This window comes from Stegostoma tigrinum, chromosome 39 (assembly GCF_030684315.1).
Source record: "Stegostoma tigrinum isolate sSteTig4 chromosome 39, sSteTig4.hap1, whole genome shotgun sequence".
NCBI lineage: Eukaryota > Metazoa > Chordata > Chondrichthyes > Orectolobiformes > Stegostomatidae > Stegostoma > Stegostoma tigrinum.
The window spans coordinates 15,484,242-15,556,330 of NC_081392.1; the positions used below are offsets into that span (position 1 = coordinate 15,484,242).

General features: G+C 46.1%; 1 protein-coding gene across 7 annotated transcripts; it reads left to right on the plus strand.

Annotated features, from left to right (window-relative positions):
- The first annotated feature begins 14,994 nt into the window (after window positions 1-14,994).
- Window positions 14,995-59,728, plus strand: LOC125447748 (homeobox protein otx5-like). Of its 7 annotated transcripts, none has more exons than XM_048522426.2 (6): window positions 14,995-15,348; window positions 15,840-15,943; window positions 20,598-20,686; window positions 26,774-26,956; window positions 42,977-43,128; window positions 55,112-59,728. In XM_048522426.2, exons 4-6 carry the CDS (start codon window positions 26,860-26,862, stop codon window positions 55,733-55,735), a joined length of 873 nt encoding a protein of 290 aa, XP_048378383.1. In that variant the 5' UTR covers window positions 14,995-15,348; window positions 15,840-15,943; window positions 20,598-20,686; window positions 26,774-26,859; the 3' UTR covers window positions 55,736-59,728. The 7 variants fall into 7 exon arrangements, with proteins under 7 accessions (XP_048378383.1, XP_059496923.1, XP_048378382.1 ...); XM_059640940.1 differs by having other exon boundaries at window positions 15,840-15,918; XM_048522425.2 differs by lacking the exon at window positions 15,840-15,943 and adding an exon at window positions 20,101-20,335.
- The last annotated feature ends 12,361 nt before the right edge of the window (window positions 59,729-72,089 follow it).

The window sequence follows — 72,089 nt, forward strand, 5'->3', positions numbered from 1 at the left end:
AGCCTTGCATTTGTGTGGCGCGAATGTCACTTGCCACTTTTCCGGCCAAGCTTGGATGTTGTCCAGATCTTGTTGCATTTGAACATGGACTGCTTTAGTATCTGAGGAGTCACAAGTGGTGCTGAACTCTGTGCTATCTTTGGCGAACATCCCCACTTTGACCTTACGTTGGAGGGAATATCATTGATGAAGCAGTTGAAGATGGTTAGGATTGAGACAGTACTCTTAAGGACTCCTGCAGAGATGCCCTGGAGCTGAGATGACTGACCTCCAACAACCACAATCGTCTTTCCATGTACCAGATATGACTCCTACCAGTGGAGAGTTTGCCCCTGATAGCCCTTGATTCCAGTTTTGCTAGCGTTTCTTGAATCCATAATTGTCAAATGCAGTTTTGATGACGAAGTCTGTCACTCTCAGTTCACATCTGGAATTTAACTTTATTGTCCATGCTTGAACCAAGGATGTAATGAGGTCAGGAGCTAAGTGGCCCTGGCGGAATTCAAACTTAGCGTCACAGAGCAGATTATTGCTGAGCAGATGCTGCTTGATAGCACTGTTAACGATACCTTCCATAACTTCGCTGATGATTGAGTGTAGTCTGATGGAGCGGTAATTGGCTGATGATCAAGAGTAAACTGATGGAGTGGTAATTGCTGGGTTGGATCTGTCCCACTTTTTGTGTACTGGATATACCTGGGCAGTTTTTGACAAATATTGACGAAGGGAGGGAAAGCAGCGCCAGAATGAAGTGAGATCCATGAGTAGATGGAAAATGGTAGGCAAAGGCCTAGCCTAAACTGGCAAAGACTAAGAAAGCAGCAGCCAAACAGAAACCAGCAAAATGCTTCAATTTTTCCAGGCTTGAAAAGTGTGGGCAATTGTGAAAATTTGGGAGAATCGTGTGAGATATCAAGGGAGACCTTTCACGATATTGGCACTAACGAGTCACATTTTTCTAATCAATTCCTGGACGTCAAGATGAGATTGTTGCTAGAGAGAGGCATTTAATGGTGATTATTACCCACTATTACTTAATCTTGTTTCATTAATACATACTATCCAATTCTCCTATCCACCAGATAGAAAGAAGGCATCAAGAATTCCCAACGTGAAACCCAGAGTGGCAACCTAGAGTTTAGAACTCACCTCCTGCTCCTCCAGGCTTCCATCACGGACACCCAACTCCAACATGTCAGGGCACGCTCCGTAGACATTGGCTGCGTGTGCTCCATGTCCACAGATGCTGACATCAGACATGCCAACCTCTTAGCATCGTTACAGCACGACATTGATCCACTTACAGTTCGCTTCTGCACATCAGTGCTGTACTTTGGAGCATACTGCCATGTCTCACTGAAAGACTGCTGCAGGGATGCTCTGTGCACAAAGACAGACACCCAGCTCATGAATTGAACCAGACTCCATCTCAGAGCAGCTTGCTCACTCTGTTAGATCCTGTTCACTTTGTGCATTGCTTAGTTGGCTGGATGGTTAGTTTGCAATGCAGAGTGATAGCAATAGCATGGTTCAATTCCTGTATTGGCTGAGGTTATCAACCTCTCCCCTTGTCTGAGGTATGGTGACCCTCAGCTTAAACTGCCACTAGCCATCGCTTTCTCTCTCTAGTAAATGAACTGCCCAATGGTCCTTTTGAACTATAGTGTCTTTCCCTCTTACTTTTCACTTGGGTACTCACTGTATCCATGTCGTGCCTTACCTTTTATCATTTTGACCCCTCATCAGACCTTAGAGGCTCGCGGTAGTTCCAGTCAGCACGGGCACAAAGCTAAGGGAGTCTGTATTTTGTCAACTGGTACTGTACTACAGCAATCTCGCACCCACAACATTTGCCAGCAATGTTCATTGACAAATACTCCATTTACTACAAGCAAGCTATCAAAATGCAAAGTTTAAGGGGAGTAGTCCTCAGTTAAGGCCAGGGAGATGATCTTCAATCAGGGGTTTCCAATCAGTCAAGGGCAGCCTCCGATATTAGCCAAGGGCCTTGGGCACCCACTCGAGTGGTCAAGGTAGGTCTTCTGTGGGTCATGGTAATTGGAATTGTCCAGCCCAGTCACTTTAGGCGGTGAGCCATGATCAATCCAAGGATTCTGTCCACTAAAGTCCATGACGGATGATGGAGTTATCAGGGGCCACTGCTGCAGAGGGAGCCTGGGAAACTCAGTTGTGGGGATTGCAAATGGTACTCGATGCACAATTAATTGTTAATCTGATATTTGAGATTAATAGATTTTCTTGACAAAGACAGCGCACAGTTAGGAAAGAAAATGATGTGTAGGCCTTTATGATAAAGCAAGGGTAATGTGAGAAAAATTGTTATACCATAGTGAGTAGATAGGGTCTGCAATGCACTGGCTGGAAATGTGGTGGTGACAGGTTCAGTTGAGGCATTCAAGAGGGCAGAGGCTAGTTATTTGGATAGAAATGTGTAACGGCAAGGGGAACAAGCAGGAGGTTGGCACAGGGTAATGATGCTCATTTGAGCTGGTGCAAGCACAATGGGCCAAATAGCCTTCTTCTGCATTATAACAATGCTGAGATTCTGTCAGAGTCTTGTTGCAATTGTACACAGCCTTGGTAGACTGTACCTGGAGTATTGGGTGCAATTTTGGTTCCCATTACCTAATGAGGGATATACTTGCCCCAGAAGGAGCGTGGTGAAGGACTATCAGACTGAATCCTGGGATGAAAGGATAGCCCCATAATGAGAGATTGAGGAGACTGGGACTGTATTCTGTAGAGTCTCAAAGAATAAGAGGTGATCTCATTGAAACCTGCAATGTTTTTACAGGGATAACAAAGTGTAGAGCTGGATGAACACAGCAGGCCAAGCAGCTTCTGCTTGGCCTGCTGTGTTCATCCAGCTCTACACTTTGTTATCTCGGATTCTCCAGCATCTGCAGTTCCCATTATCTCTGATACAAGTTTTTACAGTGCTTCACAGCATAGATGAAGGTAGAATGTGTCCGTCAACTAGGACGGAAAGCCTAGAACCAAGGAGAAGGGGGCTGGCAGATTAATCTCAGAATAAAGGGCAAGTTATTTTGGGCTGAGATGAGGAGCAATTTCTTCGCACAGAAAGTGGTGATTTTTACAATTCTCTACCCCAGAGGATTATGGGAGCGCAGGCATTGAGCGTACGCATGGCAGAGATCAATTGGTTTCTAAGTGTTGAAGATATCAAGGGATATGGGGAGTAGTGAGGGAAATAGCTTTGAGGTAAAAGAAAATTAGCCATGATACAGTTGAAGAGTGGAGCAGGCTGGAGGGGCTGAATGGCCTATTTCTGTTCTTATTTCCTGTTTCCTATGTATGTGGCGTTAGGTCAAGTGGCCCGGTACTAGTTGAATTACAGAACCAGCTCAAAGCACTGAACGGTTTTCTGCTGTCCATACATGATTCAAGTTCCTCACTCCCAATAAGAGTACCTGCAGAATGATGGCAAGTTTGGGGGTTCATTGGTTGTCAGGGAATGTTTAAATACCAGCTCCAATTCAATATGTGTGAAGATAATGTAAAAATAAAACACCAGGACTCCAGAGAATCAAGGCCATAGAGAGATTCATAAAATGAAAAAGTGCAGATGGAAGCCATTCAGCCCATTGTTCCTATGCTGGCTGTCTGGAAGAGTTGCCTAATTAGTCCCCTCTGCTCATTCTCAGTAGCCCTGTGATTTGACCACTTTGTAGAATTTCATTGGGCTGCAGGTGAAGAGTTAACCTCATGCCTTCAGAATGAGTGGATGAGAATCCTGAGTGCTGCCCAAGAGCTGCTACTCACCGTGTCAATATTGTTCTCTGCACCAGCTTTCTGCTCTCTATCCCAGCTTTGACATTTTGCTCAGAGGCAGCAGGAGGTTTGAAACTTTTTGGATGTCATGATGATGGTGAATTCAAGCTCCAACACACCCTGCAGACAAGGATTGACCTACATGGTACCATCCTTGTGTCCTGTGAGCAAAGCCACTAGAGATTTCCAGAACCTGCAGTGCAAGACATGAGATATTCTCCAGTGTATCCCAATATTAACATCAGCGACATTGTACCCCAATATTAACATCTCTAACCGTGCACTTCAACATTAACAGTGCTGACACTGTACCCAGTATTAACATCACTGACATATTCTACCCCAATATTAACATCGCTTTCACTGTACCCCAACATTAACACTGCTGACACTGTGCCCCAATCCTGACATTGTTGACACTGTACCCTAATATTGACACCACCTAAACTGTACCCCTTTAGCTTGTAAAATCTGTCTTCAATTATCAGTTGAGTCCGTTGTTCCCAAAGTCTAAACTTGTATTCACGTTGTTTTCCTAATTTAGAAAGGAATAAACTTGCATTGGAGAAGAGTCAGATCAGACTCATAATATGAACAGTTTCTCTTTCCCTCAACAGATGCTGCCAGACTTGCTGAGTTTCTCCAGCATTCTTTGTGTTTGTTTCAGATTTCCAAAATCAGCAATATTTTTCCTTTAGTTGCACTAATATTGAACCTTTCTCATTCTCAGGATGTCTCCAAGCACTACACTGGCCATCGATCCGTGAGATCCCATTAACAATTGATGGAATGAATAACTAGGCCATTGGTTGTTTAGGCTATTGAGGGGTAGGTATTTGTCAGAACACTGGGGAGAACTGCCCTGATCTTCTGGACACAGTGCTGTGGTTTTTTTAAGCCAGTTTGAGGGAGCAAACCAGAAATTGGGGTTGAGACTGAGACAACAGCCATAATCTTATTGAATTGGGAGAAGGCTCATAGGGCTGAATAGCTTAACCTTGCTCATTAGACCTATTTTCCAGACAAGTGTCTCACATCAGCTCAGCAATAGAGTTTCCAACAGTGCAGCACTCCCTCAGAAAAGCACTCAAGTATCATCTTACATGCTGTAGAGTTGAAACACTGAAAATAACTGTAGGCTATTCTGCCCTTCGAGACTTCACTATTCAATATGATCATGACTGATCATCTAACTGAATGCCATATCTGTGCTTTCGCCCCATACACTTTGATGCCTTTAAAATCTAAACATTTATCAATCTCTTACTTGAATATATTCAGTGATTTGGCCTCCACTGCTTTCTGTGATAGAGAATTCCACAGGTTCACTACCCTTTGAATGAAGAAAGTTTTCTCCATCTCAGTCTAAATGTATCCACATCCTGAGACTGTATACCCTGGTTCTAGATTCCTCAACCAGGGAAACATCCCCCCTGCATCTAGTCTGTCCAGTCTTGTTAGATTTTTGTTTCCTTGTTAGATTCTATCAGATCTCTTCTCAGCCTTTAAACACAAATGAATCCAGGCCTAATCTCCCTACTTACACCAGACCAGCCATCCTGGGTATCAGTCTAATGAACGTCCACTGCATTCCTCTACGGCAAGTATAAGCTATTTTAGGAAGGGAGACCAAAATGGCATGAAATACTCCAGGTATCGTCTCACCAAGGCCATGTGTAATACCACAATGACCATTGGCTGCAGCAGCTTGGCAACCCAATGACAAAAGCACCAGCATGCTTGTAGAGCTTTCTAAAATCACGAGGGATATAAGCTGAATAGTCAAGGTCTTTTCCCCAAGGTGGGGGAGTCCAAAACTAGAGGCGCATATGTTTAAGATGAGAGTAAAAAGATTTAAAAGGGATCTAAGGGACAACTTTTTCACACAGAGGGTGATGCATCTATGGAATGAACTGCCAGAAGAAATGGTGGAGGCTGGGTCAACTACAACATTTAAGAGACATCTGGATGAGTATATAAATAGAAAGAGTTTAGAGGAATCTGGACCAAAAGCTGGCAAACGGGACTTGATTAATTTAGGATATCTGGTCAGCATGGACGAGTTGGACCGAAGAGTCAGTTTCCATGCTATACGCCTCTATGACTCTATGCTAAGACATTGGGCAGCTTCATGTTGGGGTGGAGCACTTGTGACAGAAATTGGCCCTCAAGAATTGGTCTGTTTAGCTAACAGTGAAGCTGCAGCATGTGTAGGTACCCCATCTGAAATGGCTATTCCTGAGTCTCCCTCACATCTCACAGACGGTAGGGTGCTGAAGACAATAATCCATCCACCCAACAAATTAATACTCTGGCATACCAGAGGATGCTTACTGGGAGTTTAATCTGCAGTTGATGACTGAGAAATACCATTGATTACTAAGTTGTACAATAATGCTCCTGCATACTCATTTAGTTTTGATTTATTTTCCATGAAGGAGACTGCTTTTAACATTCTATTGGCGTTAATAGAAGGTTTAAGGTTTAAATATATTGCAGATTTACTCATCATTTTCTTTTTCACCAGTTTAACCATTTGTCTCATCTTGAAGCAGAAAGTCATTTATCCCATTAGCTGTCAGATATTTTGGGTTTAGCAACAAACACTAAGCAAATATTATTCAAAGACTGTTGTTGCTGAAGCAAGCTGCTTCTGAATTGGTGCAATGGATTTTCTTGGTTTTACTTATGAAAACATTGGAGAAATCAACATAATGTAGTTGACATTGTGCGATTGTGTCTCAGGGGAGGCGAAGGCCTAGTGGTATTATTGCTGGACTGTTAATTCAGAGACCCAGATAACATTCTGGAAACCCAGTTTTGAATCCTTTCCCGGCAGGTGGTAGAATTTGAATTCAATAAAAACCTAGAATTATTGATGACAGATTGTCAGAAAAGCCCATGTCCTTTAGGGAAGGAAACTGCCATCCTTTCCTGGTCTGACCTACATGTGAGTCCCAACCCACAGCAACGTGGTTGACTCTTAACTGCCTGCCTGGCAATAATTGCTACCTGGCCAGTGATGCCTCATTCTGCAAATGAAAGAAGGAACAAAAGGTTCTGAAATGTTGTTTGAATTGCACCACTCTAAGAAAGAACTTGCATGTTTATAGCGGTAGTAGAAGCTGCAGATGCTGGAGAATCTGAGAAACAAGTTTCTGAAGAAGGATCTAGGTCCGAAACATCAGCTTTCCTGCTCCTCTGATGCTGCTTGGCCTGCTGTGTTCATCCAGCCGGACACCTTGTTATCTTGCATTTTTATAGCGTCTGCCACAAACATACAGGATGTTCTTTACAGCCAAATCTCAATGAAATCCTTAAAGTAGGCAAAGAATGGCAGATTCTGGAAATCTGAAACAAAAACAGAAATTGCTGGAGAAACTCAGCAGGTCTGGCAGCATCTCTGGAGAGAGAGAGAGAAACAGAGTTAACTTTTTAGATTTAGTATCTCTTCTTCAGAAGTCCAGTTAATTTTACTTTCTCTCTCCACACTTGCTGCAAGGCCTGCTGAGTTTCTCCAGCATCTCTGAGTTTCTTTCAAATTTCCATCACCCCCAGTATTTTGCTTCAATGTGTCGATCTCTTTCAAGTTTAAAGACAATGAAAGGAAAAAGCAGAATGTATGGTTTTAAAGTTGGGACTGAATTATATTTCATCTCCGTTCTTCCTTAACAGAGCTGTGAATATCCCCCTACAACACAGGGCCTGCAATTGTTCAAGAAGGCAGGTCACTACTGCCTTCTCGGGTGTAAATAGGATTGGACAATCAAGCAACGATATTCATATTCTTTGAGAGAACTTTATTTTAAAAGTTCTGCTACTCTCTGACTTGATTTCACAGGGCTTCCCAAACTGGGGATTGGGACCCCAAAGTGGAGTAATGAGATAAAAGTTTGGGATCGTGAACTCAGAGGGTGCATTAGACAGCGTGCAGCTCCCACTACCAACCACAGTCCTCCATACCCCACTCACATTCCAGAAACATGCACCAAAAATGAGACTGACGCTGCCTGTGCAGTACTGATGGAGTGCCACCCCACCAGGGATACCACTTTTAGCTTGAGTCGTTAAACTGAGGACAGAAAATGCTTGAGAAACCCAGCAGTCCTGGCAGCATCTGCGGAGACAGCAAAACAGAGTTGGTGTTTCAAGTCTGATATGACTTCATCAGAACCAAAATAGAGGCATACCAGACTAAAAATGCTAACTCGGTTTCTCTTTCTCAACAGATGTTGCCAGACCCACTCAGTTTCTCCAGCACTTTCTGCATTTGACTCCGAAGCTCTAAAGTCGACATAATCCTGCAGGACCACTCTCTCATGAGAGAGAGAAAGAGAGAGAGAGAGTGAGAGAGACAGAGATGCGACTGGTGGTGACTGTAACCTGGGGATTACCACGCCTCAGACAAGAGGAGAGGTTGAGAAGGAGAGTCCTTCATGGTAACCTCAGTCATTGTGGGAATTGAGCCCACAATATTGGCATCACTCTGCATCACAAACCAACATATTGACCGTGAAACAAAACACTGGACATAGTTCTGGTCTCCAGTCATTGCAAAGGGTTTGAAGGACTTGGAAAAAGTTCAGAGAAGACCCATAAGGTTAAGACTTGATCTGAAACATATCTAATATGTATCAGCAAAAGACTGCATAGATCCATTTCCTCCTCTGTATAAGTAAAAGGGCTGAGGATTGACCAAATCTTTGAAATCATGAGAAGATTTAGGGAGGGTAGTCATAGGGAAGATTGTTAGATGTACAGATCAGCCCAATTTACATTAGTCAGGAATTAATCTGACTGGAAATTTTGTAACCAGGGAGGGTGAAGATCTTTTCCTTTGAGCAGAGAAGGATGATTGAGATCGATAAAGCACCAAGGGGCACAGGCAGGATAAATGTGGAGAATCCTTTCGCCTTAGTAAAGAAGTTAATGAGTGGGAGCACAGTTTAAAGGGAAGAAGCAACAGTTTTAGAGGAGATTTGAGAATGCTTATACACCCAGAAGGCATGAGAATCTGGAACTCACTGCCTGAAAGAGTGGCAGAGGCAGGAAACCTTAAGACACATATTAAAGCTATTTAAATGGCATAGAAGTTCTTGTGGTACAGTGGCAGTGTCTATCCCTCTGAGCTAGGACACCAAGGTTCAAGAGCCACCTGCTGCAGACGTGTATAAACACATCTCCAAACAGGTTGATTCGAAAATATCTGGAAAGGCTGAGTGCTGAGAAATGGGATTAAAATTGTTGCACGCGTTGAAGAACAGTGCAGACACAATGAGTCAAAGAGCCTGTCTCCAAGCTGTTAAAATCTGTTTGCTGGTTATGCCAATACGATCAGGTTAAGAGTGGTCTGCGAACATTCTAGACTGTCAACACCAGCATAGACATTTTGGGCCAGATGGGATGATTCTATGCTAACAAAGTGTGAAGCTGGATGAAGACAGCAGGCCAAGCAGAATCTCAGGAGCACAAAAGCTGACGTTTCGGGCCTAGACCCTTCATCAGAGAGGGGGATCCCGAAACGTCAGCTTTTGTGCTCCTGAGATGCTGCTCGGCCTGCTGTCTTCATCCAGCTTCACACTTTGTTATCTTGGATTCTCCAGCATCGGCAGTTCCCGTTATCAATGATTCTATGCAGCCTTGTTATGATGAAAATAGCGAGGGGACATCATTCTCTGATTTTTTGACAATGTTCCCTCGCTGTTTTCTTCGTGACATGGCTGCATAGAATCATCCCATCTGGTCCAAAGTGTCTATGCTGGTGTTGGCAGTCAAGAATTTGTTTTAAAATGTACTCACGGGATGTCACTAGCAGGGCCCAGCATTTATTGCCCATCCCTAGTTGCCCTCCTTGAGAAGTTGGGAGTGAGCTGCCTTCTTGAACCACTGCATTCCATGTGCCGTAGGCTGACCCACAATGCCCTTAGGGAGGGAATTTCAGAATTTTGACCCAGTGACACGGAAGGAAAAACAATATATTTCCAAATCAGAATGGTGAGTGGCTTGGAGGGGAATTTGCAGATAGTGGTATTCACATATACCAGCTGCCCGTGTTCTTCTAGGTTGAAGTGTTCGTGGGTTATGAAGATGCTGTCTCAGGATCTTTTGTGAAGTTCTGCAGTGCATCTTGGAAATAGTACACACCGCTGCTACCGAGTGTTGGTAGTGGAGGGAATGAATGCTTGTGGATGTGGTGCCTGTCAACTGGACTGCTTTGTCCTGGAAGGCTAAGGAGGGAGAAATCTTTCTCACAGAAACTCGCGAACCTTTCAAGTGCTCTATCCCACACAGCAGCGAAGGGGGGTGTCTTGAATATTATTATGGCTGAGGTGATTACATTCTTAACTAACAAGGGGATCAATAGGTAATAGGTGCGTGTGGGTTTGGAATGGGAACAGTTAGGTCGTTGCAATCTTTTGGAATGTCACAGCATGCTTGTATGTTCATGTGTAATTTGGACATTGCTTTATTTCCCATCTTGATTTTGCCTTTAATGTTCTTTTAATCAATGACTTCACACCCCCTTCCCTTTGTCCCTTTTACATTAGACCAGGAATAAACTGCATACTTTACCTCTTGTTCTCCGCTGGCTGTGGGTTTCTGTCACTGTAAAGATTGGCAATGAGGATTAAAGCAAAAAATCAATTTCCATCACTGTGTTTAATACCTCAAGACGACAGCCCCTGTCTGCTATTCCCATTTGGTACCCCTGTAGTAATTGTATGTGTCTATGGATCAAGAACATAATCCCCCTGTATTCCAATACTGGGGGATTTCAATTAAGAGCATTTGGGAGAGAACTACAGTCCATTTCCCTAATGAAGATGGGCAAAGGTAAATTAATTGTCATAGTAAATTCGCTTTAATCCCTGTGAATTATAATTAAGAAAAGGGCTGTTATTTTCAGTCTTGCCACAAAGTAATTAAGCGCCACGTGGGAGACACCAGTTCTCCACTCAGTCCTGTGTGTACTCAAACTGTCGAGTGCTCATCAGGACAGACTGAACTATGTGTAATCACATTAGAGGGATGTCTAACCATTTTGGGAAGGCAAATGACACTTTCAAGGAATCGCATTTCCATAACGCTTTTCACCACCACTATTTACCTCAATGAAGCGCTTGCGAGGCGCAGTTGCTGTGGTAAAGTAGCCAATTGGCACATAGCAAGATCCCAAACAGAACAAATGTAACAATGACAAGACAATTTGCTTCTTAACTCATAAGGTTGATTGAGGGACAAATAACTGGAGTACTGCATACAATATTGGTCACCTTATTTAAGGGAGGATGAGTGGGAGATAGTTAAGAGAAGGTCTACCAGTCTAGCACCTAGAAAGGACTGGTTGGCTTATGGGGAAAGGTTGGACAGTCTGGGTTTTTATCTGCTGGAGTTTAGAAGAGTTAGAGCTGACTTGATGAAAACAAATAACATTCTGAAGGATCTTGACCAGGAGAATGTGGAGAGGACATTTCCTTGCGTGAGAGAATCTAGAACTGGGGGTGACTGTTTAAGTCAGAAGTCTGCTATTTCAAACAGAGATCAGACACGTTTTTTTTCGCAAAGCGTTGTGAATCTTTGGAAATTCTCTTCATTGAAAAGATGGTGGGAGCAGGGTCCTTGAATATTTTAAAGGTAGAGAGATTCCTGTTAAGCAAGAGGCTGTGAAAGGTTATCAGAGATTGATGGGAATGCGGATTTGAGTTTATAACCTTAATTAACGGTACAATATTGAGGTGCTGAATGGCCTACTGCTGCTTGCTATATGTCAAACACTGCCCACTTTCCTTTGAAGTAGCACTATGAAGTCTTTTACATCCACCTGAGCCTCAGCCTTACAACTCATCTGAAAGATAACATCTCTGACAGCACGGTGCCACCTCAGTACTGCACAGGAGCAGTCAGATTTGATTTTCTGGAGTGCATTCAAGTGTTCTCAGGATGGGCTCAAACCCAGTATCTTGTGACACAAAACAGTATGCTACCAACTGGGCCATGGCTAGCACAAGAGAGTAGAAACAAAGACTCCCTCCCTTCCCTGGAGGTGTATGCTCTTTTTTGGGATGGATGCTGAGAACGTGATAGCATTCCATCATCTCACTGAGGTGCCCCATCCCCTTTGAACCCTTTACATTGCACTAAGAATAGTCAGTGTAGAATAAATCTTGTTCTCTGCTGACTGTGGGCCTCTATTGCTGTGGCATTAATTCGTGTTTTGTCTTGCCATCAACAATTTTAGGTATTAATCTCTACACTCCCCAGACCCAATTTTGTTTAAGTCCTCTTTTTGCTATTTTATTTTGTGAGCTTTACTTCTGGCCATTAGTTGGAGCAGCACAGACACAGTATCAGTGATCGTTTAAAACTCAACCGTTGTAGGAATTTAGCAGGGGTTACAACTAACTAAGAGGTCATTACTGAACAATTTATCAAGCACTAAATCCGTGAATTAGAGTTGATGGGAAACTGATATTATTGAAACTTTGTATGCAATAATCAGTCAACATCAGAGGGAGCAGGTGCAGCATAAACATTTGTCTAGATAGAGAAGCAAACTTTTAGCTGCTGTAATTCCAATCTCTTCCTCTTTGGTTATTTACAGACGAAACCATTAGACATTTATTCTTTTGAGCTCAAAGGTATTTTGAATAGATTTACCCTCTAACCTAATGTAGAACTGTGTAGGATGTACAATTAGAATCTAGAATTAAATGCAGATTAACTCATGAAGCTATAATTGACTGTTTTATATGCCAATCTGGTTCAGTCATGCAAGATGGTGGAAGCATCAGGTTAGGTAGTCTTCGGGCTCCTGGCCTGTCCACCCCCTTTTGGCTGACCAGCCACATCCTTTCTTTAAATTATTATTTCTTAACTTCACCTTTTCTTTGTATGAAAGTCAGCTTTTCCTCTTTCTGCGGCTGAGACAGGCCCCGGGCCTCAGCAGTTTTTGGCAGGCCCTTGTCCTTGGCAGTTTCAATGGCCCCCAGTCCTTGGCAGTTTCAATGTGCTCCCTGGTCCTCAATGGTTTCAAGAGACTCCCGTTCCTTGGCAGCTTTGAGAGGCCTCCAGTTCTTAACAGTTTCAACAGGCCCTGGTCCTCGGTGGTTTTGACAGACTCCTGGTTCACAACAATTTTGACAAGCTGCCAGTTCCTGCCAGTCTTTAGATGCCCTGGTCCTTGGCAGTTGGACAGGGCACGGTCCTCAGAAGCTGGAGAAGGCCTTGGCCTCGACAGTTGAGGCAACCCCCTTGCCCCCAGCCCACCCAGGTCCTCAGCAGTTGGGGAGACCCCAGTCTTTGGTAGTGGCCAATTCATGAAACTAAGAGGACATGGAATGAACAAAACGTTATATTTGTCTTAACTTTGTCTCTTACATTAAGATATAATTTGTGTAATTAAATGTTTTTTTTGTGGTGACTTCTACACATTTTACTGTATTTTCAGAAATACAAGTAACAATAAATTTCTATCTATCTACCTACTGCCCTACTGGGAAGGACATCTGCCGTCCTTATCCGATCTGGCCTATATGTGACTCCCAATCCACAACAATGTCATTGACTCGTATCTGCCCTCTGAATTGGCCCAGCAAGCTACTCGGTTCAAAGAGGCAATTAGGCAAAGACAACAAGTGTTGACCTTAACTAGTAACACCCACATGGCCTAAAGAATAAAGAATGAAAAGTAACCTTTTGCACAAATGGAAGACTGTGCATTTTTAATGTGGATGTGCTTTCCTAACTTGTGTCTTGTAAGTGGTGAGCAGGCTTGGGGAAGTCAGGAGAGGAGTTACTTACTGTAGGATTCCCAGCCTTAAACTTGCTCTTGTAGTCACAGAATTTATATGGCTAATCCAGTTCAGTGGTAAAATAGAATTCCCACAGTGTGGAAACAGGTGCTGTACTCGGAAATGCTTTGGCACTTGTCACCGTAAGAGTTATTGGAAATGGCCAAAGTCACTTCTCAATGTATTTGCATTGTTCCAAAAATTGGAACTAAAATTCAATTTAAAATTCAACTTTAAAGTGGAATAACTGCGGTAGTCTACTTTGCAACACATAAAGAAATATGGTGACTCAGTGGTTAGCATTGCTGTTGCACTATGCCAGGGACCCAGGTTCGATTCCGCCCTCGGGCGACTGTCTGTATGAAGTTTATGTATTCTCCTTGTGTCTGTGTAGGGGTGCTAGGTTTCTTCCCATAATCCAAAGATGTGCAGGTTAGATGGATTGACTGTGCAGGGTTGTTGGGTACAGGATTGAGTCTGGATGGGCTGCTCTTCAGAGGGCCATTGTGAACTTCATGGGCTGAATGGCCTGCTTCCACATTGTAGGGATTCTAAAAAAAACTTCTAGAAATGGTTCAAGTATTTCTTGTATTTTAATAGTTCCACTAAAGAAAATCTAACATGAAGGATTTACAACAGAAGAATGCCATGCTATCAAAGTGTTGGTCAAGGCCCACTTTGGCACCTTATTAATTATTTAAAGGGAGCCAGTGCTTGGACAGGGCACCCACCCGTGATCCCTGGAAATTGGCCCCTCAGCTTTGCAATGGGAGAAAGACCTGTGCAGTTTGGGCACAGGCCAATCAAGCCTTAAATCTACAGGCCTCACATTCACTGGATCCTGGAACACTGGGCTGATCAATTTAAATCTCCTTGTACTAGTTTCAGCTTTCACCATAGTCACACGTGGCCCAAAGTATTATTATTAACCTCACAGTATCTGTAATTAGCAATCTGCGATTGTTAATTACACAATATCAGTTCTTATTAACCTCTCTGAATCTATGATTGTTATTCCCACGATATTGGTAATTTGAGAGTGTGTAGAGAGTTGATAGTTTATAGTCCCCAGAGTATTTGAGTGTGGTAGTATACACTGCCCTGGGGTATATGAGTGGTTAAGGGTTAAGGGTGAGGATGGACAGGAGAAGTATCTCTGTGCCTGGCTGCCTTGCACCTGCTGCTGTTGCAGGGCTGAAATTCCTGGCCTCTAATTCCCTGCTAATTGCCCACCGACAGTGAGGCTACTCCCGTGTTCTGCCATCCGCCTCATGTCTCTCTCTCTCTCTCTCTCTCTCTCTCTCCCTCTAATCCCAGCTTTCTCGATGTGGTTGGCTGCCAGCAGGAGCTCTGGTGGGATAAATCTTCAGGACATCTGTTGTTCCCGGACAATCCATAACTCTGTGTGTGTGTGTGTGTGTGTGTGTGTGTGTGTGTGTGTGTGTGTGTGTGTGTGTGTGTCTGTCTGTCTCTCTGCAACCCTGTCCCTGTAATTGTGTGTGTGTCTCTCTGCCCCTCTCTCTGGAGCCTGTCCCTCTGTGTGTGTGAGTGCGTCTGCCCCCACTCTCTCTGGGAGCCTATCCCTCTGTGTGTGTGTCTCACTCTGACTGGATTATAAGGAGGTTAGAATCCATGTCAATAAGAATATCCCCTCCCCTCGTTCATTCTTCCACAACCTCTTCCTCTGCTCCCTGTCCAGTGCGCAACTAAAACAGGATCAATCTCTGCATATTTATACCTCAAGGTAAGATGCATTAGCTTCAGATAAACTATAATTAACTTTTAAAATTCCAGCTACAGGTTATTTATCAGTGATCCCAATGTAAGGGGTTTAGTGTCCCTGATCAAATGATTTGTAATGACTTAAAGTCCCTAGATTTTAACACCGCTTTGTGCTGCTTTAGTCTCCTCATGGTTTTAGTTTGGTTTTTTTTATATTAAGAGGGAGAGAGAGGAATTGTGGCGATTAAGACAGGGATTTTCATATTTTGAACCCAGTAGTTTTGCCGGAAAGTGTTACATGCACTTCTCAGTAAACTTTATACTTTATACCAAAACACTTTTAGCAAATCTTTTCCCCGCAGCTCCTTCTAGACTGAAGTGTTGACACAGAATATAGTCATAGAGTCATAGAGCATTGAATCAGGCCCATGTGCCCATCATGTATATGATGACCAACCACACTAATCCTATTTCCCTGCACTAGCTCCATATTTTATTCCCTGGCATTTTCAGGTGCTTTTTCGATGTTGCAAGGATAACGTCCTTATCTCTGGACCAGGAGACCCAGGCTCATGTCCCACCTGTTCCAGAAGTATGTCATAACATCCCTGAATACGGTAATTGATAAGCAATCGTCTGCTTTTTCTTTAAAAAAGTCTTTTCTCTCACTTCGAAGGACACGTTTGAGAATTTAGATTGATCAAGAAACGCAGAAGTTAGAACACTGTTTTCATACGCCTCACTGTGTTGTCCCTTATTTTAGCGACACTCCAGAAAGCAGAATTGATCGACCCCAGTCACTGTCCCATTGGTTGTAAGGACAGGAGGAGACTGAAGTCTCCATGTGCCAGCCTGTGCCCGTATCCCTGGTGGTTTAACTAAATAGCTTTCTGTCTTCATTCTTCCTATCTTCTATTCTTTGCTGCAGTTTTTTTTACATTATTCGTAAGCAGAAATGCTCAAGGTGTATGGAAGGAAACTAGTTTTATTTGCCAATGGGCTGCGATTTTCCCTCCTGGGTTTTGCCCCCCTGCCGTTCCCCAGGCGAATGCGCGATTCCGGACACCACCCCACAACCCCCAAGCCCAGATTGTGTCCGGCCTGATGTGGGGGTCACCGCCGGCTCCCGGAGCTCCGGGTCGGCTCCCCCGGCTGCAGCAGCGAGGTGAGTGTTCCAGGCTACTCGGAGCCCATTGACAGGGAGATGTCAGTGTGACCCGCATTCTGCGAAATGGTGGAATTATTGGTATTCAGTCAAGTTCATCGTCGTCCAGGCCTTTAATCAGGTAACCTTATTTTAACGGCTGCTATGAATTTGGATCGTTCGTTTCAGTTGCATCGATTCCGCAAAATCCGCACACATCGCCTCGAATATTTTATAATGAAATAATTATCTATCTATCTAACAATCAATCTATTGGTATTTATCTCTATCTATCTTGCTGCCTATCTATTTGTATGCCTCTTCAGGTATCTATTCGCCTGCCTGTATTTTTCTTTATCTATATATTTATCTATCTATCTATATTTATCTTTCTTTTCTCTTTCTATCTATCTTCCTGTCTATTTTGTAATTCTGTTTGTATATCTATTCGTCTGTTTGTATTCTCTTAATCCGTTTCTATTCGTCTGTGTTTCTCTGTATCTATCTATTTGTACTTTTTCAATATCTATTTATATTTTTCTCTCCATCCCCCAATGTATGGGTATCTATCTATCTAACCATGTATTTATGTGTGTCAGCATCTATCTATCCATGTATCTATCTATCTGTCTGTGTAGTGAGATGGTACAGGCTGGGCTGTCACAGTGACATTGCGAGGAGAGAGCTCCAGTTGAAGATGCTGTGAACGTTCCGTCCTCAAATATTTGGGCGGGGGTTGTTGGGGGCGGGGGAGGGAGGTATGCCGAGTGGGTGACCCACGAATCTGTTCGGCCAATTCCCGGGGAGATTGCCCCTGTTCTGCTGTCCTGTGAGCCGACACCAAACACTGGCTGCCAGCGAGAGTCGCTCCCGCTGCGCCTCTCTCTCCCTCATCAATCTCTGAAAGGAGGAGGTGAGAGAGGGTCCAATCGAAGATCGTGTAGAGAAAAGTTCACACTGAGATTTAACATCGAATATAACGGAATATGAATGGAACGGAAAGTGTGTGAGAAAACCGTTCCCCCAACATTTTAACTAAATATATTTTCCTGACCAAAGCCTGGTGCTCATTTTAAAGGTAATGGTTCCTGGGTCTCTGATACTACTTTGGCAGCGGGACCTGTAAACGAATTATTTTTGTCAGGCGAGATACGAATCCGTTCCTAATGGGATAGCTAAGTCACTTAATAATGAAATTAAACTGAAAAGAAAGCGCTAACATAGCTTCTATTGGACTGTGTGTGTTGTGGGCAATCCAACAAAAAGAAAGGTCAGTTTTTATTTGTAAGTTTAAATAAAACAATTTAGAATCTTTTTAAACCGGGGATTTGCAAACGGGAAGTAAATGCAGCGGAAACAAAATTTGCTTGAGAAACTCACTAGGTCTGGTAGCAGGGAGAAACTGAGTTAATGTTTCAGGTCCTGTATGACTTTTCTAGACTGGACGTGCTTTCTCGAGAAGCATTCGAGCAAAACTGCTGTGAACTGGATTGGGTTTTGATGTTAAATTTGGTTAACCCACTGGCTAGATTATCTCTCTCTCTCTGTCTCAAAACGCCTTCCCTAACACCACTCTCCTTCCCACGTCCTCAGCGTGTGCTCGCCATGAACAGGTGTTTGGAGATAAAAGCGGGCGACAGCTAAAGAACACACTTCGATATCCATTTGAGTTACCACGGCCAGCGCTTCAAAATCCAACTTTCTGTCCTTAAAAATAGCCTCCGCTACCCCAATTTCTCTCAGTCTGGCTCAGACTCATTGTGGGGCTTCTAAAACACTCTACACCCTCAGCCCACACCTAACCCCTCTTGCACCAATCCTCCTGAAAGTCAACCGGTTAGAGAGGTACTGTCAAGAGAAATGGGGAAGTGGAGTAGGGGGTGTTGAAGACAGGGAGACTGCCCCCGGGAAGGCTTTGGTGCTAAATCGAACTCGGGGATTGGGGAAGGGCTTCCCATACCCTGGGCGTGCCTTAAGGGGATGTTATCGGCATCTGCAGTGCTGCTGTAGTTACAACTGATGGAGAATCCCATCCCCCTTCCCCTTCCACATACATACACACGCACATGTACACTAACACTCTCTCCGTCCCTGTCTCTGAGACAGGGGATCCAGGGTCAAGTCGAACTCCCGGCATTTACTGAGGGGGTGTGTTGGTAATGGGACTCAGCAGTTCAAGAATCAACCCACAAACCCATGCACCAACACATAATCGTCAAAAGTGCGTGTGTTTTTCCTTTATTCATTCATGGGATGTGGGTGTTACTGGCCAGACCAGCATTTATTGCCCAGAGGGCAGTTGAGTCAACTCCACTGCTGTGTGTCTGGAGTCACATGTAGGCCAGGCCCAGGACAGGATGACAGATTTCCCTCATTCTCAGGGAGTTTCCCGTTTCCCACTGGAAAGCTCCGATCGAATCGTCTCCCACACAGTCCTGCCTGTTTGTACACTGTTTCCGTTTGCCTCAGCCCCCTCTCAATGGGCACTTTCTGCCTACCTCCTATGTGCAGATCCGGCCTGATGCTGAAAACAGCTCAAATCTAACGGTTAAAAAAAGCCGAAAGAACTGCAGATGCTGTAAATCAGGAACAAAAACAGAAGTTGCTGGAAAAGCTCAGCAGGTCTGGCAGCATCTGTGAAGGAAAAAAGTTAACCTTTCGGGTCCGGTGACCCTTCCTCAGAACTGAATGTTCCGGTAATCATAAAAACCTAAAAAAATCTGCGAAAGATGTAAATCAGGAACAAAAACAGAAGTTCCGAGGAAGGGTCACTGGACCCGAAACGTTAACTCTGTTTTCTCCTCTACATAGGCTGCCAGACCTGCTGAGCTTTTCCAGCAACTTCTGTTTTTCTCCCGGTAATCATCCCTTCCCCACGGAAAATAGTTTTTCCAATCTATGAATTCTTTCGGACTCTAGTTATACTCAAATACGTTCCGGTTCCCCAGTCCCTCGATACTGTGTGTCTGTGTGTGTGTGTGTGTGTGTGTGTGTGTCTGTGTGTGTGTGTGTCTGTGTGTCTGTGTGTGTGTGTGTGTGTCTGTGTGTGTGTGTCTGTGTGTGTGTGTCTGTGTGTGTCTGTGTGTGTATGTGTGTGTCTGTGTGTGAGTGTGTGTGTGAGTGTGTGTGTGTGTCTCTGTGTGTGTGTGTGTGTGTGTGTGTGTGTGTATAATGTACAGTCGAAGAATTGATGAGTACACGAGTCAGGTGAAAGCGCAGGAGCCGTTAGTAATTGGGTTTAAAACAAAGATTCTGAAGATCTGAAATAAAATAAAAATTGTTGCAGAAACTTAGCAGGTCTGCTGGAGAGACTGAGAGAGAGTGTGTGTTCACATTACAGTTTGTAAGCACAGAAAGTGCTGGAGAAATTCTATAAGATCGACAGTTGCACAGACAGAGTTAATATTGGAAACCGTAAACTCAGAAAATGCTGGAAAAGACTCTGCAGATTTGGCAGCTGTGGCGAGAGTAAACGGAGTTAACATTTCAAGTCCAGCAACTCTTCAGAACTGCAGACTGAAGATAATGACATCTCTAAAGAAGAGACACACTGGAATCGAAACAGTAAACTCTTTTCTCTCTCCAGCGGACCTGCTGAGATTCTGCAGCAATTTTCTGTTTGTGTTTCAGATCTCCAGAATTAATCCCAGTTACTGGCGGTTCCTGACACCTGTGGTGCTCGTTTCTTTGTACATGACCGCCGTCAGGAGCCTCCTGGAAAGTGGCCGTTGATGAAATCCTTTCAATGGGAGCAAATGCATAGTTCGGGGTGAGGGAGGCCAGCTGCCTTCCATCTGGGGCGGTTAGTCTCCGGGTTAGAGGGATCCACTGGATTAAATCTCTGTTGATCCTGGTGCCTGAGCAGGTAATGATTGCGTGTGATTTCTGCGTCACAGCACATAGCAGTCAGATCCGCACACTTCCCTCACTTCCCTTAAGCTTGCCTTTACCAAGGTTAAACCATATTTCAGCTGCGATTTAAGGGCTCTGAATTATCCCTTTACAATATCACGCTGTTAGCCCCCGGTAATTCTAAGCAAGCCAGTTACGAGAAAAGACACAAGTCTTGCCAAGGGATGGTGTTTGCAGTGTCTAAAATCTCCTGTGTTATGTCTTCTTTCTTGCAGGCCAGATTGATAGAGACCGAGGGAGCTACTCTCGAATTCGTCCACCCCTCCCGAACAAGGCACTTTAACTTTCAGCTCTCCAAACCGAGGTAAGTTTCAAATATCACCTCACTGTCGAGTTAGATCTCTTGAAAGGTTTACTGGACTCGATTTGAGAAAGGACTAAACTTGGGAAGGTGGCGAAGGGGGTTGAAAGCGATTCTAAGCGTTCTGAAGGTTTGATTTCAAGGCATTTTTTTTCACTGGAGAATCGCTCAGCTTGCGGGCGGTGTGCGTTGGTAGCTATGTTGCTATTTTTGCTCAAAGCAGAGTGTCGCTACACTCGTTCAGCTGAGTTTGTGGAGCGACCTGCAGTTCTTCTGAAAAACAATACAGCTGAGTTTCTTGAGCAATTTATGCTTTTGCTTGTGTGTGTGTGTGTTTGACAAAGAGGACTGTGCTCCAGTGAATGATCCGGAATCAGTGACAGAGCAGACATGGTACAAACCGAATAGGGAGGTGGAATTGGCCGAATTTCCCCTGAGTTTTTGCTTTTACAAACTTAATTGAATAACTTCGAAATTGCATAAAATTGGACACTCTGACTCTGTTACTGTCAGGACCCCCTGTGTCCTTGTTCCTTTCATTAAAAAATCACATCAACACTTTGTTTTTAAAAAGTGATGACTCCCAAAGCTGTTCCGAAAGCCATTCTTAATTCTTTATGTGTTCATAACTTCAATTCAATTTACTTTTGCAAAAAATAACTTAGACCCACTTCGGGATTTAAAATGAAGCTGGTCTATTTAAAGGGAACATTTTTGCACATTATACCGTCCTCTTTATCTCAACGCTTCAAAAGAGCTGCTCTTAGCAAAATAAAAGAATCCAGGCACAAGAAGAAAGTTTAGTCTTTGGGCTGGTTTTTAAATTGTTATCCCCTTCCGGAACGATGCAGCAACTTTACAAAAATTACAGATTAGCAGAATGGCTATGAGTTTGATATAAAACACCAACCAAGCGAGCTTACCGAAAGAAAAATCAGATTTGTGTCAAAGACTATTAACTGGGAAATTAAAGTGCTAGGAATTCTAACATGATAATCAATCGTAAACCACTTTGCATTAAAATCCTGACAAGTGTAATCTGTTATGTCTTATAACGATTATAACAACGCAAGTGCATTCGCTTCATTTATTTCGGGAATAAATGTAATTGGAATTCGTTTGCAAAAATATTTTCTCAAGTCAGATTAAACTAACATTAGATATTTAAATGAAACACAATTAAAATGATAAAAACCAAAAGAACTGCGGATGCTGTAAATCAGGAACAAAAACAAAATTGCTGGAAAAGCTCAGCAGGTCTGGCAGCATCTGTAAAGGAAGAAACAGAGTTAACGTTTCGGATCCGGTGATCCTTCCTCAGAACTGGTTCGGTTCCTCAGAACAATTAAAATGATGTTAAAAATGTCCTGTGTTGCACAAATTGTGTAGTGGCCCCCGCTGAAAGGTTATCGCAATGTCATTTAACTAAAAGTAATGGCCTGTTGTTCACGAAAAATGCCTAGGATCCAAATGTAATTATTCAATTAAATTTGGATTTTTTTTAATTTATAAAAACAAATGTATTCAAATACCTTTGGATTAATAATTAATTTAGTCAAAATTTGCATTGATAACAAATTGATTCAAATAAATTTGTGTTAATAAATATATTAGTATATATTAGAGTTGATATATATTAGATATATATTATATATTAGTAAATATATTAGAGTTGAATTAATAATTTATTCAAATACTTTTGGGTTGTAACAAATATTTTCAACTAAAGTTGGATTAATAACAAATAAATTTATAGATTAATTCAAATAAATTTGAATGAATAATAAATACATTCAAAAACATTTGGATTAATAATAGTTTTTTCAAACATAGATGGGTTAACAATATTCTTCAAATATATTTGGATCGTGCGTTGAAAAATACATGCCTAAAATGTACTTGTAAAAATAAAATGGCACCAATGCCATTGCATCTTATCTAAGCGAAGATAACAAGGTGTAGAGCTGGATGAACGCAACAGGCCAAGCAGCATCAAAGGAACAGGAAAGCTTGATGTTTCGGGTCGGGACCCTTCTTCAGAACCTAAGCGAAACTGTTTTACGACTTGAGGTGGGGAATGATATTTCACGGTTGTAGTTATCTTTAACACACTCTTCGTGACTCCAATACTAGTCCAGACAGTGTCAGGATGAATGGTCACCTGGTGGAGCTGGGCCCAGAGAAGTGTTTTTAATGTTGTAAACTCAGCTGCTTGGGGTGTTCTCGTAAGGAGTACAGAACGTTAACAATAACGTTGCTCGCCTCCTGTATTTGACCAGACACTTGCGACTGCAAAATCTTAATTTCCAAAATACATTTGGCCAGATTTGCTTCATATTATCTGACAGCCGCTCTGTCAGGGCTGACTGTGCGATGCTTTTTTTCTCTCTTTCACTACGGCCACACACCTACCCTCCGCGCAACTACACACACCCAAGGAGCTAATGTTAGAAATTGCCTTACGAAGGGCTGGAGGCCTTTATTTGATGGTATACATTCGGTCTGTTGGAAATGCTTCTCTACATGTTGCTGCAGCGCCTTTGTTAGTGAGCCCCTGGCTCCTGGGCGCTACTTTGTGAGGGCAGAGTAATTGGAGAGGCGGAGATGTTTAAATCTGCCTCTCTCCTATCCCCGCCCCCACCCCGACTGTGGCTTTGCAATCTCGAGGATCCATTGATTTGAATCTTGAGTGCTGACAATATCAGCGCTAAGTGGTCAAGTCGACAAGATACAATCCCCCGGGTGTTTATTTTGGTCTGTTTATTAATTACACATTCCACCGTCCCTTCTCCCAGAAAGTTAAAAGGCGCATTTTGTAATTCCTATTATTCCCAGTTTTGAGATGTGTTGATGTCTCTCTAGGGCGCTACCAGGTTCAGGATAGTCAGGCCAATTGGAGAGGAGAGTGAGTGAGAGAAACAGAAATGTGGGGGTGTCAGAGAGATTGGCAGACAGGGGAGAGACTGGGGAGTGGACATGGGGAGAGAGGCGGCGGGAAGAGCGAAAAAAGCAGGGAGGACTCAGAGTGTGTGGGAGGGTGAGGGGAGAGAAAGGTTGGTGAAACACAGAGAGAATGGGCAGAGAGTGGGAGGGGGAGAGAGTGGGAGACAGGGGAGAGAAAGAGATGAAACAGGGAAAAGGGGAGAGAGGAGGGAGACAGGGGAGCGGGGAAGAGAGAGATGTGGAGTGGGAGAGGAGGAATAGGAAAAGGGATAAACGGAGGGTGGAGATAGGGAGAGGGAGAGAGAGGTGGGTAGACGGGGAGAGAGAGATGAGATGGGATAGAGAGAGCGCCAGGGACAAATTAAATAATTTCTTCTTCACTCTAAGGGTAAGTTTTGACAAAAAAACAAGATAACGTTTCTGGATCGTGTTTTACGAAAAGCCCAATTTCCAAATGCTGATGGCTCTCTCCAGCCTGGTTCATTTATTCCGTTTGAATGTCAATCCACCGTGACACTCTTCTGTGGTTTACCGCGAAGTTTTGAATTACCGACGACCTGGAGGGGGCTAGAGGATAAATTCCAAACGTAACCCCCACCCCTCCAACACACACACACACACAAACCCGGATCAGACAGGAAATTAACAGTCTGTCACTTAGGGCAGCTGATTAGCCACTGTAATGTGCAAAATGCGTTCGATTTCGAGACGTCTCGCACATGGGGGAGGCGCAGTTTCCCTCTGGCTGATTGCGGAGGTATTTATCCGCAAATAGACACCTTTCTTTCTAAAGAGAGAGAGAGAGAGCCGGCGTGTTGCACACTTTCGAAGCCAAGACTGGGTCACCTTCCCAGAATTGAGGGTAACATTAAGAAACGGTGGGTGACTTTCTCTGGTGAGTACCGAGCTAGCTGCCCGGGTAGGAAAGGTGACGGTGGTAATTGACACTTTATCTGAAATCTGAAAACAGAGTCCAGGCTGTATTCTGTACCCTACACGGGAGAGGAATGAAAACAACAATGAATTTCAGCAAAACAAATTCGATCAGCTTGTGGCCTCATTATTAATTTGTTGAATAAACAAGGCGGTGTGGGGGGTTGGATTTATCCCCCGGCCTCTAGCTCTGGAGCTAACTTCAGTGTTGAAATGAAAACAAGAAAAAAAGCTAGAAATCCCAGCGTGAACTCCAGCATTGTTTTGCTTTCGGTGCAGATTTCAGCATCTGCACTAATTTGCTCCTTCAGTGTTGAAACGACAGGCCGGTCTCTCTCTCATACAAACGGACCTGAGTCTTAACTTCTAGTGTTGAGGGAGTAACCCCCACCCCCCACCCCGCCAGAGGTACCTGTTTTCTAGACGAGAGGTACAAAACAGGGCAAATGACTATCACGGATCCACTGACAGTGCTACCACGAAGAGCAGTGGGGCTGTGAGCCACAGTAATCTGTCAATTAACATCTGTCTCTTTCTCACACACGCGAAGATGTCCTGCTGATTGAGCCGGATTTTGTTGGATCTCATGGTTGTCCAACATTGCAACAAACTGACTGCCTTTCCCCGTTGCTTTCGAAAGTATTCCCTGTCGTTGTGTAATCACAAATTTTACTTTTCTTCACCAGCGTTTCCCTCCTGTTCTTCAAGCTGGGGAAACAAAATGCGCTAGCTGCAATGATATTAAAATTAATTAGTGTCCCAAACCCTCTCAGGGCGCGTTACGCTGGACTATGCACTCCCTCCTCTCCCAGAGTCTGATAGATCACTTGTCTGTTCAGTCCTGCATCGTTAAACCTCGAACTGGGACCAGACAAGAATCTGCTCACTTCCAGAAAGACCCCAAAACGCAGAAAGGAAACATTTTATGTTTGATGATATTAGTGAGATTCGGCGGGAATAACTGAAACTTAAAGGTATAAATATTTAAAGTCAGATTTCTAGCATCCACAGAATCTCGTGTTTGTGTTTTTGTCCTGTTTAAGTAATCGGTTTTCAACAGAGAGATTGATGCTGCAGGACTTGTTTACAAAACAGAAGAAAATAAAGAACTGCAGATGCTGGAAATCTGAAACAAAATAAGCCCAGATATTTCTGGAAAAACGCAGCAGTTCTGACTGTAGAGTGAGAAACAGAGTGAATGTTAGACCAGGCGTAGCATATTTGAATTGTATTGTTACAGTATATTTGTAAATAACTATACAAGCATTTTAGTCTATATTGGTTTATTGACATACTATCATGTATATTATCATTAGAATTTGGGTGCCAGATACAAACTGACAAATCTGAATTGTAAAATAATAGATTCCACGATGCTCCCAGTTCCAAGTGTTGATCCAGCCCGAGACTGCAAGTTGTGGGAGATTGGGTTGGGGCGAGGTTCCCAGCTGCGTGCATAGTGTTCACAAGTTCCCAATAACGAATCAACAAACGATAACAGGGAAGGAGCGATAAAAGAAAAGCTTTTGGAATTGTATTGACCAACGTGTTTATATCTACCTCAAACGCTGACTCATCAGTCTGGGATTGACTCACGGACGGGAGCGGGGAATAGTTTTGGTCTGGGATTCTTTGATTTAATTACTAAATGCAAACAAGGCCAATAGGGTTCCAAGCCTTTCCAAAAGAGGAAAAAAGACAGATTGCTTTCTCTTAATTTAGGGGCTACAGCCACGAAACACTTGTATCTCGGTGCTAAGCTGAAAGAAAATACAAAGTTGAATTAGAATTCCCTTCCTCAAAAGGCAAGAGATGCAGAATATTTAAGCATTTTTTTTAGGCTGAGAGACATTGTTTTTTGACGATCAAGGCCGTGAAACATTATTGGAGGCAAGCAGCAAAATGGAATTGAGATTAAAATCAGGTCAGCCATGATTTTATCGAATGGATTAGGTTGGAAGGGCTGAGTGGCGTGTTCTTAATAATAAAACAAGGAACCAAGGAGGCTGGAGATCTGAAACAAAGACAGAAATGCTGGAGAATCTCAACATTTCTGAGGAAGGGTGAAAATGTCAATTCTGTTTCTCTATCTACAGATGCTGCCAGACCTGCTGAGTTTCTCCAGCAATTTCTGTTTTTTAGCCTCCTTCTGATCCTTTGTTGATAACTTGATCCATCAGGGTCATTCTCACATCTCTTTGTGCCTCTTTGCAGCCGCTGCCCAGCTGGAGTGGGATAAATCGGAGGGATTCAGGTACCAAGAGAAACCCAACGGGTTTACCCTGGGTTAATTCACCAGCATGATGTCCTATATGAAGCAACCACACTACGCAGTTAATGGACTGACACTCACTGGCCCTGGTATGGATCTCTTACACTCTGCAGTTGGCTATCAAAGTAAGATCACCTTTCCTGCTTTCTTTTATCTGTCCAGATTTCAGGCAGAAAATAATTAAGTTTGTTAGATAGTAAATGTTTCTCAAATGCAAGAAGGAAGGGCATTTAAAACCAACATGATTAAACTGAATTGTAATTTATTCCCAAGAAGGTGTTGGGTGAAGTTTTTTATTCATTAACAGGACATGGGTATCACTGACAAGTGCCCAGAGGGCAGTTAAGAGTCAGCCACATTGTTTGTGGGTCTGGAGTCACATGGAGGCCAGACCAGGTAAGGATGACAGTTTCCTTCCTGAAAGGAATATTAGTAAACCAGATGGATTTTTCCAGCAATCAATTCATAGTTGTCATTAAACTCTTAATTCCAGATTTTTACAGAATTCAAATTCTACCATCTGCTGTGGCAAGATTTGAACCAGGGCCCCCAGAACATTACCTGGGTCTCTGGCTTAACAGTCCACAGCAATAATACCACCAGGCCACTACCTCCCCAGCATATTCAACAAGGACAGAAATTGCTTGAAAAACTCAGCAAGTCTGGCAACTTCAGTGGAGAGAGAAACAGAGTTAATGGCTGAAATCTAATGTGACTCTCTTACAGCACATCTTCATACTGGAAGACATCAACTCTGTTTCTATCTCCACAGATGCTGCCAGACCTGCTGACTTCAGATCTTTTTTGAGACTTGCCCCAGTGTCTAGCCTCATATTTATTCCTTAGTCAATATCACAAAAGAAAACAGTTTATTAGGTTCCAATTACATTGGAGTTTGTGGGAACTTGACTGGGTCACATTCATTTCCTACACTTCATATTCTCATTCTCCAGCATTCTCTGCAATTGTTTCAGATTTGCAAATTCGACAACATTTTGCTTTTATTGGGGTGAATGCTCACTCTGAATATATTTGTAACAGGGTGTGGGGAGGATAGAGGTATGGAGTTATTGGATTCTACTTTCAAAAACCTAGCCCAGATAAACTGGGTTGAATGGCCTCTGGTGAATGACCTTTCTGTAAACCAACTGTGACTTTGCAATAAAAGGTTAAGTTACCATCATCTTACCAGACCACAGAGCCACTGTCTCATTAGAGTGAGGCATATGGTGGTGGGTTTAACCTGAGGGTGCCCAGACCTCAGGCAAAGGGAGAGTTTGAGAAGAAGGGTCTATCTTCAGCCGGTGCAAGAAGTGAACTCATGCTGTCAATATTGCTCTTATATCAGCTAACCAGTCCCCCTTCCTTGCAATGCGATCTTACCGGGACTTTATCTATCGTTGGGTCTCTTTCTCCTGTGCTATCGGGGGCATTTTGTAGAATCACACACACAGCACAGTGTGAGGCCACTTGACCCATTATGCTTTTCCAGAAGTTGAAAGAGATATTGGATTAATCCTAATACCCGGACGTTCTGCTATTGACTCCCATTACCCTTTGAATATCTCCTTTCTGTGAATCTGTCAGATTTCCCTTTGAAATTTACCTTTGAAATCCACTTACAGGGGAGCACTGAGTCCCTTAAATCTGTTCCACCCCTATTCAGTGGGGTGATGGATGACCTGTGATTTAACTGTGGGCAGCACAGTGATTCAGCGTTTAGCACTGCTGCCTCACTGTGCTAGGGTCCCAGGTTTGATTCCAGTCTCAGGTGACAGCCTGTGTATGGAGTTTGCACATTCTACCTGTGGCTGCGTGGGTTTTCTCCTGCAGCCCCGTGCTAGGTGCATTGGCCATGGTAAATGCAGGGTTATAGCGGTAAGGGGCTAGCTCTTCAGAGATTCAGTGTGGGCTGAATAGCCTGCTTCCACATTGTAGCAATTCTAGGATTCTAATTCTATGTGTGAACGTTTCCCCAATGTTCCCTAAGACTTCAGTTCTCAAAAATCTATTGATTGCAATTCTTGCATTTACAACCACCAGAAATCATTCCTCTCTGTTGGCCTCTATCTGTTAGCATCTTGAAAACTTCAGTCTGGTTAAACTTAGACTAAATTCCAGGGGATACAACCCCAGTTTGTATGATCTCCTTGTAGCTAAACGCTTGATATCCTGGCATCAATTCTTCACTGCACTCACTTTGACACCAATCCATGCCTCAGTGTGGGCTGAATGGCCTGCTTCCACATTGTAGGAATTCTAGGATTAGGATGTGGGCCCCAGAACCATAAGGCCATAAGACCCAGGAGCAAAAGTAGACCATTCTGCCCATTTAGTCTGCCCCCATCATTCAAAGTGACCCTATCTCAGAACCGCTCACAATGACTGCAGGTTAGGTTTAACCAGGGCTTCGTTCACCTCTAGCATGATGTCTAGCCCCTTGTATTCCAGTTCTCTAGCCATAAAGCCTTTGTGTTATTTTCTGTAACTGCACCTGACATTTTAATGCTCTCTATACCCAGTCCCTCCCCAGCCTCCTTGGAACCTTGGATGTTTCTGGATTTTCATCATTTACAAAGCATCCAATTCCAGTCCGTACTGAATGCCCTCACATTTGACAACTTTGAAATGCATTTGTCACAGTTTTACGTACTCACTTCACCCATAGCTGACAGATGGGGAAGTGGTGGTGTCACTGGACTGGGAGGCTGGGTTACTGTCTGAGGTAATGGGTTCAAGTCCCACTATAGCGGATTGTGAAACTTGAATTCAATCCAAATGTGGATTTCAAAGATAACCTCTTGCTACCATTGTCATTTGTTGCAAAAAAGTCAATTTGGCTCACTAATGCCCTTTAGGGAAGGAAATCTGCTGGCCTTGCTCAGTCTGGCCTACTTGTGACTCCAGACCCACAGAATTGCGGTCGACTCTTCGTCGGATTTGAGATGAGTAAGAAATACTGGCCTGCCCACGTTCCATGAATTAAAATGAAAGCTCCACCTATCATTGTGTCAAATTTGAGTGCATGATGTTTATTTCATTTGTCTAAGTTATTAATGAACATAAACGGATCCAATCTGCCCTTCAAGGTACTTGAATAGACACTCTCCTAACAATTCAAGTACTTCTCCTTTATCCTGTCTCCTGCCCCACAGCCAGTTTTCTGAACCAGGTCAATCATTTGCCTTCACTTCATGGGTTTCCACTCTAACAAATAAGGGTTCCTTTCTCTACGGAGAGAAACCGAGAGTGGAATATTGAAATTGCATAATCAGCCCTGGTCATATATAATGGTGGCACAGATTCAATGGGCCAAGTGGCCTACCCCCGAGCCTATTTTCTATGCTGCTATGTTTATCAGAATAGGTCCTGGAAGTCTATAAAACCAATAGGAGAAAGAACCATGACAATTTTCAATGCTTTGATGTCTTTCTTCCCAAAGGTTGGATCTGATGCTCATGTGTGCTTGGCTCCATGAAAATTTCCCAGGGTGCGCAAGGGAATTGAATGGGTGAATAGGCAAATCATTTTTAAAAGGCTGACAAAACATGTGCCTTTATTTTATGGGGAGGCCCGGGCTAAGAGTCTTTAGCTCCCTTGGCCATCTATGACTTTGGGAGAGCATGAAATTCTGCTCCTTTTGTTCTGGTTAGATGCCAGCTTGAGAACAATATTCAGTTGAGGGGAGAGACAATGGGAACTGCAGATGCTGGAGAATCCGAGATAACAAAGTGTAGAGCTGGTTGAACACAGCAGGCCAGGCAGAATCACATCAGCTTTTGTGCTCCTAAGATGCTGCATGGCCTGCTGTGTTCATCCAGCTCCACACTTTGTTATTTCAATTGAGAGGTAGTCCGTCAGGAGTGCCCTGCAAATTGGCCACATTGATACTAAGGCTAAAAGGGTTCAATTATGAGGACAAGTTTCACAGACAAGCTTTGTGTTAAAGATTAAGGGAAGATCTAATTGCTGTGATTAAGATAATTAAAAGATTTGAAAGGGTGGATGGAGAGAAACTACATATTCTGTCAGGGAATTGTGGTATTGCTTTTATACTTTAATGGCATGTGGGTTTCACTGAGTAAGGCCGGCACTTATTGCCTCATCCCTAATTGCCAATTGAACGGACTGTCTTGTCTGGCCATTTCAGAGGGCAGCTAAGAGTCAACAACAACAATGGAAGTTGCTGGAAAAGCTCAGCAGGTCTGGCAGCATCTGTGAAGAGAAATCAGAGTTAACGTTTCAGGTCCAGTGACCCGAGGAAGGTTTAAGGAAGAGTCACCGGACCCGAAACGTTAACTCTGATTTGTTTTCACAGATGCTGCCAGATGTGCTAAGGTTTTCAAGCAATTTCTGTTTTCATTTCTGATTCGCAGCATCTGCAGTTCCTTCCATTTTTATTAAGAGTCAAAGCCATGGCTGTGAGTCTGGAGTTTTAAGAAAGGATGGCAGGTTCACTTCCCTAAAGGGCATTAGTGAACTAAATGGGTTGAAGCAGCTATTAGCCAGAGTTTCACAGACATCAATACTGAGGTTAGCTTTCACTTCCAGACTTTGTTTACTAAATTTGAAATTTTGTCAGTTGTTGTGGTGGGATTTGAATGCATTTACCCCAGGCACCATCTCCTTGCAAGTTGTCCTCACTATCCCGACTTGGAAATATATCACCGTTCCTGAGTCAAAATTCTGGAACTCACTCCCTAACAGCATTGTCAGAATCCCTACATCACACGGACTGTAATAGTTCAAGCATTCAGCTCATCACCACCTTCTCAAGGGGAAATTAGGACAGGCAATAAATGCTAGCAAAGCCATAGAGCCTTAGAGATGTACAGCATGGAAACAGACTCTTCGGTCCAACTTGTCCATGCTGACCAGATGTGCTAAATTAATCCAGCCCCATTTGCCAGCATTTGGCGCATATCCCTCTAAACCCTTCCTATTCATGTACCCATCCAGATGTCTTTTACATGTTGTAATTGTTACAGCCTCCACCCCCCTCTGGCAGCTCATTCCGTACACACATCACCCTCTGTGTGAAAAAGTTACCCCTCAGGTCCCTTTTTAAATCTCCCCTCTCCGCGATGCCCACATACCATGAATGAATAACGGAAAGATAGCCTGGGTCTGTAACCCAGTGTCATTACCACCACACATTGTCTCTCCAAAAGGGATGGGATAAACAGGTTGGGACTCTATTCAGTGGAGTTTAGAAGAGTGAGAGATGATCTCATTCAAACATTCAGGATTCTCAAGGGGCTTGACAGGGTAATTCTGGGAAAATGTTTCCCCTCAAGGGAGAGTCTAAAACCAGAGACATAGTCTCAGAATAACGGGGTGCCAATTTCAGACTGAGGTGAGGAGGCATTTCTTCTCTCAGTTGATTGTGAGTCTTTGGAACTCCCTGTTACAGAGAGCTGTGGGGGAAGAGTTTTTGATATATTTAAGATTGGGATAGATAGATCCTTGATCAGTTGAGGAAGCAAGGCTTATGGGGAATGGGCAGGAAAGATAGGAATGTTGGATCAGCCATGATCCTTTTGAATGGTGGAGCAGGCTCAAGGGGCTGAATGGCCTAGTGTTCCCATTTCCTGTAGTCTTATCAAGCTGGTGAGACTGGGTTTTAATAGAAAATACTTCCCCAGTGAGACTGCTCAATCTTTGTTGGCTCAGTATATTGAGGTGTATCAAAGCAAGGCAGCGGAATGGATTTAAATATATAACTGGAACTATTTTGTCTGAGTGATGGAACAGGGTTGAATGGCCTCCTGCTGGCCCAATGTCATGATGGTATGGGGAGGATAAAGTGGAGAACCTTGGGAGGCTCCATTTCTTGGTAGATCTGTGCACCTGCAGGTGTGACTGTGCATAGCAAGGCATGGAAGGAAAGAGTGACTCCTGCATTTCTGTAGCGCCTTTCAGAGTCATAAATCACCATACTGCCAAAGAGATGCTTTCTTGCTGGATTTCCACTGGTGTCTAGAAGAATATGGAAGAATCCTATTAATTTTTAACAGATCTAGACAGAATGAAGTGCAGGAGGGATGGTTCCCAATCAGTGGGGAGTCCAGGACCAGGGGGTCACAGTCTAAGGATACAGTGTTGGCCATTTAAAATTGAAATGGGAGAAATGCCTTCACTCAGAGAGTGGGGAGCCTGTGGAATTCTCTGTCACAGAAAGGAGTTGAGGCCAAAATATTGCACAATTTCAAGAAGGAGTTAGATATAGTCCTTGGGGCTAAAGGGATCAAAGGGAAGAAAGAGGGAACAGGGGACTGAGTTGGACGAGCAGCTTTGACCACATTGAATGGTAGAGCAGGCTTGAGGGGCTGAATGGCCTGTTCTTGCTCCTACTTTCTGTGTTTATGTTGTGAAGTGTCTGATCACTGTTGTAATCTAGGGGATGGTAAGACCAAAGTGTGCACAGCAAGATACCACAAGCAACAACGGGAATCATGGCCAGTTAAGCTATCTTCGTGATGTTGGGCTGAAGAAAAAATATTGGCCAGGACCTGCGTGGGAGAGCACCTCCTGCTCCTTTCCCAAATCCTGATCAAGGCATCTTCTCTGACTCCCTAAATGATTGCTTGATTGATTGATTTATTGTTGTCACACGTATAGAGGTACAATGAAAAGTTTTGTTTTGTGTGCTCTACAGGCAGATTCTACCATCCAAAGTGTATCAGGATGACAGAATAGAGTTGTGCTATAGTGGCAGAGAAGATGCAGAGAGAGAGATCAGAATTGACATTAAATAGGCCCATTCAAAAGTCTGATAATATTGGGGAAGAAGCTGTTCTTGAATCTGTTCATACATGTATACAAACTTTTATATCTTTTGCCCAATGGAAGGGGTTGAAAGAGAGTATAACTCGGGTGGGAGGGGTCTTCAATAATGTTAGTTGCTTTTCTGAGGCAATGGGAAGTATAGATGGAGGCAGTGGATGGGAGGCTGGTTTGCGTGATGGACTGGGCTGTGTTCGTGACACTCTGCGGTTAAAGACAGTCCCCATGATCCTGCAGCACTCCCGCAGTTTTGCGGTTAAGTGTTGGACTTGATTTGTGTGCTCAAATTCTGAAAAAGGAGTGCTTGAGTCATGACTTAACTGCAGAGAGTTGATCCAATAATAGAGCCCCACAGTTCCGCAAGCTATCACATAAAATCCCAATGAGATCACCAAGCTGAGCCATCTGTGTGATGGGCTGCTCTCAAGAGGCAGGTTCACATCAGGTTTCATGATGAAACTTTAATAAATGGTAGAGAAAAGAATTACTAATCTGCTACCATGCAACTTAAACCATATCCCTTTAAAGCCCCTCAAATACATACACACATTCATTTGCAAATAAAACAGACAGAAGATCAATTGTTCCATGTAGCTATTGTGGATGGAAAAGCTATAGACAGGGAGCATAATTCTGAAGATCAAATGTGGGTTAAATTGTCTCTCTCAGTTCCTTCAGCTTTTAGCAATGATTGTATGTAGTTGTCTATGAAGCAATGATTGCTCCTCACTTTGATAGTTGATCCAGATAACATAGGTCTTTTCTTGTTGGCATTCACTCTTTCAAACTTTTTAGGCTTTCTTGTCTTCTCCTCCACACTGGGAGGAATAGATGTTTTCAGTTCACTTGCCCTGGTTGTCCTGCACCTCATGTAGCAAACTACAGCTGTACCAATCCAAAGGCTTGAGCAGACTCTCCCTTAACTCAAAGGTTCTTGTGGCAATCTGCATCAAAGTATGCCCTGCAGTGCTTTGAAAAGCAATGCTGTCTTACACACAGCTAAAAATGTGCACCGCTTAATTTATCCGAGTGGTAACATTCACCCAGATTTCAACTCCACAGGCAGTCCAAAATTCTACATGGTCCCTTACTCTAGAGAAGACAAATGGGTTGATTATATTTTTGTCTTTAAAACTGCATAATATGTATAGATAACAAGGTGTAGAGCTGGGTGAACACAGCAGGCCAAGCAGCATAGAAGCAGATCCTTCCTGCTCCTCTGATGCTGCTTGGCCTCCTGTGTTCATCCAGCTCTACACCTTGTTATCTCAGATTCTCCAGCATCTGCAGTTCCTATGATCTCTGATATGTATAGAGTCAGCCTTGAATCAAGGGGCAAAATTACCACCTGTCACCTGGAAAGGTAGAGCCCTCAAGGCAATCCTGGGATAAATGACAACCGTAATTCCCATCTGTGGGTTGACATCCATTGAGGGTGTTTGGGGCTATGGGGAGTACTAATTAGCCACAGTGTCCCCCTGACATCTCTACCACGAGGGCCAGGGATACAGTGATGTTGTGGAAATGTCACTAGAGCAGCAACCGTTGTCACTTTTTTTTACGACAGCGTGATAAGATTTATTTTTACATGACAAGAATGACAGAATCCCTGTAGTGTGGAAGCAGGCCACTTGGCGCACCGAGTCCTCTGAAGAGAATCGCTATCCCTGTAACCCTGCTAACCCACCCAGTCTGCATACCTTTGGACACTGTGGGCAATTTCCCATGGCCAATCCATCTAACCTGCACTTCTTTGGACTGTGGGTGGTAAGTGGAGCACCCGGAGGAAGCCCACGCTGACACGGGGAGAATGTGCAAACTCTACGCAGACAGTCGCCCGAGGCAGGGGTAGGCCATTCGGCCCATCGAGCCTGCTCTGCCATTCAGTAAGATCATGGCTGATCTTTTCGTGGACTCAGCTCCAGTTACCTGCCAGCTCACCATAACCCTGAACTGTTCAAAAATCTAACTTTCATTGTCTTAAAAGGAGGAAGCCTCAACTGCTTCACTGGGCAGGGAATTCCACAGATTCACAACCCTTTGGCTGAAGAAGTTCCTCTCAACTCAGTCCTAAATCTGCTCCCCCCTTACTTTGAGCTTATGCCCCCTCATTCTAGTTTTGCCCTCCAGTGGAAACAACCTCCCTGCTTCTGTCTTATCTATTCCCTTCATAATATCATATGTTTCTGTAAGGTTCCCCCCTCATCCTTTTACGTTCCAATGACTCTCAACCCCTTCAGTGTCTCCTCATAAGCCGACCTTCTCAACTCTGGACTCAACCTAGTGAATCTCCTCTGCACCCCCTCCAGTGCCAGTACATCCTTTCTCAAGTAAGGAGACTGAAGCTGTACACAGTATTCCAAGTGTGATCTCACCAGCACCCTGTACAGCTGCAGCATAACCTTCAAATCCCAATATTCCAATTTAAATGTAATGAAACAAAATGGCAGGAATACATAAGCAGCCCACTAACTATGCGTGCTGATAATGCAAACATTAACAATTATTGCAAAAGCCCATCTGGATCACTAATGCCCTTCAGGGAAGGAAATCTGCCATCATTACCTGGCCTGGCCAGCACATGACTCAGACTCATAGGGATTGACCACCCTCTGAGATGACCTCACAGCCTCTCTGCTTACCCCAGGCACAAAGAAAGACAGAAAAGAGCCAAGCAGCTCCAATCGCTCAGTGCAGCCAAGCCCAACAATTTTCTCAATGGTTTTCTGCTCCAGTTGATTCATTACATTCATGTAACATTCCTGTGTAAACCTGTGAGCCTGTTTGTTTCAATCAGGTTAGCTATTGGAAAGGGATCCTGGTGACAAGGCAATAAACAAAATAATATGGGTGGGTTTCTCCCACATGGAATATGGGAGAAAACTCCAACATCACAGTTATCCTTCAATTTGACCATTTTTACATTACATTACCTTAATTCCAAACCCTGAACCTTCAGCTAATTCTGTCCCAAACAATTACCCCACATATTTCATTTTTATGTTCACCGCTTTTTAAAAAAAATGCTTTCGCCGATGCATTTTCAGAAATATATCAGTTTTTACATGGTTCAAACAGAACGTTTTTCTCGTTCCCAATTGTGGGAGATTCTTTATTTCATTCCCATTTACACATGGTTCCACAGACACACACACTCACACACCGCACACACTTGATGCATATGCTTACACACACACACACACACACACACACACACACACACACACACACACACACACACACACACACACACACACAGTCACTGACATTTTCACACAACTTTTACTCAAACACTCCCTTTTACTCCCTCATTCACACATGTATACATTGTCACTCACGCCTTGCTCACTAAAACACAGAGACACTCACACATACTGTCATTCTCCCACCTCGCTTGCTCAGCAGCTTGACCATATCCGACACTGATTCATGAGAGAAATTGGAATTTTCAGCACTGAAGCAGGCCATTTGGCACATCGTGTCTTTACTGGCCGAAAACAAGCCATCCAGCCTCCTCCTAGTCATAACGTTCGCCACCCTACAGCTGACAGCACTTAAAGTATTCACATGAAATATTTTAAAATGCGGTAAATGTTTCTGCTGCTACCTTTGTTTTAGGGATTCAGTTGACACTGCCCAATCTTTCCTTGTGCTGTAAATCTCTCAGTCCTGGCAAGATTCTCTCTACCGCAATCCCCTCATTTCTATAAGGCAGTGACCAGAACTGGACACAGTGCTCTAGCTGACAGCTAACTGGTGTTTGACAATGACTGAATATTCAGTATAGATGGTGTACAGTCACTTGTTCATTCTCACTTCTGCTTGTAAACATAACTCATAAAATCACTCGTTTCACCCATCCTGAGCAGGAACTTAAATGATTTTCTCATTCACATACACGCAGAATGTTTTTCTCACCAAGTCGGAAACAATGTTATTTTGATCTAAGCTTTTAATCACTTAACATCAGCAGCTAGACAAAGGAAGCAAATTATCCATTCATTATCGGCAATTTATTCTGAGAATCAGTTAAGCAATCTTGAAGCAGCTTTGCCTAATTATATATTTTAAAACAAAGCGGCTATTCATGTATGTGTGCAGTCAAATGAGCACATATTATTTTTTAAAAACATACATTTCTGTAGCTTCTTTCACAAATGCAGGTATCCCAAATGATTCGACAGCAATAACTATGCTCTGCAGTGTTGTAAAGTAGGGAATGAAGCAACCAGTTTGCACCCAGGAAGGTGATTCAATGAGAGGAAGGAGACAAAGAATCCGGATTATCAACAGGAATTCTAATCTGCAGGATGAGGTCTGGTGGCATCCTGCAAGGATTCTTGTTGAGGCCTCAACCTATTCATCATATTCATTAACAGATTAGAATGGAAAACCAGAATTATCAATGAGATTCTACAATATCAACCATGTTATTGGAAGAGTAACAATTGCAAAATGGTATTGGTAGAGGAAGTGACTGAACTTGAAATAAGCAAACAGATTTCAACATTAGAACTAAAACGAGGTTTTATTGTCCCTTGTACTCATGTACAAGAGTACAGTAGAAAGTTTACAACATCGCCACTCACAGCACCACCTTAGCCACAAAGGTAGCAAGATTCAAAATCTTGGGTAAAAAGTAGAAACATGAAGAAAGCTTATAAAGAAATAAGCTAAAGGTTCAACATTACAGTTTTTGTCAGGATGAAGTAGTAAATAAGAAATAAAGTTAGAAGTTCCTAATTACAGTCCTTCTTTAGCTATAGATCTGCAGTGGCTCCTGAGTGGTTTTCCCTGTGAGGACTCGATCTCTCTCCCCCCTCAACTGAGCTCGATCTCTCTCCCCTCCCAGCACTGGGCGTGATCTCTCTCCTGCCCCCACCCCCGCACTGGGCTCGATCTCTCTCCTGCCCCCACCCCCGCACTGGGCTCGATCTCTCTCCCCCCCAACTGAGCTCGATCTCTCTCCCCTCCCAGCACTGGGCTTGATCTCTCTCCCCCAGCACTGGATTCAATCTCTCTTCCCAAGCACCTGGCTTCGATCTCTCTCCCCCACACTAGGTTCAATCTCTCTCCCCCCACACTGGGTTCGATCTCGCTCCCCGAGCATTGGGCTCAATCTCTCTCCCCCGCACTGGGCTCGATCTCCCTCCTGCACTGGACCCATTCTCCACCCTGTTCCCTGCACTGGATCTGGTCAATCCTCCCCCCCACCACACTGGACCCAATCACTTTCTCTGCACTGGGCTCGATCTTCACCCCCATGCACTGGGTTCAATCTCTCTTTCCCCACACTGGGTTCAATCCCTCTTTCCCCCTGCACTGTGTTCGATCTCTCTCCCCGCACAGGCCTCAATCTCTCGATCCCTATACTTCCACACTGCTGTCTCACAGCCATGTGTGAGATGGCTATGTTCTTTGTTAGTATGGTGGTTCATTCTATTCCCAGACAATTTTTTTAAGGTTGGAATATATGAGCAGTCGGCTTTGCTTGTCCAAGAAAAGATATCCTGGCATTGGATGCCATCCAGAGAAAATTCGCTCAGCTGATACCTAGTATGGAGGGTCTGCCTTATGAAGAGAGTTTGAGTAGCTTGGGCCTGTATTCTTTGGAGTTTAGAAGAGTGAGAGGAGATCATATTGAAAGGGACAAGATTCTGAGGGGAAATTGATAGGGAGATGTGGAGAGTCCACTTCCCCTTGTTGGAGAGTTTAGGAGCAGCGGTGCATCATCTCAGAGTAAGAGGTCGCCTGTTTAAGACTGAGCTGAGGAGGAATTTCTTCAATCAGAGGGGAGTGGATATCTGGAATTATTTGCCGCAGAGGGTTGTCAAAGTTGGATACATAAGGCTGAGACAGACAAATTTTTGAAACATATAAGATCCTGCGTGGATTTGACTGCGTGGACATGGAAAGGATGTTTCTCTTTGTGGGAGAATCTAGAAATAGAGGTAGAAGGAACTGCCAATGCTGGAGAATCTGAGAACACGGTTTCAACCTGAAACGTCAAGCTTTCCTGCTCCTCCAATGCTGCTTGGCCTGCTGTGTTCATCCAGCTTCACGCTGTGTTATCTAGAATTAGGGACCATTGTTTAAATGTAAGGGGCTCTACTTAACATAGAGATGAGGAAACATTTTTCCTCTCAGACAGTTGTGAGTCAAAAGAAGTAAATTAAGAATCTTTAAATATTTTTAAGACAGAGGTGATTTGATTCTTGCTGACCAAAGGGATAGAAGATGATTGGGGAATATGCAGGAATGTAGAGCTGAGTTTAAAATGAGATCAGCCATGATCTCATTGAATGGGGAAGCGGACTTGAAGGGCTGAGTGGACTCCTGCTGTTTGTTTTAAGTATGTTTGTATTTTTAATCTATAAGGAGAACCAAGGGTTATGGGGAAAGGGCAGAAAAGTAGAGTTGAGAATTATTAGATCAGCTATGATCTCAATGTATGGTGTAGCAGACTTGATGGGCTGAATAGCCCAATTCTGTCCTACCTCTCATCAACCACTTTATACCTGAATAGGATGGAATATGATGTTTTGTTAATGGCAAGATTCCAGAAACAGCAGATGGTCCAAAGAGACAATGGGGGAAGAACCACGTACAGACATTGTCAAAAATGTGAGGCACAATTAGCGAAGATAACGGCAAAGGTTAAAGGAAGGCTTGCCTTCATAACCAGAGGAGCGTAATACTGAGGGACAGGTCATGCTACAGCGAACAAAGCCGTTGCTAGACCTCACCTGGAGCCATTGGGTGCAATTTAATCTTCAGGAGGATGGTTTAGGCTTGAAGGGAGTGCAATGACAACTGGCAGAATGACAGCTGGCCTACAGGAGTTAGATTGTGAGGGGAGATCACACTAAGAAGAAGCTGGAATCTACAGGTTAAGGGCTGACTTGAATGAAGTTACAGAGGAAGGGGCTGATAGAGATAAACTTTCTCCACTGTTTTGGGACTCCCAGGACTCAAGGGAAGAGCCTGACATTTTCAGGAGCCCCTTCAGGAATGAGATGAGGAAACTGTTATGGACCAGACCAAACCCCCTCAAAATACACATAAGATAGTGTAGACCCTAAGTTTTCCTTATTTTAAAGGTAAGTGTAAGGTGTTGTGCCCCAGATGCAACTCAGTTGGTCAAACTCCCACATTAAAAGTAAAACACACTTTATTCATCCACTGTAGTTAAAGCACAACAAAAGGAAGAAGGAATTGGAATAGCTTAGCTCTATTGGAAAACTTAACAGAGCAACAGATTTACTGCAGCTTCCAAACCCTGCTGAGGTCGCAGGAACAAACTCCTGGAAATGAAAAGTAAAGATTCTGGTTCTGTGGGAGTTTGGCCACATCCAGTCAGGCTGCTTCTATTGTTCCAGTATTCTTTTTTAAATACTTCAAGGCCTCACAAGCCTTTTACTGTAGTGGCTTTGTTAGACTGCCTGATGCCTCAGCTGTAAAACCTCTTGTTCAAAATAAAAACAGGACAAAATAACTTCTTACAGCCACAGTAGCATCACAAAATATTAGCATACACAGAAGATGGGGGAGATTTGGAATGTCTTCCACAATCTGCTGTTGAAGCTGGATTGATTGTAACTTTTAAGCCTGAGTTCAATCTATATTTCTCATTCCAACAAATTAATAAATCTGAAGGACGTATGGGTGTATGGAGTTAGTTCGAAGATCCCCTTGAATGAAAGAAAGCGCTGAATGGCCTCCTCCTGTTTCTCAACACTGTGATACTGATCAGATAATCTGCTTAAAGTGGAACTTCATTCCCACATTAATAAAACCCCCCATGTACAAAACCTTCAGGTGACACGGATGAATTCAGAGAGATGTGTTACTGAGGTAGGGCCCTCAGCGTGAGATGCATTTCAGCTCATTTGCTGGATACCACCCAGCTCTGAGAATGCACAATGGAAGCAACACAACAGTCTGTATTGTGCGTTGTGGACTGAGCACCCAAGCCCTCATCAGGATTGAGGGAGGTTTGTTCCTACTCTGGGTCAATAGATTTTTTTTTACTCATTCATGGGATGGGATGTCACTTACTGGGCCCAGCATTTATTGCCAGTAATGGCCCTTTGAGAAGGTGGGGGTGAGCTGCCTTCTTGAACTGCTGCAGTCCACCTGCTGTGAGTTGACCCGTAATGTCCTTAGGGAGGGAATTCTAGGATTTTTATCCAGTGACACTGAAAGAACGGCGATATATTTCCACTTCAGGATGGTGAGTGGCTCGGAGGGGGATTTACTGGGGGGTGGTGTTTCAATGTATCTGCTGCCTTTGTCCTTCTGGATGGAAGTGGCCGTGGGTTTGGAAGGTGCTGCCTGAGGACCTTTGGTGAATTTCTGCAGTGCATCTTGTAGCTGGTACACACTGCTGTGACTGAGTGTCGGTGGTGGAGGGAGTGGGATGTTTGTGGATGTGGTGCCAATCAAGAGGCTGCTTTGCCCTGGAGGGTGGTGAGCTTCCTCAGCGTTTTTGGGGCTGTCCCCATCCTGGGCAAGTGGGGAGTATTCCATCACACTCCTGACATGTGCCTTGTAAATGGTGGGACAGGCTTTGGGGAGTCAGGAGAGGAGTTACTTGTTGGTGGTCACTGAATGCATTGCAAAGTGGCTCAATGGTTAGCGCTTCTGCCTCACGGCGCCAGGGATCCAGGTTCGATTCCACTCTCAGGCGACGGTCTGTGTGGAGTTTGCACATTCTCCTCAGGTCTGTGTGGGTTTCCTCACACAGCCCAAAAATATGCAGGTTAAGGTGGATTGGCCATGGGAAATTGTCCCCTAGTGTCTAGGGATGTGCAGACTAGGTGGGTTAGGATTGCAGGGATAGGATAGGGATCAGAATCTGGCTGGAGTGCTCTTCAGAGGGCTGGTGCAGACTCAATGGGCCCACCAGACCACTTCCACACTGTAGGGAGTATGGGATGGGTGTGTAAATGATGCTGGTGCGGTTGGGTTGCTTGTTTTGGGTGGACTTCACATCCACTCCTTCCTCAGCACTTTCCTGAATCAACCTTCTCCGTTTTGCTGCCGGTCACAAGGACCAGGGTCTCCCACGGCTCAGCGCAGGATATTTGACCTCTTCAGGGAGGCAGTGAGGACACCCATTAGGAGCTTCCACTGCAGTCCTGGGAGAATCCTGCCACCATTGAAGTCAGGCAGAGGAAGGGGTCAGGCAAAGTGTTACGAATTTGCTTTTAATTCAGTCGGAAGATCTTGAACAAATGACACACGCTGGTTTTGGAATTGGGATGGAAAAATCTGGAATTGTTTGCTTGGATTAGGATCTCATTTATGTCGGATGTCTGCAAAAACCAGTCTAACAACACTAATTGATTTTACCCTAGCCACTCCGAGGAAACAGCGCCGGGAGAGAACGACCTTCACCAGAGCGCAGCTCGATATTTTGGAAGCGCTCTTTGCCAAGACCCGCTACCCTGACATCTTCATGCGGGAAGAGGTGGCTCTGAAGATCAATTTACCCGAATCCAGAGTCCAGGTAAGAATCAGCACCATGTTACTTTTGAAATCAATTATGATTTTGGGCTGACAATTCTCCCAAGAATGTCTAGGAGTTTCTGGGAATGAAGGTTCATTTCAATCAACTCCCAGTCCTTAAAAAATAAAATTGCAATTTAGTTTTTGAAGCCTTTAGTACATTTGCTGCAAAAATATCAGAGAGAGGTTTCAGGGTGAAGGCCGTTCAACTGTGGAGGGGCCAATTACTACAGATGCTGGGATTTGTACTGAAAACCAAAAATCACAGCGGGTCAGGCAGTATCTGTGGAGAGAGAACAAGCTAACAATTCACGTCTAGATGGCTCTTCATCCGAGTTCAGTTGTGTATGGCATCGGGAGGTTTAGGATTAAACCCCCAGGAATATGTTCAACTGCAGTTTGCAATCCTGTATTCCATCACACTTACTAGTGGTGTACCGCAAGGGTCAGTGTTGGGTCCGCTGCTGTTTGTCATTTTTATAAATGACCTGGATGAGGGCGTAGAAGGATGGGTTAGTAAATTTGCAGACGACACTAAGGTCGGTGGAGTTGTGGATAGTGACGAAGGATGCTGTAGGTTGCAGAGAGACATAGATAAGCTGCAGAGCTGGGCTGAGAGGTGGCAAATGGAGTTTAATGCAGACAAGTGTGAGGTGATGCACTTTGGTAGGAGTAACCGGAATGCAAAGTACTGGGCTAATGGTAATATTCTTAGTAGTGTAGATGAGCAGAGAGAGCTCGGTGTCCATGTACACAGATCCTTGAAAGTTGCCACCCAGGTTGACAGGGCTGTTAAGAAGGCATACAGTGTTTTAGCTTTTATTAATAGAGGGATCGAGTTCCGGAACCAAGAGGTTATGGTGAAGCTGTACAAAACTCTGGTGCGGCCGCACTTGGAGTATTGCGTACAGTTCTGGTCACCGCATTATGAGAAGGATGTGGAAGCTTTGGAAAGGGTGCAGAGGAGATTTACTAGGATGTTGCCTGGTATGGAGGGAAGGTCTTACGAGGAAAGGTTGAGGGACTTGAGGCTGTTTTCATTAGAGAGAAGAAGGTTGAGAGGTGACTTAATTGAAACACATAAAATAATCAGAGGGTTAGATAGGGTGGATAGGGAGAGCCTTTTTCCTAGGATGGTGACGGCGAGCATGAGGGGGCATAGCTTTAAATTGAGGTGTGAAAGATATAGGACAGATGTCAGAGGTAGTTTCTTTGCTCAGAGAGTAGTAAGGGAATGGAACGCTTTGCCTGCAACGGTAGTAGATTCGCCAACTTTAGGTACATTTAAGTCGTCATTGGACAAGCATATGGACGTACATGGAATAGTGAAGGTTAGATGGGCTTCAGATCGGTATGACAGGTTGGCACAACATCAAGGGCCGAAGGGCCTGTACTGTGCTGTAATGTTCTATGTTCTATGTTAATTCCATCATGCCCTTTAAGGAAGGAAACTACCATCCTTACCTGGTCTGGCCTACATGTGCCTCCAGCCCCACAGCAATGCGGTTGACTCTGAACTGCCCTCTGGGCAATTAGGGATGGGGCAATAAATGCTGCCTGGGCAGTGGTGCCCTCATCCTGTGAATGAATAAAGTATCATGGGAAGTGGGCATCGCTGGTAGGACCTGCATTTGTTGCCCATCCCTTGAGAAGGTGGGGTTGAGCTGCCTCCTTGAACCACTGCAGTCCATGTGCTGTAGGTTGGCCCACAATGCCCTTAGCGAGGGAGTTCCAGGATTTTAACCCAGTGACACTGACGGAACAGCAATATATTTCCAAGTCAGGACGTTAAGTGGCTTGGAGGGCAACTCGGAGGAGATGGTGTTCCCATGTATCAGCTGCCTTCGTCCATCTAGAGGGTAAAGTTTGGAAAGTGCTGGTGAACCATTACACAACCGTGAGCGAATACAAAGTTTGATCATTGACTGAAAATGAGAAGTGCGGGAGAAACTCAGCAGGTCTGGCAGCATTTGTGGGCCAAGAAACGGGGTTAGCATTTCAAGTCCAACTTGATTCTTCTTCAGAATCCTTGCTGAGCCCAGAACAGTGTGTCGCTAGTTCAAAACATTAACCTGGTTTCTCCCTCTACAGACACTACCTGACCTGCTGAGTTTCACCAGCAATTTCTGTGTTTGTTTCAGATTTTCGGCATCCACAGTTAGTTTGGTTTAATGTGCTGGCAACTCTGTCTGTTTAAAAGCAATCGAGGCTTCCTCTAAACCTCGAAGCAAGGATGTAAGTCCACTTTAGCAGCAAAATAAAGCAAGTATCACTGATCAACAGGTGAATCCTGTGCCTTAGGAAACAATTAATCTCTAAATTTATGAGCAATGCCAAGGCAGGGTGTTGCAAAATATCAGGTCAGAATCTTGTACATTGCTTGCAACTTTTACATATTCAGTGCCTATGTTTTTCTTTTAGAGAAAAGCACTGATTTGCTGCTTATCATTGTAAATTATTTCAATAAAGGATAAGGGTATTTCCCTCAGTAATGGGGCTGACAGTTAATCATCAACTAACTGGAGCTAAAGGCTGATCATTTGGTGGGTAATTCCTCTTCTATGTGTGGGACATGCTGCACATAAATTGGTTGCCACATTTTCCAGATAACACTTCACATTATTTTGGAGGGAAGCAACTGATATTGTGCGAGGCCATCATAGCCGACATCTTGTGTAAAGAAAGTCCCACAAAGAATAGAAAAAAGTATGAACTGCCGATGCTGGAGTCAGTGAAGGCTTTTCTGAAGAAGGTTCCCGACACAAAACGTCAGCTTTCCTGCTCCTCTGATGCTGCCCGGCCTGCTGTGTTCATCCAGCTCCACACTGTGTTATCTCACAAAGAACAGGAGATTAATCACCTGCTCTCTGCTGTATGGGTGAAGTGAAGACAGGACAGACATGGAACAATCCTTTCTGTCCCTCAAATCAGGGATTCTGTTTAACATCACTTTCTGTTGTAGCCCGATATTGAGGCCTGGGGCCATCGGGGCATTTCACAGTGGATGGAAACCTCCTAAGCCAAACCGATACTCAGTCAGTAGAAGTAGAAAACTATGACCAGGTGTGTCTTTTTTCCAGTGCTCACATTCTGTGCCACCAACCAATTACTAACTTCATGAGTATCCAGTGCATCAAACATGTTGACAGAATGGATAAGAAGGCATTTAGCATGCTTGCTTTTATTGCTCAGACCTTGAGGAAGGGTCACCGGACCCGAAATGTTATGCCTGATCTGTTCCTTCACAGGTGCTGCCAGACCTGCTGAGCTTTTCCGGCAACTTCTGTTTTTGTTCCTGGTTTACAGCATCCGCGGTTCTTTCGGTTTTACTTTTGAGTGCTGGAGTTGGGATGCTGAGATTGTACAGGACATTGGTGAGACCTCTACTGGAGTACTGTGTGCTGTTCTGATCACCCTGCTACAGAATATTATTAGTCTGAAGAGGGTTCAGAAAAGCTTTACAAGGATGTGACTGAAAATGAAGGGTTTGAGCAATAAGGAGTGACTGAATAGACTGAGAATCTTTTCATTATAGTGCCCTTATAAAGATGGGGCGGCACAGTGGCTCAGCGGTTAGCACTGCAACCTCTCAGCGCCAGGGACCCGGGTTCAATTTCAGCCTCGGGCGACTGACTGTGTGGAGTTTGCACATTCTCCCTGTGTCTGCGTGGGTTTCCTCTGGGTGCTCCGGTTTCCTCCCACAGTCTAAAGATGTGTAGGCTAGGTGGATTGGCCATGCTAAATTGCCCATAGTGTGCAGGGGTGTGTGGGGTATAGGGCGATGGGTCTGGGTCGGATTCTTCAACGCGCGGTGTGGACTTGTTGGGCCAAAGGGCCTGTTTCTACACTGTAGGGAATCTAATCTAATCTAATCTATATAAAAGCACGAGGGGTATAGATAACTGAATGGCATGTCAGGGGTTTCAATTCAGCGAGGCATATTTTTAATTAGAGGAGAAAAGGACTCGAAGGGTAACTTTTTATTTACTCAGAGGGTGGTTCGTGTGTGGAATGAACTTCCTGAGGAAGTGGTGGATGCTGTTTAAAAGCCATTTGGAAAATGAATAAGCACATCCCTCACCTTCCTGGACCTCCAGCACATCCCTCACCTTCCTGGACCTCTCAGTCTCCATCTCAGGCAACCAGCTTGTAACTAATGTCCATTTCAAGCCCACCGACTCCCACAGCTACCTAGAATACACCTCCTCCCACCCACCCTCCTGCAAAAATTCCATCCCCTATTCCTAATTCCTCCGCCTCCGCCGCATCTGCTCCCACGATAAGACATTCCACTCCCGCACATCCCAGATGTCCAAGTTCTTTAAGGACCGCAACTTTCCCCCCACGGTGATCGAGAACGCCCTTGACCGCGTCTCCCGCATTTCCCGCGACACATCCCTCACACCCCGCCCCCGCCACAACCGCCCCAAGAGGATCCCCCTCGTTCTCACACACCACCCTACCAACCTCCGGATACAACGCATTATCCTCCGACACTTCCGCCATTTACAATCCGACCCCACCACCCAAGACATTTTTCCATCCCCTCCCCTGTCTGCTTTCCGGAGAGACCACTCTCTCCGTGACTCCCTTGTTCACTCCACACTGCCCTCCAACCCCACCACACCCGGCACCTTCCCCTGCAACCGCAGGAAATGCTACACTTGTCCCCACACCTCCTCCCTCACCCCCATCCCAGGCCCCAAGATGACATTCCACATCAAGCAGAGGTTCACCTGCACATCTGCCAATGTGGTATACTGCATCCACTGTACCCGGTGCGGCTTCCTCTACATTGGGGAAACCAAGCGGAGGCTTGGGGACCGCTTTGCAGAACACCTCCACTCAGTTCGCAACAAACAACTGCACCTCCCAGTCGCAAACCATTTCCACTCCCCCTCCCATTCTCTAGATGACATGTCCATCATGGGCCTCCTGCACTGCCATAATGATGCCACCCGAAGGTTGCAGGAACAGCAACTCATATTCTGCCTGGGAACCCTGCAGCCATATGGTATCAATGTGGACTTCACCAGTTTCAAAATCTCCCCTTCCCCTACTGCATCCCTAAACCAGCCCAGTTCATCCCCTCCCCCCACTGCACCACACAACCAGCCCAGCTCTTCCCCCCCACCCACTGCATCCCAAAACCAGTCCAACCTGTCTCTGCCTCCCTAACCGGTTCTTCCTCTCACCCATCCCTTCCTCCCACCCCAAGCCGCACCCCCAGCTACCTACTAACCTCATCCCACCTCCTTGACCTGTCCGTCTTCCCTGGACTGACCTATCCCCTCCCTACCTCCCCACCTACACTCTCTCCACCTATCTTCTTTACTCTCTATCTTCGGTCCGCCTCCCCCTCTCTCCCTATTTATTCCAGCTCCCTCTCCCCATCCCCCTCTCTGATGAAGGGTCTAGGCCCGAAACGTCAGCTTTTGTGCTCCTGAGATGCTGCTTGGCCTGCTGTGTTCATCCAGCCTCACATTTTATTATCTTGGAATCTCCAGCATCTGCAGTTCCCATTATCTCTGGAAAATGAATAAGAAGGGTTGGGAGGCATGCGGACCATGCGCAGGCAGGTGGGACTAGTTTAGTTTGGGATTTTGGTCGGCATGGACTCGTGGGACCGAAGGGTCTGTTTCCATGCTGGATGGTTCTGTGATACATTGCACAGAAATGTTAACTTTAATATCCCGAACTGAGCTCCCTTAGTCTATCAGTCTTGCCATGTTCATTTCTGCTAAGCTGGTTCATTAACCCATGGTGGGGGTGGGGGTGGGGGGAGCTGTGTTGAAATCCACATTGTGAAGGATTCTCGTGTAATAGCTTGCCCTGACAGGCCTCTCCCAGTCAGCAGCTTTACATCATTAATGTTCAGGGGAATGAAATCTGTGTGAACTGCCGCTCGCAGATTGCCGCTGGGTTAGGAGGGGAAGATGTTTTAAAGAGTAAAACATGAATGATTCGCAGAGATAATGTCATTTCCTTAACAGATTTGTCTATGGCGCATAGCACCAGCCTCAGTGACTGTCCTGAACTCTCAGAGATCCCTGTGCTCCACCAATTATTCCCTCTTGTACAAACTTGATTTCTTTGAATCTGCCAAACTGCCTAAGCCCCAACTTTTGGAATTCCATCCCCAAATCTCTCTTATACATAGAGTCATAGAGCACGGAAACAGACTCTTCAGTCTAAATCATCCATGCTGACCAGATATCCTAAATTAATCTGGTCCCATTTGCCAGCATTTGATCTCTCTAAACCCTTCTTATTCATGTCCCCATCCAGATGCCTTTTAAATGCTGTAACTGTACCAGCCTCCACCACCTCCTCTGGCGGCTCATTCCACACACGCACCACCCTCTGTGTGAAAGAATTGCCCCTTAGGCTTCTTTTAAATCTTTCCCCTCTCTCATTAAACCTGTGCTTCTCTAGTTTTGGACTCCCCTACCCTGGGGAAAAGACCTTGAATATCCATGCCCCTCATAATTTTATGAACTTCTACAAAATCACCCCTCAACCTCCAATGCTCCAGCCCCAGCCTATTTAGTCTTTCCCTATAGCTCAAAGCCTCCAACCACAGCAACATCGTTGCTTCACATCATCTTTCTGATAGCAGGGAGACCAGAATTGAATGCAGTATTCTAAAAGTGGCCTAACCAATGTCCTGGACTGACCAATAAAGGCAAATGTACCAAACACTTTCTTCACTACCCATTCTACCTATGACTGCACTTTCGAGGAGCTATGAACCTGTGTCTAAGGTCTCTTTGATAACAAAGTGTGGAGCTGGATAAACACAGCAGGCCAAGCAGCATCTTGGGAGCACAAAAGCTGACGTTTCGAGCCTAGACACTTCATCAGAGGGGTTAGGTTTAGGGTTAGGGTTAGAGTTAGGGTTAGGGTTAGGGTTAGGGTTAGGGTTAGGTTTAGGGTTAGGGTTAGGGTTAGGGTTAGAGTTAGAGTTAGGGTTAGGGTTAGGGTTAGGGTTAGGGTTAGAGTTAGAGTTAGAGTTAGAGTTAGAGTTAGGGTTAGGGTTAGGTTTAGGGTTAGGGTTAGGGTTAGGGTTAGGGTTAGGGTTAGGGTTAGGGTTAGGTCTCTTTGTTTGGCAACACTACCCAGGACCTTACCATTAAGTGTGTAAGTCCTTCCCTGATTTGCCTTCCTCAAACGCAACATCTCACATTTATCTAAATTAAACACCATCTGCCACTCCTCAGCCAATGGCCCTGATCAAGGCCCCGTTGTACTCTGAGATAAACTTCATTGCTGTCCACCACACCTCCAATTTGGTGTCATCTGCATACTTATTAACCATACTTCTTGTGTTCATATCCAAATCATTTACATAAATGATGAAAAGTAGTGGACCCAGCACCGATCCTGGTGGCATACTGCTGGTCACAGCCCTTCAGTCTGAAAAGCAACCCTCCCCCACCAGGCTCTGATTCCTACTTTCAAGTTGCTTCTATGTTCAAATGGCTAGCTCTTTTGTGTGATCTAACCTTGCTAACCAGTTTACCATGAGGAACCTTGTCAAAAACCTTACTGAAGTCTATATAGATCATGTCCCCGACTCAGCCTTCATCAATTCTTTTCTTTACTTCTTCAGAAAACTCAATCAAGTTAGTGAGATACAATTTCCCAAGCAAAAGGCGGTTTGACTATCCCTACTCAGACTTGTCTTTCCAAATGCATGTAAATCCTTACACTACATCTTTTGTGGCCAAGCATCTCTGACCAAATGCCTGTGGATATGGCGCATTGGGAACTGATTGTATTCCCCTGGAGCACTGCAAGATTTTGAGCTAGATTGGGGTGCTACATAGATGCAACTCCCCATTGTTGTTTTATTTGTCGCATTTCTGATTGGGACAGTTTTGATCGGGTCTTCAGTCAGCCAACGTCAAAGCGAACTTGCTGCTTTCCTGATGTTATTGGGTTTTAGGGCAAAGGGACACAGTCTGAGCTAGTGAGGACTGGGATGAGGAGGAATGTTTTCACTCAGAGTGCTGAGGTGGGGCGGGGGGAGAGGTGGTGAATCTTTGGAATTCTCTTCACCAGAAGGCAGTGGAGTCTCAGTCATTGAGTCTTCAAGACAGAGAGTGTGAGGTTGCTAGATATTAAAGATATCGAGGCATAGTGCAGGGAACTGGAGTTGAGGTTGAGTTGAATGGTGGAGCAGCTCAGGGCTGAATGGCCTCCTCCAGCCAACTATTGAAATTTGCAATAAACCAGGAGGCCACTCAGTCCATCGTACCTGATTCTATCACATCAACCAACCTCTGCTATGTGAATATAAGAATTACAGCAGGTGGAGGGCATTCAGCTCATTGAGCCCAGTCTATCATTTGTTAGGAGCATGACTGATCCAATTGTGGCCTTGGTTTCACACTTCATCCCTCCCCCACATCCCCAATAATCAATAACTCCCTCACCCCATCTCCCATCAATTTCATCACAGTTAATAAAGTTTCTCTCTAAGGGTTTAATTTCTATGAATATCCCTGCGTGGGATGGAGACTGAAACCACTATATCTCCATTTCTCTGTGATGTAGCTCACTCGTGATACAGCACAGATACGATGGGTCAGCATCTGCCAGATTGTTTGAGTGGAGTTTGCACATTCACCCCATGTCTGTGTGGGTTTCCTCTAGGTGCTCCAGTTTCCTCCCGCAGCCCGAAGATGTGAAGGTTAGGGTGGATTGGTCATGCTAAATGGCCCCATAGTGTCCAGCGATGTGCAGGCTGGATAGATTATCCACAGGAAATTCAGTGTTGCAGAGACGGGGTGGGATTGGGTGCGATGGTCTTTAGAGAGTTGGTGTGGACTTGATAGGCCGAATGGCCTCTTTCTGCATGGTAGGGATTGTCTAGAAAAAGTCACCAAGGCTCCTCAGACAATCTCTTCTAAACCCATGACCATTTCCATCAAGAAAGACAAGGGCAGCAGTTACATGGGAACATCACCCCCTGCAAGTTCCCCTCTGAGCAACTCACCACTTGATTAGGGAATGTATTGATATTCCTTCAGTGTCTCTGTGTCAAAATCCTGAAATTCCCTCCCTAAGGGCACTGTAGATCTACCTACCGCACATGGATAGCAACGGTTGAACAAGGTAGCTCACCACAACCTTCTTAAGGGCATCTGGGGCTGGGACAAGAAATGGTGACGCAGCCAGAGATGCCAATGATTGAATAAAAGAAATAGAAGTGGCCTTTCTCTGTGCCCTAAGTTTTCCAGGATACGGTGCCTCTGAAGAAAGCCCCTCTGTTGGTCGGTGATAATGGGAACTGCAGATGCTGGAGAATCCAAGACAATAAAATGTGAGGCTGGATGAACACAGCAGGCCCAGCAGCATCTTAGGAGCACAAAAGCTGATGTTTTGGGCCTAGACCCTTCATCAGAGGCTCTGATGAAGGGTCTAGGCCCGAAACGTCAGCTTTTGTGCTCCTGAGATGCTGCTGGGCCTGCTGTGTTCATCCAGCCTCTGTTGGTCTGTTGGGAAAATGCCCCCAGCTACTCAGTTAAAATCTCACCCAATGCTTAACTTTTTTCACAATGTATCTGCAATGTGGAGTGATATAATGATTGGAACGAGGTTGACCAGGTAGATTTCATCAGTTTCCTGACTGGGGCTGTTAACCTGGAGCCAATCAGGGAGCCCTGGCTGAAAGAGATAAGCAGGAGTCTCAGGGATTCTCCTCAATCTAGGCACTGGCTCTGAGCTAGCTGGTCAGAGCACACGTACTGTGCATGTGTAAATAAGAGTGACTTGATGGTGGGATCACGGCCTCCATGGAGTCATTTCATGGCAATATTAGGAATTCCTGTCCCTCTTGTGAGTTAAGGAAAACTCATTTTCTTAATTTGGTTCTGCTGAACCAAACTCCCCTCCAGCACTCAGCCTCTGGCTTGTCATTGTGAGTTAAAGTTTGCTTATCGTTGCTTGGAGAGCCCAACAGAGGGAGACATCTTGGTCACCCTCCATTGAGGCTTCAGGAAGTTGGGAGGATGTTCACATGGCCTCTTTAAATGACTCGTTGTTCCACTTTTAACTCACCTTTGTGGCTTTATAAAAGAAGTCTATTTTTGCAAAATCACAGAAGTGTAATGCCACAAAATGAGGCCATTCAGCCCATCAGTTTATCACCAACTAAATGCCATTCCCTGGTGACATTCTCCTGCCAGTTTCCTCCAAACCCTTGGACATTGCTCCAAATTACATAACCATCTACTTGCCTGTGATTACCAGTTCTGAATTGCTGTTGAATGCCTCAGTGGAAAGGGGGTGTGGGTGGGGCAGGGTTGTGTATGCACGTGTGTGTGTGTGTGTGTGTGTGTGTGTGTGTGTGTGTGTGTGTGTGTGTGTGTGCACGTACACGCGTGCGTGCATCAAGCTCTCTATTTCCTTTGTGCTCTTCATCACCTCAGCACTTTGTAACCAACGGGGTCTTTTTTTCTCTGAAGTACAGACCAAGTTGTGCTGTGGAAACGCCGGCCAATTTATGCACAGCAAGCTCCCACAAACTGCAATGTGAAACTAGACCACCTCCTGCAATGACTCAGAGTGAATTGTAACTTTCAATACATACGGATCTTTTCCAGTTCAAAAATGTTGATGAGCATCTCTGCAGCAAGTGGGACTTGAACCTAGGCCACACCTAGTTCAGAGGCAGGGACAGTGTCACAGCACCACCCAAGAACCATTGAGTGATGGAAATCTTGGCTGTGAAGCCAGCATGAGGATTGAACACATGACCAGGGTGTTTTTGAGACCACATGCTAACCATCCATTCTAAATACCCACTCATTGTATGATGGATACTGTGTTGTGTGCAGGATCCAAGGCTGGCAGATGGTTTAAAGAATCAATTTATCCAGTGATCCATATTGAATTATGAAGCATTTTGAGGGGCCTCCTCCTACATTGTTTTTTATTCACTCATGGGACATGGGTGTCGCTGGCCAGGCCCGACATTTCTTGCCTGTCCCCAACTGCCCCCTTGAGAAGGTGGGGGTGAGCTGCCTTCTTGAACCGCTGCAGTCCATGTGCTGTGGATTGACCCACAATGCCCTTAGGGAGGGAATTCCAGGGTTTTCTTCCAGTGACACTGAAGGAACAGGGATATGTTTCCAAGTCAGGATGATGAGTATTTTGGAGGGGAACTTGCAGGGGGTGGTGTTCCCATGTATCTGCTGCCCTTGTCCTTCTAGATGGAGGCGGCCGTGGAAGGTGCTGACTGAGGTGAATATCTACAATGCATCTTGTAGACAGTACACACTGAGCGTCGGTGTGGGAGGGAGTGGGATGTTTGTGGATGTGGTGCCAATCAAGTGGGGGCTGCTTTGCTCTGGATGGTGTCAAGCTTCCTAAGTGTTCTGGATGTGAGTTTGCTCGCTGAGCTGGAAGGTTCGTTTTCAGACGTTTCGTCACCATTCTAGGTAACATCATCAGTGAGCCTCCAACGATGTGCTGGTGTTACGTCCTGCTTTCTATTTATCTGTTTAGGTTTCCTTGGGTTGGTGATGTCATTTCCTGTTCTTTTTCTCAGGGGGTGGTAGATTGGCTCCAAATCGATGTGTTTGTTGATGGAGTTCCGGTTGGAATGCCATGCTTCTAGGAATTCTCGTGCATGTCTCTGTTTGGCTTGTCCTAGGATGGATGTGTTGTCCCAATCAAAGTGTTGTCCCAATCAAAGTGGTGTCCTTTCTCATCTGTATGTAAGGATACGAGTGATAGTGGGTCATGTTGTTTTGTGGCTAGTTGATGTTCATAAGTGTTATTGGAGCTGCCCCTACCCAGGGCAAGTGGGGAGTATTCCCTCACACTCCCTGTGTTGTGCTTTATAGATGGTGGGACAGGCTTTGGGGGGAGTCAGGAGGTGAGTTACTCACCGCAGGATTCCTACCCTCTGACCTGCTCCAGTAGCCTCCGTGCGTTGACTGTATTAACTCCTGGCTCTTGCTGTCATTCACAAGGTTTGGTTTAAGAACCGTCGTGCGAAGTGCCGCCAGCAGCAGCAGCAGAGCAGCGGCCAAGCTAAGGCACGGCCGGCCAAAAAGAAGACCTCTCCGACACGGGACGCCAGCTCAGAGACCAGCGCCAGCGGCCACTACAGCCCAACACCGGCAGGCACGGCTGGCAGCGCCAGCTCCATCTCCAATGCCAACGTGTCCATCTGGAGCCCAGCCTCCATCTCTCCGATCCCAGACCCGCTCTCCTCATCCGCCACCTCGTGCATGCAGCGTTCCGCCGCCTATCCCATGACCTACAGCCAAGCCCAGGGGTACAATCAGAGTTACGCCGGCTCCTCTCCCTACTTCAGCGGCCTGGACTGCGGACCGTACCTGTCCCCCATGCACCCACAGCTGCCCGCCCCAGGGGCTGCGCTGAGCCCTCTGAGTACCCCGACCATGGGAGGTCACCTGAGCCAGTCTCCGGCCTCCCTGTCCGCCCAAGGTTACGGCTCGGCCAGCCTGGCTTTCAACACCGTCGAGTGCCTGGACTACAAGGACCAGAGCTCCTCCTGGAAGCTGAACTTTGGCACCAGCGACTGCTTGGATTACAAGGACCAAACCTCCTGGAAGTTCCAGGTCTTGTAAATCCGAGCTGGCCGAGATGCCACGAAAGCTCGGGGCTGACCCAAATCCAGTTTCGAGATGGGGGCTGTGGGTGATGGGCTAGTTGGGGGGAAGCCACCAAGCCGCAAAAAAAAACCAATCACTTTGTCAAGGTTGGAGGATGGGTTACTGTAACTTGTTTTACCATTAATAACTCGGCTGGGGTGGGGGGGGGGGCAGAAGGAAGGATTTTTTACGTTAAAAGCTAAATGGAGGGAGGGACAAGTAAATTCAATCAAATGGAACAACTTTGCAAAACCTTCAATGAGGACAGAAACCTTCCCCTTCAGTGGGATTTCTACCGCCCCCTCCCACTTTCAGATAAACACTCTTATTTATGAATTCTGGGGAATTAACGAGCTGGGGAGGGAAAGTGCAGTGTGAGTGCATTTTCTTTTTCTTTTGCATTTTGTTCCTGTTATTGTTGGGAAGATGTACATGTAAACACCTAATCAGCCGATGCAGCACATCCACTTAACCCTTCAATACCCACCCTCAGAAATATTAGCAGCTGTTGTGTTAGGGAGAGGGATCTGGGATTCTCTGTAATGAGATGATCCAACCTCAGAGACACTGGACACATCTGACCACATTTCCCCCAATCCCACCTCTCTCTCCCTCTCACTTAGTCTTTGCAATTTCCTCTTTAAACTTTTTCCTTTTGGGAGTTTAAATGAGGAAATGTCTGGGCAGATTCACAAACCTGGTTCACATGGATTAGCTGTTTGTTTTTTTTCAGGGAATTGACAGAATGGAGCGACTGTATTCCGCCTGTCTCTGTAGGACACAGTCAGATGGTCCTCACCATCTCCAATTTGTGGGAGGACGACTGTGAATTTGTATTGTATCTGGAACCACCTTCAGTCACCATATCTGAAAGCATTAGCCCTAATTACCCTGTGGACGGATTATAATGGGGTGACACTCCATGGAGAAGGAGGCTTTGTTCTCTGATTACAAATCTACCTCTTTGTCCATGGTTCAGAGTGCATGTGTGTATCTGAGCGCGTGTCTGAGCGCACGTCTGTCTTTCTGAGTGTATGTTCATGCGTGTGTGTGTCTTGAGTGTGGGTGTCTAAGTGTGTGCTTGTGTGTGTGTATGTCCGGGTGTGTGTGTATGCATGTGTGTGTGTGTATGTGTATCTGTGTGTGTCTGTGAGTGTGTGTGAGTATGTTTGTGTGTGTCTGTGTGTGTGGTACTGGATTACACTTCACTGTCAATTGTTTGGCCATTTCTGAGCTGGGACGTTTTAACCACCCAGTTTGTGTGACAGAAGTTACCTCAATATCAGAATAAACCAAACAGCACTCAGACAGAACAAAGGGGCCTTCAGTCTGGCTGGACAGCTACCTTGATTGGTCTGATCGAAATCAGGAAGCACTGAGATCAGAAACACGCCCCATCACTTCTAAATTAATCTGGAAATGCAAGGGTTGTGGGGAAGGCCAGGATTTATTGCTCCTTGAGAAGGTGGGGTTGAGCTGCTCTCTTGAACCACTGCAGTCCATGTGCTGTGGGTTGATCCAGAATGCCCTTAGGGAGGGAATTCCACGATTTTGACCCAGTGACAGTGAAGGAACGGCGATATATTTCCAAGTCGGGATGGTGAGTGGCTTGGAAGGAAACTTGGAGGTGGTGGTGTTCCCATGTATCTGCTGCCCTTGTCCTTCTATATGGAAGAGGTCATGTGTTTGGAAGGTGCTGTCTGAGGATCTTTGGTGAATTTCTGCAGGGCATCTTAAAGACAGTAGACACTGCTGCGAGTGAACGTTGGTTGTGGAGGGAGTGGGATGTTTGTGGATGTGGTGCCCTTACCCTTCCAGATGTTGGGAATCACTGGTTTACAAAATGCTGCCAAGGAACCTACTGCAGCGTCTTGCCATATTTGAAAAGCTAAGTCCTACTTTCTTCACCACATAGTAACAGTTTGGAGTGCCATCCTCCACCAACTGCATTGCCTGTTGATCATGGAGCTGCCCTGGTTCTGTTCACTGGATTCACTGCACCGACCAGCAGGGCTATAGGTCAGGATGGTGGTGTGAGGTGGTGGGGTTGCACGGAGTTAGTATTGAGAGCTCCCACCTCTGGCTGGAACCCAGTTCCTTCAGCCAAAAGGCAGAATAAGAACAGACCCGAAGATAGACCCTTGCCTTGGCTTTGCACAGCACCCACTTCCCTGCAGTGGGCCTTTGTTAACTACTGAGCCATATGACCTCAACTGTAGTGGCTTCCAGCCAATGGAAGTCCCTCAAGACGTGTATCAAGCCCAGAAGCAGTGAATATATTTTTCTGTGATTCTGGACTTGTCTTTCGGATGCTTTAAGAGGCTGATTGACATTGAAAGTCAGCACTGAGAGCTTTGCTGCCGAGGTGCGCTCAATGATTAAGCAACCACATGTTCCACCAATGGGTGAGGATATCTCCCGAGGAGCAGCGTCTTTAGCAGGAATCCCTTGCCTGCGGTGCGCCGCTGATTGTACATGGTATTCTTGACCTCTAGGCTGCAGGAGGAAGAAGTGGGTCAGGTGCCCAAGCCCCTGCCAAGGCGAGCATGCCGAGTGTAAGAATAAGATTCAGACCTGAGCTTGTGTGAAGTCTACTTTAGGGAAGTTGGTACCTTTTGCCCAGCAGCTTGAGTTGTTGGTGGGGGATGGACCTACAGTACAAGTTACTATAGGATATGGGAATGAAAAATGGGACCAACTCTCCAAAACCCTTTTCTTGGAATATTTTCCATGCTGGCCGCTTGGCCACCAGTGCCTGGGATCTTTCTTTGTTGATTTGTTGATCTCCATCTTATTTCCATGTCCTCTTGACCGAAACTGGAGATTTATCCTTTCTGGGATCACCCATGTGCCAAGGGCAGGCAACGCTGTACATCTTGCCATGAAGATCTGGACTTGGAGAATGGCAGCTCTCAGTGAGTGACCGTCAGTGGACCATGAAACACTATCCCTGAGGAAGAAACATTACCCTCTCTCCTGACACTGGGTGAAGATAGAACTCACAGTGTAGTCCAAGGGGAGTTGTTGCCTTTGGAGAAATTGGGGAAGATCTGGGCTAAAAGAATCTAGTGACAGTCCATTGGGAAGTTGGAGTTAAAACTGTCTCTGATTGCACTCCTTTTCAGCGTGAGTTTGCTACGGGAGATTTATCACTGATCTGTCACACAGCCAGAAATGGCCAAATATTTGCATTGGTCAGATTCCTTTCCACCTTCTGCCTCCCCCAAGCAGTTTTAATTTCTCTGGTCTCCCCGCTGCTTGGTAGCTTTGTGTCCTGTCACTTATCGCTATTTGTGGGGATCGAATTCACAGCGAGTGTTATGAAACAGGTTAGTGACCGCCACGCAGAGGGCACTGAGCCGCAGAAGTTGGCATCAAGTCGCATCTTGAGTTCTGCCCCACTTTTGGCTGGTGGATCCCAGAATGAAAATGCCACGCTACAGACGCTTCCCTGGCAAGAGAGATACATGGACATACAAGTGATGTTAGACCACTCACCCTGGGCAATACCCTCTGCATGTTAATAAGTCCTACAGACCAACCCTTCCATGCTACCTCTGCAAGCCAGTCTCACCAACAGTAAAGAGCTTACCTATACAATTGTAAAAAGAATTAAGATATTAATAAATAGAACAGCAATAATTTAAAATAAATTAATAGACAATCTCATCTTGTTTTTAAAAAAAGCTTGTACGTTGGGGATTAATATAAATCATCTTTGTTGGTTTTTAATGATTTGTATTTAGTTTTACGATAAAGCAGAAAAAGCCCCTGTTTTTTAGAAGTAAGGTTTAGTGGACATGTCGAAGCAGAACAAAATAAGCGTTGCACAGATATTTTTCAATAATGTATTTATTTGTTTAGTCTTGGCAACACAATTTTTGGAATCGATGTGATGACTTCCTTAATTAATTGTCATTAAAGTAAGATTGGAGAAATTTCATTGGAAAATAAAGGTTAATTACTGAGTGCTGTGTGGAGAGTCTGTTTTATTGAGGTAAGGGATGTCAATTGTTGGAAGTTCTGTGTATAGTCTCCTCCACTGGTCTCCCACAGTTACACATCGACCCCTTCTCTGAATAAACCCCAGCCATGACTAAATGGGAACATTTCTGTCTCTTAGTGAAATGCTTGGGGGTCTGGGTCTTACTGTACAGAGTTCAGAACCAGTGCCTCCAAACAGAGTGGTACACTGTTGACAGATATCTGCACCATCGCTGAGCTCGCCTTTCCATGCCTCGGCTCATCAGCTGCAGAAGGCTTGTCTGTGCTGCGGTTCCCTGGACACTCATCCTATTAACCATGGCTGGTTGTCTCTGCAAATCCCCTAACATCTGAATCTGTGCCACCCCCTGTTCTGACAATGCATCAAGTGCTGTTCTATTAACCTGCTCCCTCCCAGATTCACTGACTCCTCGACAAGCAACTCCTCAGCTCTAATATTTGCATCCCTCCGTGCCCCAACACTCTGCAATCTCCTCCAAACCTGCGAATCTCTCAAGACCTCAAAACCCCTCCAACTGCAGTCTCTCAGGCATCTGCTATTGGTAGCTGTGCCTTCAGCTCTGTAATTTCCTCTGTCTTTCTCCTCCTCCCATTTTCAGGAATCTCTCAGTCACCTATCCCACCGCCTCCTTACTTGACCCAGTCAAGTGTTTGATGGGTGGCACAGTGACCATTATCAGAGAGGCTATCATTTCCCACCTTAAATAAGACCCTTGCTTGCCCTCTCTGGAGGATATGACATGCCTCTAGGACATTGGAGAAGATCAGGAGAGGAGTTCACAAATGGATAGACACTGGTCCATCAACTATGATCATCAAATAGGAGACAAGTGCAGAAATCGAAGGCAAACTAGTGTGGATGCTGGAAATCCGAAACAAACACGGAGAAATTCTTGAAAAACTCAGCAGGTCGGGCAGCATCAGCGGAGAGAGAAACAGAGTTAACATTTCAGGTCTGGTATGAGGGTTTGGAACCCAGAACACAGTACACTCACAATATAGTTCTGAAGAAGAGCCATACCAGCTTCAAAATGTTCACTCTGTTTCTCTCTCCACTGATGCTGCCAGACCTGCTGAGTTTCTCCAGCACTGTGTTTTTGTTTCAGATTTCCAGTGTCTGCACTAGTTTGCCTTCACCAAAATGATGATCTTTGGGAGCTGCTGTGCGCAATTTGGTTTCCAGCGAGCAGAATGATGAGAAATGGATGACTGGGATGAGGGATGGTGACTGGGACATGTTGAGACCTCTCCCCCACCCTCCCTAACCAAGCCCTAATTCCCTGTTACCTCGGGTTTGTACAACCCTGAGACACCCACCAGATCTGACCCAACATCGCATCTGCCGATCCCCTTAGGCTTTTCCTGGTTGCCTTGCCTTAAGGAGTCACAATACCATAGAGCCATACGGTGGAAATACCAGTCTTGGACAGGGGGAAGTACAAAGTCAGAAATCACACAACACCAGCTTATAGTGCAATGGGTTTATTTGAAATCACAAACTTTTGAAGCGCTGCTCCTTTTTCAGTTAAGTCATAAACTGGCGTTGTGTGACCTCTGATGGAGTCATACAGCATGGAAACAGACCCTTTGGTCCAACTCGTCCATGCCAACCAGATATCCTAAATTAATCTGGTGCCATTTGCCAGCATTTGGCCCATATCCCGCTAAACCCTTCCTATCCATGTCCCCATCCAGATGCCTTTTAAATGCTGTAACTGTATCAGCCTCCACCACTTCCTCTGGCAACTCATTCCATACACGCACCACCCTCTGTGTGAAAAAGTTACTCTTTGGGTCCCGTTTTTAGTCTAACCCCTCTCACTTTAAGCCTATGCCATCTCCTCTGGAGTCATAGAGTCATCAGCACAGGAAAAAAAGTCCTGCCTGCCTGCTCCTGGCCCATATCCATACAAACTTTTCCAATTCATGTACTCATCCAAATGTCTTTTAAACATGATAATTGTACCCATATACACTTCATCTGGCAGTTCATTCCATACGCTAGTTTTGGACACATGTACCCTGGGGAAAACATCTTGGCTCTCGAATCTATCCATGCCCCTCATGGTTTTATAAACCTCTATAAGGTCCCTCCCCCATCTTCCGACACTCCAGGGAAAATAGGTCCAGCCTATTCAGCCTCTCCCTGTAGCTCAAACCTTCCAACCTCGGCAACATCCTTGTAAATCTTTTCTTTAATTCCTCAAGTTGAACAACATCCTTTCTATAGATGGGCACCCAGCATTGTAAGCAGTTTTCAAAAATGGCCTTATCAATGTCCTGTACAATTGTAACACGACATTCCAGTTCTTAAACTCAATGCTCTGATCAGCGAAGGTAAGCATTCCATTCATCATCTTCACCTCACTGTCTACCTGCAACTCCACCTTCAAGGGCTGCAGGGTTCCCAAGCGGAATATGAGTTGCTGTTCCTGCACCCTTCGGGTGGCATCATTGTGGCACTGCAGGAGGCCCATGATCGACATGTCGTCTGAGGAATGGGAGGGGGAGTTAAAATGGTTCGCAACTGGGAGGTGCACTTGTTTCCTGCAACCCAATGGTATCAATGTGGACTTCACGAGCTTCAAAATCTCCCCTTCCCCCACCGCATCCCAAAACCAGCCCAGTTCTTCCCCTCCCCCCACTGCATCCCAAAACCAGCCCAGCCTGTCTCTGCCTCCCGAACCTGTTCTTCCTCTCACCCATCCCTTACTCCCACATCAAGCCGCACCTCCACTTCCTACCTACTAACCTCATCCCACCTCCTTGGCCTGTCCGCCTTCCCTGGACTGACCTATCCCCTCCCTACCTCCCCACCTATAACTCTCCTCTCCACCTATCTTCTTCTCCCACCATCTTCGATCCGCCTCCCCGTCTCTCCCTATTTATTCCAGAATTTGCCTTCCCAAAATGCAATACCTCACATTTATCTAAATTAAACTCCATCTGCCACTCCTCAGCCCATCTGATCAACGTCCAGTTGTACTCTGAGAGAGAGAATCTTCCTCACTGTCCACTGCACCACCGATTCGGTGTCATCAGCAAATTTACTAACTATAACTCTTACATTCACGTCAAAATCATTTATATCAAAGACAAACAACAGTGGACCTAGCACCGATCCTTGTGGCACACCACTGGTCATAGGCCTCCAGTCTGAAAAAACCCTCCATATCCATCACCTGTCTCCTACCTTCAAATCAATTTTGTATCTGATTGGCTAGCTCCCCATGGATCCCAGGTGATCTAACCTTACTAACCAGCCTACCATGCGGAACCTTCAGGAATACTTTTGTGTTCCAACTTGGTAAGTGCTCGCACATGAAACAGTTTGAAGGCAGCGGTGTCAATTTCCTGCACAGTAAAGTTGCTGAAATTGACCTCAGTGCCTCTCAGCTTAAGGTGTGTGTGGGGAAGAGGAGGTGTGAAGCTGGGCTGGGGTGGGGAGTGGAGGTGGGAGTGTGCAGAGGCATTGAGGGGCAACCACCTGGCATTCCCATTCCTGGGTGCTATACCAAGACGGTTCCTGGGTGTCAGCTGGAGACAGGATTGGGAATTGGATGCCAACAAACAGCAAGCGGAGACCATTCAGCCCCTTGAGCCTGTTCTTGCCAATCGAAACAATCATGGCTGATCTGAATGTAAACTCACCTGATCATTCCCGCCTCGCCATTGATAACCTTTCACCCACTTTGCTTCACCCACTTCTTCCTTAAAAGTATTCAGTGACTTGGAGGACCCACGAGTTTTAAACAGCATCCCCCACCTTTCTAGATTCTTCCACAAGTGGAAACACCCTCTCCATACCCCACCCTCATCAAGACCAATCAGCACTTTTACTGTCCTGAACCCCAGCAGATATAATCTTGGCCAGTCCAACCTTTCCTCATGTGAGTGAGACTTGATGCCCCACACAGTCAAACAGCCCCTTGGTGCCCAATGTCTATGATCTGCACCTGTTACCCCAGCAGCAAGTTGCTGTAGGAGTTGGGGCCATTGGGACTGATTATGATTCTTCCTTTGGATGACAAAGGGTTATCAGCAGACGCACACGCACAGACACGCACGCACAGACACGCACGCACAGACACGCACGCACGCACAGACACGCACGCACAGACACGCACGCACAGACACGCACGCACAGACACGCACGCACAGACATGCACGCACAGACACGCACACACAGACACGCACGCACAGACGCACACACACAGACATGCACGCACAGACACGCACGCACAGACATGCACGCACAGACACGCACACACAGACACGCACGCACAGACACGCACAGACGCACACGCACAGACATGCACGCACAGACGCACACGCACAGACACGCACGCACGCACAGACACGCACGCACAGACACGCACGCACAGACACGCACGCACAGACAGGCACGCACAGACACGCACGCACAGACACGCACGCACAGACACGCACGCACGCACGCACAGACACGCACGCACAGACACACACGCACAGACACACACGCACAGACACGCACAGACACGCACGCACAGACACGCACGCACAGACATGCACGCACAGACACGCACACACAGACACGCACGCACAGACGCACACACACAGACATGCACGCACAGACACGCACGCACAGACATGCACGCACAGACACGCACACACAGACACGCACGCACAGACACGCACAGACGCACACGCACAGACATGCACGCACAGACGCACACGCACAGATGCACACGCACAGACACGCACGCACGCACAGACACGCACGCACAGACACGCACGCACAGACACGCACGCACAGACAGGCACGCACAGACACGCACGCACAGACACGCACGCACAGACACACGCACAGACACGCACACACAGACACGCACGCACAGACACGCACGCACGCACAGACACGCACGCACAGACACGCACGCACAGACGCACGCGCACAGACGCACGCGCACAGACGCGCACGCACAGACACGCACGCACAGACACGCACGCACAGACACGCACAGACGCACACGCACAGACATGCACGCACAGACACGCACACACACGCACGCACACACACGCACGCACAGACACGCACACACAGACACGCACACACACGCACGCACACACACGCACGCACAGACACGCTCACGCACACTCTCTCTCACACACACACACGCACGCACACACACGCACACGCACACTCTCTCTCACACACACTCACGCACACTCTCTCTCACACACACACACGCACACACACACTCTCTCTCACACACACTCACGCACGCACACACACGCACACGCACACTCTCTCTCACACACACTCACGCACACTCTCTCTCACACACACACACGCACGCACACACACGCACACGCACACTCTCTCTCACACACACTCACGCACGCACACACACGCACACACACACTCACGCACACTCTCTCTCACACACACACACGCACACACAAAAAAACAAACGCACACACAGACACACACATGCATACACTCACACAGACATGCATACACACAGGCAATCACACACACCACACACACATGTGCAAGACTCAGACCAGCCAGCTGAGAGCCGGTCTCTTGGCCTCCTGAATCTCCTGTGTATATCTGTCCTGTGTATATCTGTCAGCCAGAGCTCCCTGACTGGCAGCCCAATCAGGGATCTCATAGTCAAGGAGGTCCACCTGGTTCCAGTCACGACAGCACCAGTGTTGAACATGATATTGAAGCACATCCTGAGCACATAGAGATCGCTGGGACACTGGATTGACTTTGCAACGCTGCATTTTGTAAATAGACCAACCATCGAGGAAAGGACTGGCACCGAGACGTTAGCTTTGCCACTGGCTGTGGATCCATTCATTCAATCATAAGTAGATCCTCCAGATCCGCTGCAATCTTTAGGATCACTCAGACAGCACTGCTAATCCAACAGCTGATTTTCCCTTCGGGGTAAGTGTCCCTCAGCTGGCGTGAGGCTGAAGAATATTATCTCAAAGGTGAACATGAACCTATCCCCAGGTGACTGAGCCGCCATCCTGCCCATCACTGAAGTAGCCTCCCCGCTTTGATTTCTAGAGGGGTTTCCCCGACACTTCGTCTATCCTCATCCCGCTTGCCTGGGAAGGGACAACTCTGCATTTTGATAGCACCGCTCGCAATATCCAGGCATCCCACGAGCGCTTCCCCCACCAACAATGTGCTTTCTTTCGTAGGAGTGCTGCCGCAGGGCTGCTCTTGCACAGCAAGATCCCAGTGGTGGGACAGACCGAGCAGGTCTCCCCCAGGGCTTTTGCTCGCGTCGGCGTTGGGCCGAGCGCCCTCCCTGCACGGCCATCCACGTCCACTGGATGTAAGGTCCTCGGAGCTGCCTCGAAATACGGCCGCTACGGCAACGCAGCACTTCCCCAGGGAGAGGCGGCCTCATCTTTGTCCTCTTTCGTGGGCCCTCGCCTCGTCCCAAGCTCACCCCTTAGGGCTGATTGAGTCTGTTGCGGCTCTTGCGTCAGAACCCCAGCAGGGTTAAAGGTGCTACATAAATGCACCTCAGTGTTGTTGCACAGCCCAGCTTTGATGTTTGTACACTAGATATGATGGGGGGAAAGGGTGTGTATAGTGATTGGAACCAGGTTGATCTCATTGACAATGAGGTCATTGATTGGTGTTGTTAACCTGGGCCAATCAGGAAAGGTCTGGCTGACCAATATAACCAGGAAATGAGAATCTCTTCAGTTTTGGGGACGGATTCTGAGTTGATTGTCCAGATGTAGTGTACTGTCCACAAGTAAATGCAAGCTATCATGTTGACAGGACACCAGCCTCTGTGCAGTTATTTCAATGGGTGAGTGAGATTGTGGGGGATCTGAGAGAGCAATGGGTGTGGGTTGAGGGGTAGTGGGTGTTTGTGAGAAAGGGGATAAACGCTTTTGCCCCCTCAACAATGGTTACAGTCTCTTGTCTTTTTTTTAGTTAAAAGAAAACAAATTTATTTTCTGACCTCCTATTAATCTGTCCCTAGTGACCTTAGAAATACATTAGTGCAGTAATCCAGTCATGTCAGGCTGCATTCAACAAATATGGGACACGCTGTAATCCTTAATGCACAGAGTTTAAAAATATCACAGGCCCCGAGATCTTTAAAGGAATAGCAGAAATGCCCCTTGGTGGGGTGGGACTCAGGGGGTGCCCTGCCACCAGAGGTGATGACCCTCATTTGGGATTTTAAAGTGTTTTTCTGCACCGGTGGTCATAAAATATTCCACAGTTGCTATTTCAAAGAATAGGGAGGGTAACAGTCACTTCCGTCATTCACGCCCTCCACACCACATGGTGTACAGTGTGACTACAGAGGGGCAGCACTGTGCACTGTGTAACTAGAGGGGCAGCACTGTGCACTGTGTAACTAGAGGGACAGCACTGTGTACAGTGTATAGAGGGACAGCACTGTGTACCTCGAGGGACAGCACTGTGTACGGTGTATAGAGGGACAGCACTGTGTACGGTGTATAGAGGGACAGCACTGTGTACAGTGTATAGAGGGACAGCACTGTGTACAGTGTATAGAGGGACAGCACTGTGTACAGGGTATAGAGGGACAGCACTGTGAAACTCGAGGGACAGCACTGTGTACAGTGTATAGAGGGACAGCACTGTGAAACTCGAGGGACAGCACTGTGTACAGTGTATAGAGGGAAAGCACTGTGAAACTCGAGGGACAGCACTGTGTACAGTGTATAGAGGGACAGCACTGTGAAACTCGAGGGACAGCACTGTGTACAGTGTATAGAGGGAAAGCACTGTGAAACTCGAGGGACAGCACTGTGTACAGTGTATAGAGGGACAGCACTGTGTACAGTGTATAGAGGGACAGCACTGTGTACAGTGTATAGAGGGACAGCACTGTGTACGGTGTATAGAGGGACAGCACTGTGTACAGTGTATAGAGGGACAGCACTGTGAAACTCGAGGGACAGCACTGTGTACAGTGTATAGAGGGACAGCACTGTGTACAGTGTATAGAGGGACAGCACTGTGTAACTCGAGGGACAGAACTGTGTACGGTGTATAGAGGGACAGCACTGTGAAACTCGAGGGACAGCACTGTGTACAGTGTATAGAGGGACAGCACTGTGAAACTCGAGGGACAGCACTGTGTACGGTGGATAGAGGGACAGCACTGTGTACGGTGGATAGAGGGACAGCACTGTGTACGGTGGATAGAGGGACAGCACTGTGTACAGTGTATAGAGGGACAGCACTGTGTACGGTGTATAGAGGGACAGCACTGTGAAACTCGAGGGACAGCACTGTGTACAGTGTATAGAGGGACAGCACTGTGAAACTCGAGGGACAGCACTGTGTACAGTGTATAGAGGGACAGCACTGTGTACAGTGTATAGAGGGACAGCACTGTGTAACTCGAGGGACAGAACTGTGTACGGTGTATAGAGGGACAGCACTGTGAAACTCGAGGGACAGCACTGTGTACAGTGTATAGAGGGACAGCACTGTGAAACTCGAGGGACAGCACTGTGAAACTCGAGGGACAGCACTGTGTACGGTGTATAGAGGGACAGCACTGTGTACGGTGTATAGAGGGACAGCACTGTGTACGGTGGATAGAGGGACAGCACTGTGTAACTCGAGGGACAGCACTGTGTACAGTGGGACAGCACTGTGAAACTCGAGGGACAGCACTGTGTACGGTGGGACAGCACTGTGTACGGTGGGACAGCACTGTGTACGGTGTATAGAGGGACAGCACTGTGTACGGTGGGACAGCACTGTGTACGGTGGGACAGCACTGTGTACGGTGGGACAGCACTGTGTACGGTGTATAGAGGGACAGCACTGTGTAACTCGAGGGACAGCACTGTGTACAGTGGGACAGCACTGTGAAACTCGAGGGACAGCACTGTGTACGGTGGGACAGCACTGTGTACGGTGTATAGAGGGACAGCACTGTGTACCTCGAGGGACAGCACTGTGTACGGTGTATAGAGGGACAGCACTGTGTACGGTGTATAGAGGGACAGCACTGTGTACGGTGTACCTCGAGGGACAGCACTGTGTACCTCGAGGGACAGCACTGTGTACCTCGAGGGACAGCACTGTGTACCTCGAGGGACAGCACTGTGTACCTCGAGGGACAGCACTGTGTACCTCGAGGGACAGCACTGTGTACCTCGAGGGACAGCACTGTGTACCTCGAGGGACAGCACTGTGTACCTCGAGGGACAGCACTGTGTACCTCGAGGGACAGCACTGTGTACGGTGGGACAGCACTGTGTACGGTGTATAGAGGGACAGCACTGTGTACCTCGAGGGACAGCACTGTGTACCTCGAGGGACAGCACTGTGTACGGTGGGACAGCACTGTGTACGGTGGGACAGCACTGTGTACGGTGTATAGAGGGACAGCACTGTGTACCTCGAGGGACAGCACTGTGTACCTCGAGGGACAGCACTGTGTACCTCGAGGGACAGCACTGTGTAACTCGAGGGACAGCACTGTGTACGGTGTATAGAGGGACAGCACTGTGTACCTCGAGGGACAGCACTGTGTACCTCGAGGGACAGCACTGTGTACCTCGAGGGACAGCACTGTGTAACTCGAGGGACAGCACTGTGTACGGTGTATAGAGGGACAGCACTGTGTAACTCGAGGGACAGCACTGTGTACAGTGGGACAGCACTGTGTACCTCGAGGGACAGCACTGTGTACGGTGGGACAGCACTGTGTACGGTGGGACAGCACTGTGTACGGTGGGACAGCACTGTGTACGGTGTATAGAGGGACAGCACTGTGAAACTCGAGGGACAGCACTGTGAAACTCGAGGGACAGCACTGTGAAACTCGAGGGACAGCACTGTGAAACTCGAGGGACAGCACTGTGTACAGTGTATAGAGGGACAGCACTGTGAAACTCGAGGGACAGCACTGTGTACAGTGTGTAGAGGGACAGAACTGTGAAACTCGAGGGACAGAACTGTGAAACTCGAGGGACAGAACTGTGTACAGTGTATAGAGGGACAGAACTGTGTACAGTGTATAGAGGGACAGCACTGTGAAACTCGAGGGACAGCACTGTGAAACTCGAGGGACAGCACTGTGAAACTCGAGGGACAGCACTGTGTACAGTGTATAGAGGGACAGCACTGTGTACAGTGTATAGAGGGACAGCACTGTGTACAGTGTATAGAGGGACAGCACTGTGTACAGTGTATAGAGGGACAGCACTGTGAAACTCGAGGGACAGAACTGTGTACAGTGTATAGAGGGACAGCACTGTGTAACTAGAGGGACAGCACTGTGTACAGTGTGTAGAGGGACAGCACTGTGTACAGTGTGTAGAGGGACAGCACTGTGTACAGTGTGTAGAGGGACAGCACTGTGTACAGTGTATAGAGGGAAAGCACTGTGAAACTCGAGGGACAGCACTGTGTACAGTGTATAGAGGGACAGCACTGTGAAACTCGAGGGACAGCACTGTGTACGGTGTGTAGAGGGACAGCACTGTGTACGGTGTGTAGAGGGACAGCACTGTGTACGGTGTGTAGAGGGACAGCACTGTGTACGGTGTGTAGAGGGACAGCACTGTGTACGGTGTGTAGAGGGACAGCACTGTGTACGGTGTGTAGAGGGACAGCACTGTGTACGGTGTGTAGAGGGACAGCACTGTGTACGGTGTGTAGAGGGACAGCACTGTGTACGGTGTGTAGAGGGACAGCACTGTGTACGGTGTGTAGAGGGACAGCACTGTGTACGGTGTGTAGAGGGACAGCACTGTGTACGGTGTGTAGAGGGACAGCACTGTGTACGGTGTGTAGAGGGACAGCACTGTGTACGGTGTGTAGAGGGACAGCACTGTGTACGGTGTGTAGAGGGACAGCACTGTGTACGGTGTGTAGAGGGACAGCACTGTGTACGGTGTGTAGAGGGACAGCACTGTGTACGGTGTGTAGAGGGACAGCACTGTGTACGGTGTGTAGAGGGACAGCACTGTGAAACTCGAGGGACAGCACTGTGTACAGTGTATAGAGGGACAGCACTGTGAAACTCGAGGGACAGCACTGTGAAACTCGAGGGACAGCACTGTGTACGGTGTGTAGAGGGACAGAACTGTGAAACTCGAGGGACAGAACTGTGTATGGTGTGTAGAGGGACAGCACTGTGAAACTCGAGGGACAGCACTGTGAAACTCGAGGGACAGCACTGTGTACAGTGTATAGAGGGACAGCACTGTGAAACTCGAGGGACAGCACTGTGTACAGTGTGTAGAGGGACAGAACTGTGAAACTCGAGGGACAGAACTGTGAAACTCGAGGGACAGCACTGTGTACGGTGTATAGAGGGACAGCACTGTGTACGGTGTATAGAGGGACAGCACTGTGAAACTCGAGGGACAGCACTGTGAAACTCGAGGGACAGCACTGTGTACAGTGTATAGAGGGACAGCACTGTGAAACTCGAGGGACAGCACTGTGTACAGTGTGTAGAGGGACAGAACTGTGAAACTCGAGGGACAGAACTGTGAAACTCGAGGGACAGAACTGTGAAACTCGAGGGACAGAACTGTGAAACTCGAGGGACAGAACTGTGTACAGTGTATAGAGGGACAGAACTGTGTACAGTGTATAGAGGGACAGCACTGTGAAACTCGAGGGACAGCACTGTGTACAGTGTATAGAGGGACAGCACTGTGAAACTCGAGGGACAGCACTGTGTACAGTGTATAGAGGGACAGCACTGTGTACAGTGTATAGAGGGACAGCACTGTGTACAGTGTATAGAGGGACAGCACTGTGAAACTCGAGGGACAGAACTGTGTACAGTGTATAGAGGGACAGAACTGTGTACAGTGTATAGAGGGACAGAACTGTGTACAGTGTATAGAGGGACAGCACTGTGAAACTCGAGGGACAGCACTGTGTACAGGGTATAGAGGGACAGCACTGTGTACAGGGTATAGAGGGACAGCACTGTGTACGGTGTATAGAGGGACAGCACTGTGTACGGTGTATAGAGGGACAGCACTGTGTACGGTGTATAGAGGGACAGCACTGTGTACGGTGTATAGAGGGACAGCACTGTGTACGGTGTATAGAGGGACAGCACTGTGTACGGTGTATAGAGGGACAGCACTGTGAACGGTGTATAGAGGGACAGCACTGTGAACGGTGTATAGAGGGACAGCACTGTGAAACTCGAGGGACAGCACTGTGAAACTAGAGGGACAGAACTGTGTACAGTGTATAGAGGGACAGCACTGTGTACGGTGTGTAGAGGGACAGCACTGTGTACGGTGTATAGAGGGACAGCACTGTGTACCTCGA

What these genes read in the sequence shown, in the direction of transcription:
- LOC125447748 (XM_048522426.2), top strand. Translation starts at nt 26,860, where the DNA reads ATGATGTCCTATATGAAGCAACCACACTACGCAGTTAATGGACTGACA. An exon ending in CTCTGCAGTTGGCTATCAAA is followed by an intron (nt 26,957 to 42,976) that starts GTAAGATCACCT and finishes ATTTTACCCTAG; the next exon opens with CCACTCCGAGGAAACAGCGC. An exon ending in TACCCGAATCCAGAGTCCAG is followed by an intron (nt 43,129 to 55,111) that starts GTAAGAATCAGC and finishes GTCATTCACAAG; the next exon opens with GTTTGGTTTAAGAACCGTCG.